This window comes from Conger conger, chromosome 8, assembly GCF_963514075.1.
Source record: "Conger conger chromosome 8, fConCon1.1, whole genome shotgun sequence".
Lineage (NCBI taxonomy): Eukaryota > Metazoa > Chordata > Actinopteri > Anguilliformes > Congridae > Conger > Conger conger.
The window spans coordinates 63,386,190-63,458,278 of NC_083767.1; the positions used below are offsets into that span (position 1 = coordinate 63,386,190).

Genomic DNA, 72,089 nt, shown 5'->3' on the forward strand with positions numbered 1-72,089 from the left:
CAGAGTTGGTGAGAGCCTACGGTGATATAAGAACCATTTATCTATCTATGATTTCTCTATGGAAATAGGGCAGGTCAAAGTCATGAAGTCACACTCATTAGTTTAGCCAAATCAGCATTACAAGTCTCATTATATATCTGTGATAAGTGGGATAAGCTGACTTGGAATTATCCATCAGCAGAATTGGTCAACTCCAATGAGTCATACTAAAATGGCCATGATTTATTCACAAGATAATTAAAGTATCCTGACAAATATCGTATTTTAGTCCAATGAGTGATGCATAAATCACTTTTCTACCTCATTGATTTAGATTTAATCTTCAGAAAAATACAAAGTCCATCCCCTGCCCCTAACACCTTGACATTTAGTACAAGATGCTTTGGTTCTTAGTGTTGCAACTGTGATGTTTTGTACTTTGTGCTGTAATTGTGTGTTGTTTTAATAGTTTGTGTAGTAACTGTGTGATGTTTGGTAGTGTGTGCTGTAACTGTGATGTTTGGTAGTGTGTGCTATAACTGTGTGATGTTTGGTAGTTGGTGCTGTAACTGTGTGGTGTTTGGTAGTTTGTGCTGTAACTGTGTGGTGTTTGGTAGTTGGTGCTGTAACTGTAACTGTGTGGTGTTTGGTAGTTTGTGCTGTAACTGTGTGGTGTTTGCTAGTTTGTGCTGAAACTGTGTGATGTTTGCTAGTGTGTGCTGTAACTGTAACTGTGTGGTGTTTGGTAGTTTGTGCTGTAACTGTGTGATATTTGGTTGTTTGCACTGTAACTGTGTGATGTTTGGTAGTTTGTGCTGTAACTGTGATGTTTGGTAGTGTGTGCTGTAACTGTGTGATGTTTGGTAGTTTGTGCTGTAACTGTGATGTTTGGTAGTGTGTGCTGTAACTGTGTGATGTTTGGTAGTTTGTGCTGTAACTGTAACTGTGTGGTGTTTGGTAGTTTGTGCTGTAACTGTGTGATGTTTGGTAGTGTGTGCTGTAACTGTGTGATGTTTGGTAGTTTGTGCTGTAACTGTGTGATGTTTGGTAGTTTGTGCTGTAACTGTGTGATGTTTGGTAGTGTGTGCTGTTACTGTGTGATGTTTTGGTAGTGTGTGCTGTAACTGTGATGTTTGGTAGTGTGTGCTGTAACTGTGTGATGTTTGGTAGTGTGTACTGTAACTGTGTGATGTTTGGTAGTGTGTGCTGTAACTGTGTGACGCTTTTTGTCAGGATGTGGGACAGAGCAACCCAATGCAGACTCAGGCATAAGGTGAATATGGCAGGTTTATTCAGAACAGGCAGATCAAGAACGTAATCCAAGAATAGGCAAAGTCCAAAAATCAGTAGTCAGTCCAATAGCAGGGCAGCGGTACAAGACAGAGTCCAGTAAACAGCATCCTAATAAAGCCGGCAGAGTTCAGTAGCGGGCAGGCCATCGACACAAGTGTACAAAGCACAAACACATAATCCAAAAGCCAGGCAGAGTTAAAACATCTGGGAATCCAAAAACGGCAGAAAAGAAACAGAATAGAAATGGGTCAGGAAACCAGAGGCTAGAACTGAACAGATACAACTTTACACAAGGAAATAGAACTGACAAATGAACAAACGGACACATTTCCCATTTATTACTTGTATAAATGATATTATCACCTGAAAAATAAATGTTTAATTTCATTTGAACTTCATGCACAGTCCTGTATTTTGCTCACTGCCCCTCAACTGAGCTGCCACTACATTACATTACATTAATGGCATTTGGCAGAGGCTCTTATCCAGAGTGACTTACAGTTGATTAGACTAAGCAGGAGACAATGGCATGGCATTATACAACTGATGTTTAATTTGTTCACACTCCATGGGTATTGTACTTCTGTTACCTAACTTTGGTTGAATTAAACTTTTTTGGCATTGATGGTCTCCCCTTGCTTATTACGGTTGCTTGTTAAGCTTGAGTCCAGCCCCCCTGCTGGCCGCTCTTAATATCACAAGATCTTGGGATTAAACTGGGAACAATTCACAAAATGATTCAGAAGAACCGCAAGTCCACCGGTATCCAAAATAAAAAAAAACTTTTATTTTCAGATTCTTCTTTTCTTCTTTTATTTTTTCATTTAAACATCACATAAGAGCTGTAATATCTAATGTATCTGATATATGTGAAGCCTGTCAAAATGTGTCTGATCTTGCAACAACGAAAATGAAAAGAAAGTTTTAGGATTTTAATACCAATGTTACTTCAGAGAAGAGACACACTGGGTTTCTGACGACAACCTCAAACTGCCTGGGTTCTTCCTCACCGGATCCATCCACAGCAAGAAGCATGGAATGGCAACCTTTGTCCGGGAAGGATTGAGCTGGTCAGCCACCAGTCAATCTCCACCCGGCTGCAACATTGAGTGGCCGGTCACCAAAATCCAAGAAACATCTGTTGTGAATGTATACAAGCCCCCACCAACTGTGCTGACTGTATCATCACTACCATCTGTGACTCCTCCCGCCATCTATGCAGGTGACTTCAATTGCCAACATACAGATTGGGGTTACAACCACACATCACAGGATGGTGAAGCGCTGAGTGAGTGGGCTTCTAACGCTGAGGCATTGCTGCTCTTCGACCCAAAGGAGCCCCCAAGCTTCTTTTCTGCACGCTGGAACTCTCACACCAACCCAGGCCTTTGCCGTATGCCGCAGTAACGACCTGAAACCGGAGAGACGTGTCTTGGACAGGTTCCCTCGTTCACACCACCGGCCATCCATCATCAAAGTACCATCACTGGTACAGCCGGTATCTGGCAAACCGGTCAGGAGATGGAACTTCAGGAAGGCGAACTGGCGGCAGTTTATGGCGGAAACGGAAAGAAGAACTGCTGGTCTCCTGGACCCAGAAGCAGCTGATGTGGATGCTGCATACGCCGCCTACTGTGAAGTCCTCCTCAGGGCAGCAAAGCACAACATCCCACGTGGCTACAATAAGAACTACATCCCGGGCTGGGATGAGGAGTGCAGCTGCCTGCTGCGCCAACACCAGCAGGCAAGCTCCAGGGAAGAAATGGACGCAACAGCAACAACCCGATTGCAGAAGCTGGACGACACCCGAAGGGCCAGGTGGACTGAAGTAGTGGAAGCTATCGACTTCACCCACTCTAGCCGGAAGGCGTGGCAGACCATCAACCTGCTCTCAGGGAGAAAAACAACCCCCCGCAGGTGTCCAGTGACAGCAGATGCCATTGCTTCCCAGCTCCTGAAAAATGGTCGCTTCCCTGATGCTGACAGAAACGTCACACGATTGACCTCGTGTGAGGTATCGTCTCTCTCCAAGGCAGCCAGCGTCGATGCTAACCTCTCAGGAGACTTCACAGTAGCCGAACTAAGTGCAGCAATCAACAAACTGAAGCCGGGCAAGTCATCAGGTCGAGACAATATCCACCCAGAGTTTGTCATACACCAAAGTGAAAGAACATCTTACTGGCTATGCTCGTTCTTCTCATCATGCTTCCGGAGGTCCAAGCTCCCAAAGACCTGGCGCCGTGCTTCCGTCATAGCCTTGCCAAAGCCGAACAAACCCGCCGAAGACCCGAAGTCCTACAGGCCCATCTCTCTGCTCTGTGTCCCATATAAGATCCTGGAGAGGCTGATTCACAGCCGCATCGAGCCAGTGGTGGACCCACAACTCCCACCGGAACAAGCCGGCTTCCGCCGAGGCAGGTCAACAGTGGATCAGGTAACGCTACTCACTCAGGACATCGAGGACAGCTTTCAGGATAACGAAAAAGCTGGAGTAGTATTCCTGGACCTGACAGCCGCCTATGACACCGTGTGGCACCGTGGACTACATCTGAAACTGTTGAGGACAATCCCGGACCGGCACATGGTGAGGTTCATTATGGAGATGCTATCGAACCGTAGCTTCATCCTACAGACCAGCGATGGCCAGACCAGCAGGCTCAGAAAGTTGAAGAACGGTGTCCCGCAAGGCTCCGTCCTCTCACCAATGTTGTTCAACATAGACATTCACGACCTGCCAGATACAACATCTACCAAGTATGGCTATGCGGACGACTTGGCCATCATGCTTCGCCGCCCAACATGGAAGGCGATGGAAGATGGCCTCAACCGAGACATGGGCATCCTGGCAGACTACCTCCAGAAGTGGCACCTTCAGCTCAGCATGGGCGAGACAGTGTCTGCAGCTTACCACCTTAACAATCGGGAAGCAAGAAGGGAACTGGACGTGCATGTTGGCAACAACCGCCTGGAGTTCCAGCAAGCCCCCAAGTACCTCGGCGTATGCTTGGACCGGACACTGTCCTACAAGCAACACCTGGATGAAGTGAAGGCCAAGACAACAGCAAGGGTCTCGCTCATCCGCCGCCTGGCGGGTTCGACTTGGGGAGCTTCCCCCCAGACCCTACGCATATCCACGCAAGCCCTGGTATTACCCGTAGCAGAATACTGTGCCCCAGCCTGGAGCAGAAGTCCACATGTGAACAAGGTAGATACAGTCATCAACAGCGTATAGTTACTGGTTGTCTGAAACCCACCCCTGTGTCCTACCTGCCAGTCCTAGCTGGAATCGCCCCAGCCAGTCTCCGACGGGATGCGGCTACCCTCGCCCTGGCAAGAAAAGCCCAGAAGCACGACTGGCACATCCTACACAAAGCCACAACAACACCGGCACCACCATGCAGGCTTAAGCCATCCCTACAACAAGGCAGCACAGGAGATGCTACAGTCTATCCCTGAGGACTTGTCCAGAGACGCCTGGCTGGCAGCATCCTGGAAACAGACGTGGGAGACGGCTGGGCCCTCCCGCATGCAACGATACATCCGGGACCCAGGAGGCGGTGTAAAAGGAGAAGACATGCCACGCCATCTATGGACCTCACTGAACCGTCTGCGCTCTGGCGTCGGACGCTTCAAGTCATCTCTGAAGAAGTGGGGCCTATCGGACAGTGCGGCATGTGAGTGCGGCGAGCCTGAACAGACTGCCGAGCACATAATCACCGGCTGCCCCCTATACAGCCCACCCTCAGAAGCTGGCCTTTTCGACTTAGGACCGGAGACGAGGGCGTGGCTGCATGACACTGAGTTGGCCATCTGACGATATACGAAAGAAGAGAAGAGAAAGGAGTTCAGCACAATCCACAATCACCTGACCTCAACCCCAGTGAATATTTATGGGGGCACTTCAAGACTGACAAAAGCCAAGCATTCAGTAACAACACAAGGTGCTCTTTGGAACATTGTCAGGCTGGAATAACATGGATCCTGTGGAGTCTGTGCCAGCTCCAGAGCACATTGCCATTAAAGCAAAAGGGGGGCATACCAAATACTAAGAAATTCTGAAATTCATGTACATTTTTCAAAGATTTAACTTTTCACTCCAATTGTTATGCTGGTAATATAAGTTGTAAGGAAAATGTTCAGACTTTTAGACCCCACTGCATGTGATAAATCTGGAGCTCACTATGTGTACCCTGTGGGAATGTGTCATGGGTGTACATCTCAATCAATAAAACTGAATTTCATTTAATGTCTGCTCGTCATCGATGGCTGAAACTTTCTGGTGGAGTTCCTGCAGGCTAAGGATGGCAGCTTTGACTTGTGGATCACTGAGGAGCTCATATCTTCTATCTCCCTGCATTTGAAGCATGAGTTCAATGATCTCTCCCAGTATGTTCACCACAGGGGGCAGGCAGATGACTTGCGGCGTGTAGGTTGTAGCCACGCTCGCTCTTGCAGCCAGCGTGCTTAACATGTTGGCGCCGCTCCAGAATATCTCCTGCATTGGGTTGATGTTGGTGCGCTGAGTGTGGGTTGTAGCCACGCTCACTCTTGCAGCCAGAGTGTTTAACATGTTGGCGCCGCTCCAGAGTATCTCCTGCATTGGGTTGATGTTGGTGCGCTGAGTGAGGGTCGTAGCGACGCTCGCTCTACCAGCCAGGGTGCTTAACATGTAGAGGGCGTTCCTGAGTTTCTCCTGCGCTCGGGCGATGTTGGTGCGCTGTGTATAAACCTGCGCTAGGCTCTGCTTAATCTGCTCTATGGTCCTGCTGCACTGTGCAATCTCATCCTTCTTTTTTGTACATTGCCTTTTTTTTTGTTCCAACTTATAATAATAATTATTAACTTCTCTTTCAGAGTTTTCCACTTCTTCCTCTGCTGTACGTATTGCTGATTTGGCATTGTCCAACTCTACCTGAGAGACCAGAGCAATGATGGCACCTGCAAAGACAAGGTTGTTTTTAACCACCAGAGGTGTACAGGGTTTTACAATTCTACCCAGGCAGTTCCATTCCGATTATCCTCTTTGTTACATACCATCAATATAAAAAACCTAGGACTAATGCTGCATTCACACATGAATCATGGTAGATGGTAGATCATTATATTGGTTGGGAGCACAACAGTAAAATGTTCTTAGGACGGTTGTTCTCCGTAGGTTGCTATGGCAGACGGCACTTGCCACTGCTTTTGCCCCGCAGAGCGGATTTCTTGTTTTTTGACTACGCTCACTGGACATTCCCTGAATAAAGCCCTGATGGGACTTTATTACATCTCTGTCTGAGTCATGCATTTTGGGTGCAACCCCCAAGCACCCGTCTCAATTGGAATAGATGGGGCACAATTGGCTACCAAATTGTGAGAAAAGGAAATTCTACAGCAACTGAAACTGGCAGTTTATTTGTCGACAGTAACTCACCAGCGATGGGTGATGCTACACCAGTGATGTGGAAGAAGGCTAGTCCTATTCCAACATTACGCATAACTTTACTTTCTTCCCTTGTCCTTTCAAGCATTTGCAACTTAACTGAAATTGTGTTAGTTTGGGCATAAATGGACACTCTAAAATTGAGTATTAGACATGTGCCACCATCCTCAACATTGGATAGGTTGATGATAGACTTTCATGACAGAAATTGTAGGTGTAGGTATAAGATCTCAGTGGCAGAGGGGCTCTGCAAGCAAGGGACAAGTCATTTTCATGACCGCTCATTGTTCTACTGGGCTTGATAACATTCATGTGTGTGAGAAAAATTCATTGTTAATTGTTTTTGGAGTTGAAAATTAATTCAATAACATAAAAAAGAAACATTCTGATTACATTCAGACTGGTTAATAGGTGATTAAATGCATTTACTTTCCTTATGTATTGGGGCTTTTTGGGGAAAGTTACCCTTTATAAGAGAAAGTCATTTATAAATGACAATCACCTAAAAGGAAGGTCAAAGGTTAAATTGGAAAAAAATTATTGTAGAATTGATGTTAAGGTCAAATAGAACAAAACAAAAAACAACACAAATAGATTTTTTGAAGTGCTATTTCATAATGTGTACCATCCATAAAGGGTTAAAAAAGAATTTTAGTATAAAATGTATTATTTTTCTTATTCATGTCTGGTTTTCTGTTTACATTAATTCGTCTTTGCACTCGTCTTCCCCTGAATGTTTACTAGCCCAGTCACTCCCCTGTGATGTCTGAGTCTGAATGTTTACGAGCCCAAGTCACTCCCCTGTGATGTCTGAGTCTGAATGTTTACGAGCCCAAGTCACTCCCCTGTGATGTCTGAGTCTGAATGTTTACTAGCCCCAGTCACTCCCCTGTGATGTCTGTGTCTGAATGTTTACTAGCCCAGTCACTCCCCTGACTGCGTGCTTCACTATTTGGGTGTTTACGGTAGTTCTGGGGTTCAACCTTCCTTCCAATCTTGCATTCCTTACTTCCGGCTTCTTTCGCTAGTTAATGTTGTAAAGCACTATTCTTACTAACAACTACTAATTTAGATATTGTACAGTACTAATACACTTACTGTCTGTCTAACTAACAAACTATTGGTCACTTAATTTCGGTAGTTTAGATTTAATCACGTAACTAACTGACTAACATTATCTCCTAGTTTTCCACTCTGTTCCATAACTCCATCTTTCTATGCTATCACTGATTACTTGCTTAGTTTCAGCAAAGTATTCGCACCTGTCTCTCCGTATCTCTACATCTCCCGATTCTGTGCAATTGTCTACTCCCTAGTCCAGAGCCATTTGTATGATATGTGTGTCTTTGTGAATCCAGTCCGCGTTTTCGTTTCCCCATCGTTATTGTAATATTACCCTTTCATGCGTCTCACCTGATGTTTATTTGTTAGACCACCGAGTGACTGTCTGTATTTATACCTGTCCTTTTCAGTTGCATGGTGCTCGTTCATTGTTTCCTGAGTCCCGAGCCCTTTATCCCTTAACCCCAGTTCTAGCCCCCTTGTTCTAGCCCCCTTGTTCTAGCCCCCTTGTTCCCAAAACCTTTGCCGTTGTGGCATTCTGTCTGTTGATTTTTGCTTCTGGATTCCTGTGTATGACCCTTGCCTGCTTCCCCAGGCTCTTCTCTTGTTTTGTGGACTCTGTACCTCTGCCCTGCTTCTGGACTGCCTACCTGGTTTTGAACTCTTGCCTGTTTGGACTACACTCTGTCTGCCCCTTATCCACCTGCTCATTAAACCACCCCCGAGTCAGCTTCTGGTTCCTCTGCCGCCCCCTGCCGTGACAAATCGCTGTAATACTGCCCTGAAGATGGCTCCCAGCAAAATGTATGCATGTTATTCAAGTGTGTTATCAGAAATACATTCCATTTTATAATAAATACTTCCACCGTTCTGTAGTTGTCATGGTGGGAGGTAATACCCCTTGTCACCGCCTGAGGGGTGAGGATCATTGCTTCCACCTGATCCTCGTTAACTTCAGGGTAATTACCTCCCGGGAAGAGTATTTAAGCTCAGTACCAACTACACTTTGGTGCTTGTGTGTCAACTGTTCACTCTTGAGCCAAGCCAGTAAAAGCACATGGTAGACTCGGTTAGTAGTGAGTCGGGTATTGTGCTGGTGTGTGTATTTGACAACATTACAGGTAAGGAAGGCGTGCAGTATTTCTGTATTGTACACTGGCGCCTTACCAAACAAAAAAAGGTTTTGTGTTTTTTTCCCCCGGTATTTGTATTTTGGTTTGCTTTTCTTCCCGAGCTGCGTCTCAAGGTTTTTATTTTATTGTGCCTAGCATTTTACGCTAGGTTGTATTTTCTTTTCGGGTTCCTCAGTTCCCTACCTTTGCTGAGGTCTGACAAAACACCAACTTTGGTTTTGAGTTTTGCCCTGTTTTGTAAGGGTTGCTTTATTTTCGCTCAGCCGCTGTTTCGGCTTTAATTCTGTTACTCTTTAGATTCGCCTCCGGGTTGGTTTTCGTTGCTCCCTCTGTTCTGGGAGAAGGGATTTGTTGAAAACCTCTGTTTCGTTTAGGATTTAGTGGCGAACACGCTTGCGTGCTCGCTTATAAGGGTTTTCCCTTAAGTCGCTACTGGCTCTCCGTCACCCCAACCTCACAGAACACACAAGCCATCTTGGAGCGACCAGCGACTAGTTTTGGAATGGAGGGGGGAGATTCCTCACTAGAAGCGGTGGTAGCTGCGCAGCAGGCTACGCTAAGTAGGCAGGAGCAGGCGCTGCAGGCTCAGCAGGCTGCCACCTTGGAGCAGCAGACCCTAGTGTTTCAGCGTCAGGATGATGTTAGGTGGGCAGCAGGACGTGCCAAGTTTTCGCCAACTAGCGAGTGAATTTCATTTAGCGCAGGTGCGCGAGGCATCCCCAGACAATCCGTCACCACCCACTCCTCCCCAACTTGCGGCTCCCCCTTACTCGCTTACTATGCCTATGGTCTGGGAGCCCAAGCTACAGTTACCGTTGCTGTACGGGGGAGAGGCGGGCGAGTGTAGGGGGTTCCTCTCGCAGTGTCTGATTTTCTTTAAAGCACAGCCTTCCCGGTTCTCTACTGAGGACGCCCGGGTAGCATTTATTCTCTCTTTACTGACCGGTACCGCCCTGGCCTGGGCAGAACCACTGATCCGTGGCCAGTCACCCATAATGAGTGCCTCTCAGTCCCTCATCCAAGAAATTACCAGAGTATTCGACCATAACATCACTGGCAAAGAGGCCGCTGCCCGCCTAAAGCGAATGAGGCAGGGGACTCAGAGTGTAGCCAAATTCTCTGTGGCATTTCAGGCTCTGGCCGGGGAGACGGGGTGGGCGGATGACCCTCTGATGAGACTGTTTATGGGGGCATTATCAGACCCTGTTAGGGATGCCCTCGCTACCCTGGAATCCCCGGAGACTTTCGGGGCGCTGATTTCCACCGCCATTCGAATTGATAACCGGATGTGGGAACGAGACGGGCAGAAATAATTGGCCTAGCCCGCCGCCCCTAGGTAGGACTATACGGGCTGAGGGGAACCAGGAGACACACAAAGGGGAGGAACCGATGCAACTAGGGGTTACCACTCTGGCATGTTCACGAAAGCGACCCGGGAGAGAAGGGCTATGTTTTCTTTGCCATCGACCAGGGCACTTTTGCAGAAACTGTCCTGATCTAAAAGTAAAAGAGCAGTCCCACTAGTGGAGGGAAAGTCACGAGTGGGACCGCTCGAGGGTATTAGCTTTCGCACCATCATACCAGTTGAGTTCACTTGGAAAGGGGTCACTGTGGGGGCAGAAGCCTTTATAGACTCCGGGGCGGTGGATAATTTTATTGATCGCCAGTGGGCGAAAGGGAAGGGGCTGCCGTTTCGCTCTATGCCGCAGCCTCAGTCGATTATAGCACTAGATGGGCGTCCATTGGGGACCGGAGTGGTCCTCCTGCGGACAGAGCGGGTGATTATGCGTATCCCGCTTCGGGGGCACTGGGAGCGCATATACTTTTATGTGGTGGAATCCCCAGCGTATCCAATAGTTTTAGGACACGTCTGGCTCGTTAAACATCAGCCTCACATAAACTGGGGTAGCCGCAATAACCCGGTGTCTCAGTGGGGTCCGCAGTGCGCCGCTCACACGGACCGTGGGAATGCTTCCCCGACCCCTCCCACTGAGACTGACATAGGTTCCGAACTGGACGAGGAGGAGTCTAGGGAGCTCCTAGGCTCTGAGGTTAGGATACCGGAGGAGGAGGAGCCGGAAGGGAGCCTGGTGTGGGACCCAGTCTGCGACTGGAGCCTCCCTATAGATGAGGGAGAATATAGTGACGCTACAGACAGGGAAACCGAGAGCCTAGAACAAACCCCTATGAGTGGGAGTGAGGACCGGATGGTGGGGGCTATTGCATTCCCGCTGCCATCAAATGTCCCGCGGGTGTATCGTGATTTAGCTGAGGGTTTTAGTAAACAACGGGCAACCACGTTACCCTCCCACCGTTCGTACGACTGTGCCATAGATTTGCATCCAGGTACAGTTCCGCCCCGGGGTGCACTCTATTCATTGTCAGTGCCGGAGAGCCGGACTATGAAAGAATACATTCAGGAAGCCCTAGCCCTCGGGTTCATCCGACCGTCCTCATCACCGGCTGGGGCGGGGTTCTTTTTTGTTAAAAAAAAGGACGGGAGCCTGAGGCCCTGTATCGATTACAGAGGACTGAACGCCATCACCGTAAAGAATAGGTACCCCCTGCCATTGATGAACTCGGCATTCGAGCGCCTGCAAACAGCCTCAGTATTCATGAAATTGGACCTCCGTAATGCGTACAACCTGGTACGCATACGGGAAGGCGATGAATGGAAAACAGCCTTCAACACACACTCTGGTCATTATGAATATCGGGTTATGCCATTTGGCCTCACCAACGCCCCCGCAGTGTTTCAGGCGCTCGTCAATGATGTGCTTCGAGACATGCTGGAGAGATTCGTCTTCGTCTATCTAGACGATATTCTCCGCCACCCTCTCAGAGCACATTCAACATGTAAAAACGGTACTGGCACGCTTATTAGAAGCTCGCCTTTTTGTGAAGGCAGAGAAGTGCATGTTTCACGCGAGTTCGGTGTCGTTCCTCGGTTTCATCGTTTCCGCCCGCAAAACCGAGATGGACCTGTGAAACAGGTGCAGAGATTCCTAGGGTTCGGCAATTTTTATCGGCGGTTCATCCGGAACTTTATCACGGTAGTCGCGCCCTGTTACGTTCCACGTATGTATGTCTGTCTGTTTCCCCCCCCCTTAAACTCTACAGATGAAGCCATCAACCATTTCCATTCGCTGTCCCTGCTGTCCATCATCATTGCCCTGGTCCCGCCTCCACCAATCACATCCCTCTGCTTATATAAACTGTGTTGGCTGCCCTATAGGGGGCGATGCTTGACTTGCCCATTCATTGCCTTCATAACCCTGTTGTGTGCATGCGTGTTCCTCCGTTCTCCTACTCCTGTGAATGTGGTTGTCCGTGTGTAGGCCCTGGGGCAGGTAAGACAGAGGCCTCTATACACTGTTGCTGCACGTAGGGTGAACCATTGTTTAGACACCTTAGGAAAGGGGTGATTGCCACCTATGTACTTTTGATTATAGAGTAGAGATATTATTTTGTTACAGTTAGTATGTATTTTGTTTTTAGCTCTCTTTGGTTTTGTTCATTTAATTGATTTGGCAACACCCAGGTCCCTTGGCCTCGTACCCGATGTGTCTTTGTCTTGTTTGAAAACTGTAAATAGCACCGCCACTGTACATTTTTGTAAATACAACTATTGCACCTCAAACCTGGTTTGTTCGATCATTTTCACTCCTCAAATACATCCTCCCGGTCATTTTTATTTAATTATAATTTTGTTGCGTACTCCCTCCTACGCCCATCACTGCGCTCACTAAAAAGAATGCCCCGGCGCATTTCGTCTGGACCCCTCGGGCGGAGGCAGCGTTCGTGGAGTTAAAGAAGAGGTTCTGTTCGGAACCCATTCTGATAACCCCAAACCCGTCCCTTACGTTTATTGTGGAGGTTGATGTCTCTGAGTGGGGGGTGGGGGCAATTCTTTCACAACGGTCTCCCCAAGATCAAAAAGTGCACCCCTGCGCGTTCTTCTCTCGGTCACTGTCTCAGGCTGAGAGAAACTACGACTTGGGGGATCGAGAGCTGCTAGCAGTCAAATTGGCCTTGGAGGAGTGGCGGCACTGGCTTGAAGGTGCAGAACATCCGTTCACAGTGTGGACGGACCATAAGAACCTGGAGTACATCCAGACTGCTAAAACGCGCAACTCTCGTCAGGCCCGCTGGGCACTATTTTTCGCGCGTTTTTCTTTCACGGTAACGTACCGCCCCGGCTCTAAGAACATTAAGCCAGACGCTCTCTCACTGGTTGGCGACAAAACCGACCGGGAACACAATCCGGAACCTATCCTTTCTGGGGTTAGGATCATGGCACCAGTTATTTGGGGGGTTGAGTCAGCCGTGCGTAGAGCATTACGTCGAGACCCGGATCAAGGGGGGGGTCCGCCGCACTGCCTTTTTGTGCCCGCGGGGGTCCGGTCCCAAGTGCTGCAATGGGGACATGCCTCACGGTTAGCGGAGAGGGATGTCCGCGAATTTGTGGTCGCATGCCCAGTTTGCGCACGCAGCAAGGGCTCCCACAGTCCTACTGCGGGGCAGCTACATCCGTTACCGGTTCCGAGGCGGCCCTGGAGTCACATCGCGCTGGATTTTATCACTCACGGGGTTCCCACCATCCGAGGGGAGAATGGTCATTTTAGTGGTGGTGGACCGGTTTTCCAAGGCGGCCCACTTCGTGGCACTGCCAAAATTACCTTCGGCAGTGGAGACCGCACGGTTGGTGGTCGACCACGTGTTCCAGTTGCACGGGTTACCTCAGGATGTGGTATCGGATCGGGGTCCCCAGTTCGCATCCCGGTTCTGGCGGGCGTTCTGTTCCCTGCTGGGTGCTTCGGCTAGCCTGTCCTCTGGTTTTCACCCTGAGATCAACGGGCAGACAGAACGCACCAACCAGACCCTAGAAAATACGCTACGGTGCCTGGCGGTTGACAACCCCACTTTGGGGAGTCGTCAGCCTACGTGGGCAGAATACGCCCACAATTCGCTACAGAACGCGTCCACAGGGCTCTCGCCGTTTGAGGCGCAATTCGGGTACCCGCTGCCACTGTTCCCGGACTTGGAGAGAGGGAACGAGGTGCCCTCGGCGGAGGCCTTTGTTCGGCGGTGCCGGGCCACATGGAGCAAGGTGAGGGCTGCAACCAGAAAAGGTGGGCCAACAGACGCCGCCAGCCGGCGCCCTGCTACAGGGAGTGTAAGCTCGCACCGCGTTTCGTAGGGCCGTTCAAGATCATTAAGAAAATCAATCCCGTTACGGTGCGCCTGCAACTGCCCCGGTCTATGAGAATCCATCCCACATTTCACGTGTCTCGCCTTAAACCGGTGTCGACGAGTGTGTTGGCTCCTGCGGGGGTCCCGCCACCACCTCCATGCCTAATTGACGGGGAGGCGGTCTACAGCGTGCGACGCATCCTGGCGGAGCGTCGCGTGGGTAGGGGCAAACAGTATCTCATAGACTGGGAGGGGTTTGGCCCTGAGGAAGGATGTTGAGTCCCCTCGAGGGACATTCTGGACCCTGAGCTTATCCATGAGTTTCACAGGCGAGGGGCAGAAGGAGCGTCTTGGGCCGCTCCTTAGCAGAGGGGTCCTGTCATGGTGGGAGGTAATACCCCTTGTCACCGCCTGAGGGCTGAGGATCATTGCTTCCACCTGATCCTCGTTAACTCCAGGGTAATTACCTCCCGGGAAGAGTATTTAAGCTAGGTACCAACTACACTTCGGTGCTTGTGTGTCAACTGTTCGCTCTTGAGCCAAGCCGGTAAAAGCACATGGTAGACTCGGTTAGTAGTGAGTCAGGTATTGTGCTGGTGTGTGTATTTGACAACATGCAGTATTTCTGTATTGTACACTGGCGCCTTCCCAAACAAAAAAAGGTTTTGTGTTTTTTTTTTTATTTCAGACTCGTGTGAGTCGGGGGTAGAGGGACGTTGTCCCCGGTATTTGTATTTTGGTTTGCTTTTCTTCCCGAGCTACTTCTCGAGGTTTTTATTTTATTGTGCCTAGCATTTTACGCTAGGTTGTATTTTCTTTTCGGGTTCCTCAGTTCCCTACCTTTGCTGAGGTCTGGCAAAACACCAAGTTTGGTTTTGAGTTTCGCCCTGTTTTGTAAGGGTTGCTTTATTTTCGCTCAGCCGCTGTTTCGGCTTTAATTCTGTTACTCTTTAGATTCGCCTTCGGGTTGGTTTTCGTTGCTCCCTCTGTTCCGGGAGAAGGGATTTGTTTAAAACCTCTGTTTCGTTTAGGATTTAGTGGCGAACACGCTTGCGTGCTCGCTTATAAGGGTTTTCCCTTTAGTCGCTACTGGCTCTCCGTCACCCCAACCTCACAGTAGTAGTGTCTGAAATTTCGAAACAGAAATCTCTCTGAACCTCATGCAACAATGGTGCACATGCTTAACGAGATAGAAATTGGTCGTGTTTGTGGTGTTAACCCCCAAATGCTCCTGACGAGCTGGTCGGGGCCTTGCATGGCAGCCAATCGCCGTCAGTGTGTTAGTGTGTGTATGAATGGGTGAATGGAGAAGCATCACTTGTACTGGGGTTTGGATAAAGGCGCTATATAAATGCCTGCCATTTACCATTTAAAGAGGGAAATTCTGGAGCCGCGGTGGTGCAACAGACTAAGATGCCAAAGTTTGGCCGGCTCACTGCTCCAGAGGGAGCGTCTCGGCAGGGTTAGCGGATGGCTGTGCACAACAGCACCCCGGCCGCCTCGGAGTCACGAGCACGTGACGAGACGAGACGGCTTGAAGAGACCCGTGTTCTTCTCGGATCGCCATAGGGACGGGGTGTGGCCGGTGTATCCCCCAGCTAACACTCATTGGATCAGATAGGGCAACCAAATTTGTAGAAAAGGGGAAAATCTTAAATAAATGTATTTAAAAAAAGGGAAATTCCACAGTAACTGAAACTGGCATTGTAAAAATGCACATCATTTTCCGACAGTATCTCACCAGGGATGGTTCCGATGATGGGGATGAACATTATTCCGATTGCAACATCCCGCACGGCCTCAGTCACCCTCTGCTTTCTTTCAAGGTCTTCAAGAATTCCCCGAGCAGAATCTCGGGCTCTCCGAGCATCATCTAGAGACTTTCTGAACGTCTCCATGCAGTCAGCTATGCATTGGCTTTCTGTTTCCAAGTTTTCCAGTTCTTTCACTTTATTTATCTGCTCACGGTCCAGTTCTCCTTTCCTGGCGGTCAGACTCTCTGTGAGTGCATCCACCTGCGACAGCTGACTGGACGCAGCAGATTCAGCCCATTCTAGGCTCCATTTGGCCTGAACAATAGCGTGCTGCAGCGCTAGTGTCTTTGACTCATCATAGGCCAGCAGAATGGTTGCAACGGTTTTGAAATGCTCAATTCCATTTTTGAGCTGTGGGATAACAGCCCTGATGAAATTCTGCTCTTGCTGTTGTGCATCCTGCATTGTCTCTGTGGATGAAAAGCATATTCAAATGAGAGATTACAGCACCTTTTATGAATGCAGTGAGCTCCTTTTTTTTTTCCTGTGCTGCACAATAATAGATTTGTAATCAGACAATTATATTCGCGTAAAGCCGTGTATATGAATTATTACTGAGCACACATGCTCCTTTGCAGGCTAACGTGCATGGCTTTGTTTTTTTGTTTTTGTTTTGTTTTTTAAATTACTCTTGAACGATATTGGATGTTAGATTTTCACGCGATTTGTACAGTGTAAAGGGAAAACTGCGCAGTTTCCCGAATAGAAATACTAAGAACACATTATTTCAGTCCAAATGTCGCCTTCTCGATTGCAGGACAGGACAGTACACTAGCTGCATTGACGGTAGGTACTTTAGCAAGCATTAAACTCAAAATGCTGAAATTAAATGGTCTAAAGTGTCGCCGTATTTTACCCAAAAGGACTCAAAACAATGGGACGCGCCTTTGCAATAGACAGACGTTCTTTTATGTCTTCTTATTTCATGAAGCTTCCTTAACGGTCACGCTCGTAACTTTAAAAAATATAGGAACTTAAATTAAATTGATCTGCGTTAGTTACCTCCCAGTTTCATGTGAGCGAAAAACAAGTTCACTTTCAAAAAGCCATTAAATGTACTTGACTGAAAATATTTATTTCTGTGGCAATGTATCCACCACAATAAAGGCAATATTATACCATTTCATTAGTATAATGGCCAAATGAAGTCTGTTCACCACAATATACACCGGAAGGGTAAATGTGAAATAAGTAAGTTAGAAAAACTTACGCAGTGCACTGTAGGTGGCACTTGATCACTACACCTTTGACTGAAGATATTACTGTTTAATAATGAGAAAGAGCTCACCTGGGTCCGTAATATCGAAGTGTGGGATAATTTGTTCGTTCGTCTTCTCCCTGGAAGCGCACCACTGGAGCAGTGGACCTGTGGGTGGCTCTGTATGCTGGGATCTGTACTCGTGGTGTGAGAGGCTGCGGCTGTCTGCAGGGGAATGTATTGTTAGCCCTTGAAATTGTACTTCCCTGTCGGGTCTTTCAGCCCACTTTGGGTGTGCACTTTGAACTTTGCTGTGCATGGCTCCGAATAAGAGCGTCTGCCACATACCAATGATGTGCTGTAGTGTAATGCCCCAGCTTCCAACAGACCATGTGATTTCTCGGAAAAACTTAGCCTTGTTGCTATGTCAGCTGTGGCAGGCACAAGTGCTCCATCTTTCTCTGTGTAAAGTGCAGGATGCATGCAAATATAATTCCATATTTGATCCTTTGTGGGATATATATATATATATATATATATATATATATATATATATATATATATATATATATATATATATATACCCACTCACTGAGCACTTTATTAGGAACACTTGTATCTAATCACCTATTTACACGTAGCAGTGCAATGCATACAATCATGTAGATACCGGTCAGGGGCTTCAGTTAATAATAACATCAACCATCAGAATGGAGGGAAATGTAATCTAAGTGACTTTGACCGTGAAATGATTGTTGGTGCCAGACATGGTGGCTTGATAAGAGCGTCTGCCAAATGGCAATAAAAATGTAAAAATTAAAATTAAAAATTTTGATCATAACCATCAACCAACCAACATATTATGTAAGACTTTCCGAGAAATCACGTGATCTATAGAACACCCGTTGCGCCCCCTCCCCTTCTCATGCAGACAGCCCCTCCCACCAGGAGTACAGACCCCAGTATAAAGCCACCCGCTCAAGGTCCACTGATATGCTTCCAGGGTGAAGACTTACGAAGAAATAGTCTTCGCTGCTACATTTTGGACACAGGTGAGCTCTTTCTCAATATCAAAGGCTAAACAGTCCCACCAGGATCTCGCAGAGTGTTTTTTGGGGAATTATTATATATTCAAGTGAGTAGACATCAACTACGCTACGGGAGCCGAGTCTTATGCTAGCCTAATTAACAAGTCTAGTGTTTGCGCGAGATGAGAAACACCCCCACCATTAGCTCAAGTGCGAATGTGTCTGATCCACTATTCAGCTGCAATCTGAATGACAGGGGATATGAAAATGGGCGGCGTGTTTTAGGACAAGAAACAGCCTCTATTCTCATAGAGGAAACTTCATCATCTAGTATCTTCTTATGAGCAAACAATTACACAACCCCAATCTCCAATATTGTAAGAAATATATTGATACATTTTTATTTGTTATTTTAAAGTTTATATTGGAAGGCCAACATTGCAGTCTGTGATGTCAGTGAGTTTATTATGAACCATAACGCGAAATATGCTCGCTCATGTAGCCTACATTATTTTCATATTTTCAAGGTTCACCGAATGCAGAGATCTGTGTTCTACATCCATATGTGACTATTCAATAAATTAGGAAATAGACCAGACCAGCGAATGCGGGTACTTTGACGTACACGCCCCTTCTCGGGGGCAATTATAACACAGCGGGTATAGGGTATTTTACAACAATATCCATTATATTTTTGAATTATATTTCTGACAAGCTGAAAGGCTTTTGAGTATTTCCATTCTAAGTAGACGATGAGTAGTTTTTGATCGATTGACAGCTAGCTATCTCCGTGTGTTGTATAGCCTATAATTTGTATAGATAGATATATCGACAGATTGCCTCAGCACCAGTGTCAACTAACGTTAGCCGGCTAGCTAGCTCAGTGTCTTGTAGCCTATATAATGGCTGGTGTCAAACAAAGCTCTTGTTCTCAAAAACTACTGATCGTAAAAATGTCAACTTAGAACGGAAATGCTCAAAAGACTTTCAGCTTGTCGAAAATATAATTTACAATATATCTTTTATTGTTGTCAATAGATATAGGTAATTTCGGGGAAATACCCTATTCCCGCTGTGTTATACTTGCCCCCAAGAAGGGCGTGTACGTAGAAGTACCCGGATTCACTGGTCTGGTCTATTTCTTTCCATTCGCCTGCGTGGTGTAAAAATGCCCTTAAAGCACAAAAGTGGGTCACAAAAAGGATAAAAAGACCGAGAGGAAAAGGTAGCAACGCTACCTGGATGGATTTAAAAATAAATAATCGTCGCAATCATTGCACCTGGCGACGGCAAAACTTTGCAGATAAGATAGCAAGGTAGATATAGCCGACTGTACTCTTTCAGGTGAAATAGTTATTTTGTGCAAAGCTATCTTCTGCTGAAAGTAAGGCAACCACAAAACTGAACACGATAGATCAAGCCCAGTTGAAAGCAGGCCAATCATGTGATAGATTTTCACAAGTTCCCAAGACAGTAAACCCACAGCCAAAACGAACATTATCATTGTTTTCTGGTTACCAGATTATCCACTGCAACAGGGAAAATGAAAAAAATGTGTTTGTTTGTTCGTTTGTTTTTCCAGTGTAACATAAATTAAGTTACAATGGAAATGATACTGGGACCTATCATAAAGTAAAATCTGTTCTGCATGTAAATGGATGGCAAAACATGTAAGCAATGTTGTTGGCTAGCTGGTTAGGGTAAATTATCTCCAAAAGATATCTTCGCTGCACATAAGTTATTTGGGAATGTAAAAAATACCAAAAGAAAATGTGAAAGCATTTGGAAATACATCTGACCACACTTTTGCCGATTAGCTACTGATTTGGCTAGAACTATATTCTTAGATGTGAGCACAGAGCTAACCTGCTGCACATGAACCTGGAATGCTTGGAGGTCGGAAGTTCTTTTAACTAAAAAATTCCGACCTACAATTGTGAAAGAGGCGTAGGTCTCTTGTGTAATTTATTTTCTTTTTTCTTTACGATTTGGCAAATCTGTGTGTAAAACACATGCTTAACACCCTAGTCACATTGTAGGTTAGCTACCATGCTACCATGTGTAAATTCATAATAATTTAACCGAAAACAAGATATTAAAAATATTTCACGAAAAAGGGTAGAAATTGTTGGCCTAGGCCAGGGGTCCTCACTCCTGGTCCTGGAGAGCCGCAGGGTGTGCTGGGGTCCTCACTCCTGGTCCTGGAGAGCTGCAGGGTGTGCTGGCTTTCGTTGTTACTTGGCATTAATTGATCAATGAAAGCCGTTGATTACACAGTTAACTCACTTCACCTGGTTTTTTGGGTCTGAATCGGTTGCTTATTTTAAGGTGGAGACGAAAGCCAGCACACCCTGCGGCTCTCCAGGACCAGGGTTGTCGACCCCTGGCCTAGGCAAATTAAGTCCATGACGATGGCAAGGGTGGGCTCACAACAGCTGTGCAGTAGAGTGCTCACATTTGCCACCTGGTGATTTGCCATCGTCTCTGGTGATTACAGTGGGAACTATAGGCTCAATTTAATGACAAGACAAACATCTAGTCTAACTCTAGTGTAATAACAGACTCAGTTGCTACTTTACTAGATACAGCTATAAAGTTGTATAGTTGGCCATGCACCCAGCAACCCCATTTCATAAATTACATTTTTTTCACAAACAAGCTTTATACATACACCCTCTGGTTAAGTCACAATGTGGTGGCCACACATACACAAGCATTGTATTAACAGGTTGGTAACAAACTGTTTTATGTTTCTCTAGGAAGGAAAAAACCATGGCAAGCTCAATTGTTAAAGTGACAAAAGGTCTCACTAAAGCAGCAGACTGCCGAGAGGACACCAAACTCCTGATGCAGCCGTATGCCAACTGGGAGGAGTACCTGACACCAGCACCAATGTCCATAGCCATTTTGGGAGAGCTGGTCTTCATCTCCTCAAATACAGATTTTTCTATTCGTAAAGGGGGCCCAGAAGGTGGTTTCAAATATGCCAAATACCCTGACTCATTCCGTGCTTGCCTCATGCAAGTGTGCAATTCTGGGTGGCGTGCATTCAATGAGGCACACAAGAATATGGACCAGATTCGTCTCTACACCAGCAGTGTACCAAACTACATTCAGACGGCAGTGAAGATACTTCTCCAGGATGATGACGACCTTGTGCAGGCCATGCTCCCAGACCAGCTGGATAACATTAAGAACATAGCTGATGACTGCCTGCAACTGGCTGAGTCAACAGAGGAAAGGTTCACTGACGTCATTGAACTCATCCATGAGCTCCTTGAAAGTTGCACCAGTGCAAAACAGGTGTATGGGGCTGAATTGGAGGAAGTCAGAAAGAAGATTGACGAATCAAAACTAAGGCAAGCAGCTTCAGAGGAGGCCAACAAACGTGCCGACCTGGCCTTCAAGAACATGAGCAAGCAGCTGGAGGAGGCACAGGAGAGCTTCAAAACATCAATGGCCTCAATTCCCAGTGGCTGGGAAATGATTGGAATGAATTTTGTAGAAGCAATGGCTGACAGTGTCACATCAGTTTTTTCCGGGATTGCATCCATAATTACTGCGCCAGTGGTAGTTCCTAAAAAGATATATAATGCTTTTGGGAAGACAAAATCATCGCGACTACCGCAAACAGAAAATGATCAAATCTCAGAAAACAATATTTATTCCAAATCAAATTATATCATGTCCTTAGTGGGCAGGCTCGATGGTTGTTTTGATGAAGGCGAAATCAATTGGTCTGAAATAGTTGATGACAAAACTAAGGTACCAAATACCAATTGGGTAAAGGACCAATTTCTGGAAATCAAAAAATCTATAAAAGAGGAAAGGCAATGCGACGCAAAAAAAAAGGCTTTGGCATTGTGCACCTCGGCCATCACTATCTGCGATAAACTGGAAAAACAAGCACCTAAAGCAGAGCGCAATGATGCCAAAACAGCAGAGATTATAGGACTGATGAAAACTCTGAGGAAACATGCAATGGTTTTTGATACCAAGAGCAAATCTGCGACTAATTCCTCAGCATTCCCTGTAACACTACCACAAATATCTCAAACTCGAGAAAATAGTTCAGGCTCCAAGTCTGCAGGCCAGATGGCCTCAGATAATGCCCGCTTTCGAATAGAGCAGAGCAGAGCCCAGCTTGACAAAGTGAGGGACGTATATGAGAAGTGTGCTGACAACATGGAGAAAAACAGGAAAGAGATGACTGAAATTCTTGTCACCATGAGAAACTGTGAAGTCAAAGAGATAGACTTCACCACAACAATAAGAATTCTGTCTGAGGGTCTTCGAGCGATGGGAAAGGTGAAGGAGCAGTGGCAGAAGCTGGTGCGCTTCTTCCAGATGGTTTCCAACCTCATGAAAACCAGCCTGACCAAGTCCCTGGAAGATTTCGCTAAAACAGGTGAGAAGGCATCCAACACAACATTGAAATACTCTTCAAAAATGTTTTTGAAAGACATGATCTACAACCAAGCTTTCTATGCGTCCAACATTGCCAGCCTGGTTAATATGATCGCAGGGACATACACTGAGGTGTCTGACAAGTATCTGATGGATCCAGTGAGCAGATTGAGCAAACTCATGTGTTTGGAGGTCGGAAACACAGAGTTCGACAGTGAACGATTACAATTTGCAGATTCCTGTGAGGTAGCTGAAAAAGGAATAAGAAATCTTGTGATGAAAAATAAAGATAACTTTGAAAGGAAGACCATGCAAAGGCTGGAGAAAATCGAGAGTGGGCTGATGGCTGTGCTACCTCCAGAATCAGAAGAGAAGAAAAGGGAAATTCAGGAGGCAGTTGAAATCGCATCCAAGGAAGATGAGGAAGAAGATCAATACGCTTGAAGGTGCCATGGCAACCTGAACAACCTGAAGAGCAGCGAGCAAATAATATATCCACATGTCTTGACTCCTGATTTGGACATAGTCCTAATTCAACAGACAAATTACAGTTCTTAAATACAAATTGTATATGATGTTTAAATCATGTCAACTTTTTGGCATGTCTCAGTTAGTTTGTGGTGTGCCAAATAAGAATAGAACAGTTTAAGGCATCACCTTAATGATTAAGTTTATTATTAGGAAAATTCTGCTCCATGGATCAGATACTTTTCATTTTAGTAATTCATTACTTTTAGTAATTCTGGCTTCTGCTGTAGTTTGTGAATGTTTATGCCCTATTCTTCTCCCTCACAGACAACTCATAATGGTTAAGCACATATAAAGCCCCAGCCAAGTTCAGTGGAATAGAATAAGTGTGGGTTTACTCAATACAATTCTGCACATAAACTACATTCACCTTTTTTGAAATAGGTTTCAAAATTAGCCTCTCTGCACTTTGTACAACTGATGTGTTTCAAAAGACATGTATTTCAAAAATGTATTAATTGTATAAATGGCACTATCACATCAATAATAAATGCTTAATTTGATTTGAACTTAATGGACAGTCCTTTATTTTTGGTTCACTGCCTTGAACTGAGTTTCCCAAAGACAGTATCTTCATCCCACCACTAGATGGCAAAGAATTAAATTGCCATCATATACTTTATTGGCTTGACCTTATGTCCCAGTTAGCTAAAAGTTTTAGTTAAAAATTACGCATGTGTCCAATTTCATTACCTGCACTGGAAAGGTTTTTCATACTTTTGTTAATGAAAGGGGTTTAAAACTGAAAGCTTGAATCTTCTAGTAAAGCAGGATTTACATCAGGACTCAGCGGACTGGAGTCTGTGCCCATGGTGGAGTCAGAGGCAGTGTGCCAGTCCAGGACTCAACACACACTGGGGCAGGAGCATCATGAGTCAGTCATATTTGCTCAAAACAAATATTTCCTCAAAGCAGAAACGTACCCACAATGCAACACATGAAGAACTTCAGAGACTGATTCATCTGAACATGGTAAATCGATGATGACCATGTTCACTGGAAGTATGTTCACACAAAGCCTCATATGTATATGGTCTCACACAGTGTGCAACTGGAGTCAGGTTTTCCCACAAGTGGATTCTGAAGATTCATTTGGATTCCTCATGTCTGAAAAATGATCTGGATGAACTCTAATAATCCTAAATCCAGATTTATGTTAATTTATGTATCTTCACATGCCAGAAATGTGGGTGTCATCTTTGATTCTGACCTCTGATATAATATATAATATATGCACATAAACTATGTTGTCAAATGGAGCTTCTTGCAGCTCAGAACAATCAGAAAAATTCAATAGTTTCTCTCATTTCATGAAACAAGATCCATGCTTTGGATTAATGTATTTAAACGTTCCATGACACTCTTCTCAAAGAGTAGGGGGTTCCCCGGTGTCCTGGCTAAATTCCCAACCCTGGCTCTCTCAACCTGCCACCTGATCATCCCCTGATTCAATTGGCAAAAAAAATAAAAAATGTTCTCTCCCTCCACCTCCACTGGTGTGTGGTGAGTGTCCTGGTGCAAAATGGCCGCTCAGGTGCGTATACTGTGTATTGTTCCAACCAATTGCCTTGTTTTTAATTGGCTGACAGCTCGATAAATGACTGAACGTGGGTACACATTTGCACCTTGTCCAGCACCATCAAGAGTCCAACTAACCTTGCATACATATTTGCGAAGTTAGTGTTTGACATTTTCCAAAAGACATTGAAACCAAATAAGTCTTCACGACGCCTGTCATGTCATCGATGTAGGCATTCATTTGTTAATGTGGCCGTTCACACTTGCTCAATATGAAAACATACATTAAGTTTGTCTATACAGTATGAGTTAACTAACTTTAGACTGCTGGCTGTCAAAATGGGCTCACTACGCGGTGACAGATGGCAGAATGTAAGCGATGAAATGGCGATTACAAGTCCCAATGTGTCACATCAAGATAAACCCACCAGTGATCAAAATAATTCACCAAAGATTCGATCAGTGAGTCATATCGTGAGTGTCTGTTACAATGTCTGCTCGAATCGGAATGCGTAATGTCTAAGATGTATTTGAAAACCTGCGAATATCACAAATAAAGAAGTTTTCATCACTAGCGCAGCTACCGTGGTTACATGGTGAGGAATGAAGGTGGCTGGGTATAGTATCCACTGATGTGGGGGCAGTCTGGCAGTTTCCCCACTAATGGGTAAGATGTTACAACTGTTAGACTTTACGATAAAATCACATGATCCATTGGACGCCGGTTGCGCCCCCTCGCTTTCTCGTGCAGACGGCTACCCCCACAAGTACAGACCCCAGCATATAAAGCCACCCGCTCACAACCGGTGTCTCTCGAGGCGTGTATCCAGTCTGAAGACTTATTACGAAGACGTAGCCTGCGCTGAAGTTGTTCATGTTTCGCTATGTTCTGCGACGTTTGTTGTGCCGTTAGCCCGCTGGCTATTTTATCATCGATGGTGACATATTCGGCAGCTAGCGGTTTTTATATGCAAATTATATGGAATTTTAGAAATCATGCTCTTGCAGATCGTGACTCAAGCTTGTCCGGTATGTCTACTGCTTCGATTCGCACATTAAGCGTTGGGAGATGTAGCCTATTCTGAAAATGTAGTTCAGGTACGGGGACTTCCGGTTGAGCAATGTAGTGGAAGGACGCGTGGTTTTTTCACCAAAAAATATTCTCGCTCAATAAATAAATAATAAAATAAAAGGGAAAACAAAATAATCACTCCCCGGCCAAGTCAAGATAATGCGTACCTTTGCTACTTTGCTACTAGCTAAAATTATAGCTATATACAGGAGGAATTTAATCCCGAAAAATGAATGGCTTTGGTTGAAGAAAAGGGTGGGGACGAGTAACCACTTCACACTTGGTGCAAGAAACTCCGTGAAGTTGTTTCTGCGCGGTGTGTGACAGATTAAATTCTGATGAGTCTATAAGATTGAACATGGTTAGAATTCTGTCCTAATGAGCTATTATTGTGATGATCTTGGCAAAATTGTGACCGCATCTTGCATAATCACAACAAATTCTATCCCCCTTACAAAACGTATCCCCCTCTGCATCGGCAAGCTAGCGATGCTTTTGTGAATATGTAGTGCTTCATATGTAATATCTCGGTTATTTATATATATTGAACCACGATATATGCTACATCTAGCTAGATAGATAGACATATCCTAGCTAGCTAGGAATAAAAAAACAGCTATGGCTTATCTTCCTAGTTAGCGAGCGATCTATCCGCCTGACTGTCCGCTAGCTAGATATTTTTTATTTTGCTAGCTAGGAAGCTAACTTAAATATATCTACCTATGTCGTGCTTATCTACTTCTCTACATATATTTATTGCCGAATGGTTTGCTGTCCGTTTCACTAACTAGCTAGCGGTACTGATATTAGTCCACCGAGAGACGAGCACTATCTATCTCTATCGCTATCTTAAACTGTAGGGAAATGTATGTTTCGCTAACTTACATACAGCGGACTGAATAAATGCTTATTGACAGAGTAATGACTAAGCGTATGCACGCTGTCGACTTGACGCTAACTCATGACGTTGATTTACGCATGAGGGGAACGTAACCGGAAACGTGACCCTGGAGGGGATAAGTTTTGTAAGGGGGATAGAAGAGGTCTAGGATTCGAATCCCGGTCGGGAATCCCGAGAGTTTGCATGTTCTCCCCGTGTTCGCGTGGGTTTCCTCCCACAGTCCAAGGACCTGCAGGTTAGGCTGATTGGAGAGTCTAAATTGCCTGTGGGTATGAGTGTTTGAGTGAATGGTGTGTGTACTGTCCAGGATGTATTCTTGCCTTTCGCCTATGCTGGGATAGGCTCCAGCCCCCCTGCGACCCTGGTCAGGATAAGCGGGTTAAGATAATGGATGGATGGATCTAACATATTCAGTATTTCCCGCAGTGGTTTATGGCGGACCACCTTCAGAAAAAATGGCCCCACTTTAACCATCGTTGGATTAAAAAATGAAAAATAAAAATACGAAATAAGAAATCCGACATCCAACAGCAGCATTTGGCGCTTTAAAATTACATTGCGCAGTTTGTCAGTGAATCATTATCAAATTGTAACTCCATACAATACCATCCATCCATTATCTGAACCTGCTTATCCTGAACAGGGTCACAGGGGGGCTGGAGCCTATCCCAACATACATTGGGCAAAAGGCAGGAATACACCCTGGACAGGTCACCAGTCCATCGCAGGGCACACACACCATTCACTCACACACTCATACCTACAGGCAATTTAGACTCTCCAATCAGCCTAACCTGCATGTCTTTGGACTGTGGGAGGAAACCGGAGTACCCAGAGGAAACCCACACAGACATGGGGAGAACATGCAAACTCCGCACAGAGAGGCCCCGGCCGACGGGGATTCGAACCCAGGACCTCCTTGCTGTGAGGCGGCAGTGCTACCTACTGCACCATCCGTGCCGCCCATACAATACCAGCATAACTAATAATATTTCGCTAACTATTAACCTAATTGTTTTAACCTAATTGTTTTGTCGTCATTTATAAGTAGACTAGCGGCTGTTTAGAGTATTTAAATTAAACTAATTTAAATAGCCTACCTACACCAGCGCACCCCCCATTTCAGATTATTCTGAACAATACATTTAAGGAACATCATTTGTTCGTGCTTTAAACCCTGCAATATTGAAACTACAGCAAAACTGCAATTTCAATCCTACTACAGCCTTAGATTTTAGCTCTGTGACATTTGGTAGCCTACCACATGTAGAAGATGGACCTAGAATGAACATACCGTTACTGCGTGCACAGCTAACAGTCTTCCCCTCGCCCGCTCGGGGTAAAGTGGGCATTACACAAACTCTTCACATGTGGCCTATTCAATTTGCAGAAGTAGAACCTTTCTTTGCTTATAATATTCCTTCTTCTTACTTTTGTTAAATGTAGTCACCTGATTTCTCAATTTACAGTAATTTAATCTATCCTCTAATAAACTAGAGTTTGTTTGTCATTAGTGTATTAGTGGAAATATATACTGCTCTACAGTGTGGAACTGCAGTAATGCAGTGCCTGTGTAAATTAAGCACTGCCACCTAGTGGGGGTTCAATGTATTTCACCAATCATAGCATGACTGCTTCAGTGCAGAAACCTAGGGCCTCATTTATAAAACTCTGCGTCGAATCCACACAAAATGTTGGCGTACGTAGAAAAGAGGAAATGTTCGGAAGCCAAAAAATATTGCGATCTATTGCCAACGCCTGCCAGTGCGCAATTTCCTTTTATAAATCCCCCTAATACTTTGAATTGTCCATACATGCACGAGCCCAACACACCGCCTAGTTCACTCCTAAAATTACCCATACATGGTTAAAGAAACAACCTTAATTAATATTGATAAGCATAGAACTGTCCTTGATGAGCCCAATGTAGACTATGTCTGTGAATGGCATCTCAGAGCGCAAAGCTAAGAGAAACTTAGAAAGATGAATAAGAAAGATACCTTGGAATATGATGTAATTGATTCACAAAAACAAATTTGTCCTCGTTTACATGGTTAACCAAACTGAGTTGTAAACGTTTACAAAAAATTGCTAACTGATAACAGATATTTTTTTCTGAAGCTGAAATGGTTTAAAAGAAATGCACGGTCACCACCATCCGTATTATTGTGGTTTAAGCAATATTGCAATACGCTGTTTAGATTCTAAACTAGAAGTCAATCTGCGGCCATTTCAGGGGGTTAAGAATGGAAACACCGCAGATAGTTGAATTCTAGGATAGTTATCAAATAATTTCTGTGTTTTCTGTAGCTGTTGGTTCACTTACGGCTTATTGTATGGCGTTTCTTCATCCGTGTTTATTTGTTAACACGCAAATTCAAACTACCGGATAACTGAACATAGCTTTCCACTATGCGGTATCTACATAAAAATAAATAAAGCAATACATTATCATTAGGCTATTTATCCATTGAATATTGAAAGTGAAAATATCCTGCTTTCAGCGAAAAATTTACCTTGTTAATCTTACAACCACAATTGTCCCGCGCCATATAAAATGCATTGGCAAAGTTTACCATTACATAAAAATATATCAAATTGTATAGAGACCTGTATTGGCATAGATTATCATAAGACCAGTCACCTATGGTGTAATAGGTGGTAAACTCAGTGTCATACAGCATATTTACAGATTTCATGCCAATCAAGTCTGTCTGGCAGAAGCCATAGGGAAGAGGGATGAAAACATGAAGAATTCTTATTTTAATCGATGCATTAAAATCGACCAGTGGTGTGGTGTCCTTATTGCGATATGAGTGCAATTCAAAAACTGATGATTTATCACATCCCTACCTGGTGTGGTGTCCTTATTGCGATATGAGTGCATTACAAAAACTGATGATTTATCACATCCCTACCTGGTGTGGTGTCCTTATTGCGATATGAGTGCATTACAAAAACTGATGATTTATCACATCCCTACCTGGGGTGGTGTCCTTATTGCGATATGAGTGCATTACAAAAACTGATGATTTATCACATCCCTACCTGGTGTGGTGTCCTTATTGCGATATGAGTGCATTACAAAAACTGATGATTTATCACATCCCTACCTGGTGTGGTGTCCTTATTGCGATATGAGTGCATTACAAAAACTGATGATTTATCACATCCCTACCTGGTGTGGTGTCCTTATTATGATATGAGTGCATTACAAAAACTGATGATTTATCACATCCCTACCTGGTGTGGTGTCCTTATTACGATATGAGTGCATTACAAAAACTGATGATTTATCACATCCCTACCTGGGGTGGTGTCCTTATTGCGATATGAGTGCATTACAAAAACTGATGATTTATCACATCCCTACCTGGTGTGGTGTCCTTATTGCGATATGAGTGCATTACAAAAACTGATGATTTATCACATCCCTACCTGGGGTGGTGTCCTTATTGCGATATGAGTGCATTACAAAAACTGATGATTTATCACATCCCTACCTGGTGTGGTGTCCTTATTGCGATATGAGTGCATTACAAAAACTGATGATTTATCACATCCCTACCTGGTGTGGTGTCCTTATTGCGATATGAGTGCATTACAAAAACTGATGATTTATCACATCCCTACCTGGTGTGGTGTCCTTATTGCGATATGAGTGCATTACAAAAACTGATGATTTATCACATCCCTACCTGGTGTGGTGTCCTTATTGCGATATGAGTGCATTACAAAAACTGATGATTTATCACATCCCTACCTGGTGTGGTGTCCTTATTGCGATATGAGTGCATTACAAAAACTGATGATTTATCACATCCCTACCTGGTGTGGTGTCCTTATTGCGATATGAGTGCATTACAAAAACTGATGATTTATCACATCCCTACCTGGGGTGGTGTCCTTATTGCGATATGAGTGCATTACAAAAACTGATGATTTATCACATCCCTACCTGGTGTGGTGTCCTTATTGCGATATGAGTGCATTACAAAAACTGATGATTTATCACATCCCTACCTGGGGTGGTGTCCTTATTGCGATATGAGTGCATTACAAAAACTGATGATTTATCACATCCCTACCTGGTGTGGTGTCCTTATTGCGATATGAGTGCATTACAAAAACTGATGATTTATCACATCCCTACCTGGTGTGGTGTCCTTATTGCGATATGAGTGCATTACAAAAACTGATGATTTATCACATCCCTACCTGGGGTGGTGTCCTTATTGCGATATGAGTGCATTACAAAAACTGATGATTTATCACATCCCTACCTGGTGTGGTGTCCTTATTGCGCTATGAGTGCATTACAAAAACTGATGATTTATCACATCCCTACCTGGGGTGGTGTCCTTATTGCGATATGAGTGCATTACAAAAACTGATGATTTATCACATCCCTACCTGGTGTGGTGTCCTTATTGCGATATGAGTGCATTACAAAAACTGATGATTTATCACATCCCTACCTGGTGTGGTGTCCTTATTGCGATATGAGTGCATTACAAAAACTGATGATTTATCACATCCCTACCTGGTGTGGTGTCCTTATTGCGATATGAGTGCATTACAAAAACTGATGATTTATCACATCCCTACCTGGTGTGGTGTCCTTATTGCGATATGAGTGCATTACAAAAACTGATGATTTATCACATCCCTACCTGGGGTGGTGTCCTTATTGCGATATGAGTGCATTACAAAAACTGATGATTTATCACATCCCTACCTGGTGTGGTGTCCTTATTGCGATATGAGTGCATTACAAAAACTGATGATTTATCACATCCCTACCTGGTGTGGTGTCCTTATTGCGATATGAGTGCATTACAAAAACTGATGATTTATCACATCCCTACCTGGTGTGGTGTCCTTATTGCGATATGAGTGCATTACAAAAACTGATGATTTATCACATCCCTACCTGGTGTGGTGTCCTTATTGCGATATGAGTGCATTACAAAAACTGATGATTTATCACATCCCTACCTGGTGTGGTGTCCTTATTGCGATATGAGTGCATTACAAAAACTGATGATTTATCACATCCCTACCTGGTGTGGTGTCCTTATTGCGATATGAGTGCATTACAAAAACTGATGATTTATCACATCCCTACCTGGTGTGGTGTCCTTATTGCGATATGAGTGCATTACAAAAACTGATGATTTATCACATCCCTACCTGGTGTGGTGTCCTTATTGCGATATGAGTGCATTACAAAAACTGATGATTTATCACATCCCTACCTGGGGTGGTGTCCTTATTGCGATATGAGTGCATTACAAAAACTGATGATTTATCACATCCCTACCTGGGGTGGTGTCCTTATTGCGATATGAGTGCATTACAAAAACTGATGATTTATCACATCCCTACCTGGTGTGGTGTCCTTATTGCGATATGAGTGCATTACAAAAACTGATGATTTATCACATCCCTACCTGGTGTGGTGTCCTTATTGCGATATGAGTGCATTACAAAAACTGATGATTTATCACATCCCTACCTGGTGTGGTGTCCTTATTGCGATATGAGTGCATTACAAAAACTGATGATTTATCACATCCCTACCTGGTGTGGTGTCCTTATTGCGATATGAGTGCATTACAAAAACTGATGATTTATCACATCCCTACCTGGTGTGGTGTCCTTATTGCGATATGAGTGCATTACAAAAACTGATGATTTATCACATCCCTACCTGGTGTGGTGTCCTTATTGCGATATGAGTGCATTACAAAAACTGATGATTTATCACATCCCTACCTGGTGTGGTGTCCTTATTGCGATATGAGTGCATTACAAAAACTGATGATTTATCACATCCCTACCTGGTGTGGTGTCCTTATTGCGATATGAGTGCATTACAAAAACTGATGATTTATCACATCCCTACCTGGTGTGGTGTCCTTATTGCGATATGAGTGCATTACAAAAACTGATGATTTATCACATCCCTACCTGGTGTGGTGTCCTTATTGCGATATGAGTGCATTACAAAAACTGATGATTTATCACATCCCTACCTGGTGTTTACCGCTGTAAATTACGCTTTGATGTTGGCTTGTTCACCCGCGGTTTATGCACTTGTTTTACCTAAATGTTTTTACTTGTTTTAGCCTAAATTATTTGTATGTATCTATGTTCCTCTGTACCTTGCTGTGTGTAATGCAACATCTGTGTTATTTGTTATATTGTAAGCCTTTTTGGCCAGGACTCCCTTGTAAAAGAGATGTAAATCGCAATGGGACTATTTCCTGAAAATAAAATATATATATTGTCTGTATTTCACTACTTTGCCTGCAAGGTCGCTATTTCCCTCCTCCTCCATAATGTGCATACATATGGGTCAAAGTTTCCATAAATGTGCGCCAATTTCCGTGTCAAGTTTAATATATATATAAATCCCAATTTATGTTTAGAAAGTGGCGTACGAATATTTCAAGCCCTTTTTTTCTGCGTACGCAATGGTTATAAATGAGACCCCTGCAGGGCCGCAGTGTCTGCAGGTTTAACTCCAGTCCTGGAGGGCCGCAGTGCCTGCGGGTTTAACTCCATTCCTGCAGGGGGCGCTGTGTCTGCAGGGCGTAGATAACATTTCAGAAGTGATAGTGACATTTGGCAGGAAGTCTGGACGTCACTACATGCAAACTACTTGCATCCTTTCCAATATGTGGCTTAACTTTTGGCACCTCTAATATGAGTAGCTTTAGTGCTGGAACCCAATTTTCGTGGTATTATTCTAATTATTTATCAATTCTTTTGGGCTGTATTTGTAAAAACGCTTGACAGGTATAAATAACATGGTGTGTTTATACTGTATACTGTAGTAGTCGTATACTGAACTACTTGAACGTGGCGTATCGGATAACGTTACCGTTACATCATACAGGGAATTAATTATTCTGAATCTGATTATGCTAGGTAACGTTAGCTCATTTGGATAACATTGACGTTAGCTAGCTACACTTTAAGACATCTCTCATTATAATTTAACGTAAAACCCATTCGTAAAACTAAAATTACTGTGGCATAACACTGTAGATAAAATACAGGTGAAGATCTCCATGGGGAAATATCGTTGTTCAAACCAATTTTGCTGTGTGCCAGAAGACATGTCATAGCTAGGAGAAAAGCAGTAACAGTGGGTGACATACTAGCACTGGGACTCGAAATGAACAAGGCGCGCATATCCCATGCGTAAAGCTCTTGTTAGGGACGTCACTTTTGCTGTGCGAGCTGTTGCCATGCCAGGCAGCTGCATAATCAGCATGGTCGTAGATCACATCTGAGAGTCATGTTTGGCTCGTGTTGGTGTAGGTTTAGTTGTTTAGTTCGTAAAGCGGTATTGGCAAAATCGCATGTTTAAAAAAGTAGTAGGGACGTGACACTACCTACTATATATGAACCTACGCCCGTGCGTGTGTGAGTGCGATAGGAAGGTAGCCAAGGGCGGGACCGGCGGTGGGATCGCTCCGGGGCCGGGGTGCGGAGAAGCCTGTGCTGTGCTATTGTATTATTGTATTGATGAACCGGGAGACAATATTTACTCATGCTAAAAAAATACCTTTGATTTGCACTGCATATCTCCCCCATGGTTACAAACCAATTACGTGTTTTTCCTATTTTTTAGTTAGGCAGTAGAGCAAATGGCTGACAAGTTAATGTTTTCAGAGGTGAAATAAAAATTTTAAAAAGGTCGCTTCTATTATCTGTAATTGATCTATCGCGTTCAATGACGCGATTACCTCACTGCGCGTCAGCTAGCAAGCACGAGTGATGGATAAAGGAGGAACTGTAAAACGCAGCAAAACTACCAGAGGTAGATCAGTTTTTTAAGTAGCAACTGCCTTCGGCGATGTATGCGCTCCCTTGACTGCCACTTTCACCTGACGACAGCCAAACGCTCGTTTTCGAAACTAAAAACTTATCAAGAACTGCTTAAGGAGCAAAATGGGACAAGAGAGACTAAGTGGGTTATGAACAGCAAGTTGCGCTGGGTGTCCTTTTAAATGAGTGAGCAGCATTTTTGCTTTTTTACCGTGAAGCCATTAGTTAGAAAGAGTAATGTAATATTGTGATGTTTTTTTCCTATCTTCAAGTAACATTACTGCTCTCTGTTAGCAGGACTGGCTAGCGCTTATCCCTGTGCTTTGTCTACTGCAGGGGTGTCCAATCTTATCCAGAAAGGGCCGGTGTGTGTGCAGGTTCTTGTTTTAGCACAGGACGAAGACAGCTGATTCTACTAATCAAGGTCTTGATTAAAGACCACGAATTTGTATAATCAGGTGTGTTACTGCTGGGTTAAAACAAAAACCTGCACCCACGCCGGCCCTTTTAGGATAAGATTGGACACCTCTGGTCTACTGTCAGTGGTTCTGAATGGCTGGTACATGCGTACGGCAAGTGTGCGTGTGGGCAATGTTATTGAAGGCGAGGGGCGGCCCGGAGTATAATTTGCACCAGGACCTGATGGGTCTTAGTGTGCAAACCGCTGTTGTAACATTATTTAACACGAGGTGCTGTGAATAAACCATAATTTACTGATCAGTCTGTTTTCTGCTTTTTTCTTCCAATTTCCCTTCATAAGGCGGGTTAAGTAATTGACACATCACTGAGCATTATACAAACTCTGGACGTCTGTCTCTTTGGAGATACCCTTTCTGTATTTTGTGGTATGAGGTTATTTTGGGTAAGCTCCCATGTTTTCTCCGTAGCCATCTTGTACATAATGTTACCTACAAATCACACTCATCCCAGTGGTAGTTCCCAAGACTAGGTAGTTCTGAACTAGGAATGACGGCTTTCTCCTACTTCTTCCCATGGTCTTCTGGGAACAATATCCGAAACATACTAAAACATGGAATGATTGTCCTACCGAACATTTTAAAAGCCCATATTTAGCAGCAGGTTGCCAGTGAAAAGTGCATTCTTTAAAAAAATCAGTAATCTCTATGATTCACTGTGTTGCTTCTGTGTGTTAGACTATGTGTATATCAGTAATCTCTATGATTCACTGTGCTACTCATGAGTTAGACTATTGTTGGATACAAATCTGCAACACAATAACAGCTCTGCACAAGTGAGAGTTTCAACAGCTTTATACAATATGCATATCGGGTCCAGCGCTTCCAAAGCGGAGAACAATGCCTTGTACTTCATTACAGCTTACAATATATACACATTCTGTTGCTGGGGAGAGATGGTGCAGTCCCTGTCTCCCTCCAGTCAGCAGGCAGCACATGCATCTGTAGGGGAAAATTCACAGAACAAAAGATCTCCCTCCTAAAAGCATGAAAACAATCACAAGTCAAAATCAGACTCCACCTTAGTGAGCAGGCTGGTTCCTCCAAAGCGCTCGATGATGTATGCTAAAAGTGTATCAATATGTATGATATGTACCCTGTATAGTTTCAAACTGATTAACTGCTAAATTGTGCTAGAATTACACAGTGAGCCAGCCAGCTGGGGGGAGGCGTCTCGAACTGTCAAGGACACGGGCAGAGCGAGATATGACTTTACAGCTGATTTCTCCGGGACTCTCGATGTTTTATGCCAGAAGTGTATCTATATGCAAGTGACTTATAATCAATATATCCCATGAACACTGCTTGTTATCAAATCAAATGAACCTAGAACATTAATTATAGCTGAGCTTATGAAAACGCAAGAAACCACAGTGAAAACTGTTGAAATGAGAGCAAAGAATGCAACGTACATTTACTCCCTTAGAAGAGAATAATTAATCAAATATCTAGTCTGTATATTAGAAAAGCATATTAGAAGTGAATATTAATGAAATGTTTAGTATGTCTGTATATTTTCAATGATTACTGCTGCTTAGTTTGTCTTATAAAAGCGAAAGATACAGAGTGACGTGTATGGATGACGTGTGTGTTAGAGGGGGGGCATCCAGAACTTTATGAGGACCCTTTGCCAAGAGCAGGTGCAGGGTGAAGTGAGGAGAGGGGGAGTCCTGAACTTTGTTCGTAGTTGGCAGAACGCCCTGAACTTTGTACAGAGTTGGTAGAGCATAAGGACCGTTGGCGATTTGCCACAATGACATTGTGGGAGGAGCGTTGGGAGGAGTTATGATAAGAACAGTGTGGGTGATTAGCCAGAATGAGGTTTGAGGAGGAGTTGTAGGTGGAGTAACTGTGTATGGTGTAAAAATGACAGTCGGGGTTCAGTTCTGGAGAACTGAACCGGCTTTATGCACCTGTGCTAATAAAGTCTGAATTTCCTGAAGAACTTGCTGCCGTGGCGTCGTCTTTTCCCTCGTGAAGATGTTTTTCGACAAATTGAAGATTTGGACTCTGTCGTTTCCTAGACACGACACACCAAGAGAAACAATTCTAAGCTCTGGGGTCAATCCAGTGTGGCCCCCCTCCTTCGTGGTTAGGTGGGCTCCTGTTTTTCTGCAAGCTCTTATCTTACTGGTATTCATGCCCTATGACACATATTTGCTCACATTGCTACAGTTCAGTGGACATTTCCACTGGTAGACAGCTTCTCTCTGCACATTAGTAGAAGTGGGCACATATTAATGCTTTGCACAAAGTACACAGTTAATGCCATATGAGCTATATTTTGTGAGCCAATTAAAATTTTCCCACACTATGTGTATATCAGTAATCTCTATGATTCACTGTACTGCTTGCGTGTGTTAGACTGCATTTTACATATATAATATGCAAATACATGGTTATTTCTGGTATTTGGCAGATTCTGTTAGACTGGGACAATTGCACACACACACATACACATTCACACATTCCAGAACTCCAACATCATTCCACTGTCAGTATGTAACCTTCTTCCGTTTTTCCTGGAGGTACTTTATGGTTGAAGGTTGGTGGTTCGATCCCCGGTGTAGCCACAATAAGATCCCGTGAGCAAGGCCCTTAACCCTGCATTGCTCCAGGGGAGGACTGTTTCCTGCTTAGTCTAATCAACTGTATGTCACTCTGAATAAGAGCAAATGCCATTAATGTAATTTTTGCACCCCACTGTAATTCCCTGTATGAAGCTAGTTTCTAAGAGTAAAGCACATTTCTGCACTGGTGGAGCACTGTCTCGGGTAATTTCTCCTCTCCCTGTTAAACACCCCACCCCCAGTGATGCTGAGGAGTATGAGAGTATGTGAAAAATATATATGTCCTTTACATGCATTTTAAATAACTTGTAAGCAGAATAACCTTTGTTTTCCTGAGTCAGTCTTTAGGTGAAGGTAGCATGTTTGTTTGTGGGATGAGTATGCATACAAGGATGCAAAGTTAAGTCCACTACAGTTAAGTCCCCCCCCCAAAGCATCTCACTTTGTTTGGTCAATCTACAACCCTGCCTAGCCCCCAATCCTGTGAAATGTACCTCTTTGATCAGTACCTCTCTGTTATATCCTCTAAATCCAGTGGAAATGCATTTCCACAAATAATGTGGGATTTATCAAAGTTTTCGGATGTCAGTTTTTTCGTAGGCGCCGAACAAACTTAACGAGTGGTCTCAGCTGTTCGTATTGTGCGCAGAAATGAAAGAGCACGGTCGTAAAGCCTGTTTTGGTATTTTATTATTCCATTCATGCATATTTAGAGTGGCTAAATTATTTTAATATGCCGATTGGATATTATAATTATTCATATCATATAAAAACGCAAGAGGATTCAACATTAAAATGGGTGATGTTTCATTCCGGTAATCCTGATTAATTAATGCTTAAGTGGAGTTGAATATAAATTCCATGAAACACGTATGGGACATGGCGTAGCCTACTACGCCGCCGAAACTATAACGGCGAGTTCACGTTACATCCGCTAACATCATGGTAGGCTATAGAAGTGGCATGACATGTGGCTGATTTGTTTTTTGCTAATCGGTTAGCACACGTTTAATGTCAGAGGTTGATGTGAACTGTGTTTCCCTGTCAGAAGGAGCTAATTCATTCATTCTAATAAGATGTGAACGTATCGTTAGGCTTCGTTGCTATCATTTATTTTATTAGAAGATTTGAAGCATGGCCACCTAATCACTTGGTTTGAGTCTTGTGTCACCTCCTGGCTCTCTGCAAGGACAGGGGAAACGTAGCGATAGGCTATTGCTATCACCCACCGGTGAGATTCCAGATAACGACGTCTCCTATGATGTGCCAATGCATTCCTCCAGCCCAAAATAATCGCGATGGGTTTAGCAAACTAGCTAGCTCAGTAACATAAATACAGATACATTTCATAGAAATACATTCAAGAAACATTGCTAGCAAAGTACTAATATGTATACATAATTCTATTAAATGGCTGCCTTGTTGACATCACTGTGGGAAGGAACGTGCCAAATGTGAAACCATTTTCTTTTTACATTTACATTTACATTTTTGTCATTTGGCAGACGCTTTTAAACTAAAGCGATTTACAAGTGCATAGGTTCTACCACAAGTCAAAGCATCACATCCATAACTAGGAAAATACACATGGAATTCTGTTCTAAACATATAGTCGTCATCATAATTCCTTCTTTTTTTCTTTTTTTTTTGGGGTAGACAAGGAGGATAGGGATATCAGAAAGGGGGGGGCGGGGGAGATCAGGAGGGAGGACTAAGGTAGAGTTTGAAATGGTGTGTTTTGAGTCTGCGTCGAAATAGGGGGAAGGATTCTGCTGTCCTGACAGTGGTAGGCAAGTCATTCCACCACTGAGGAACCAGAACGGAAAACAGAATGTGCAGCTCGACCGCCAGGTGCACGTAGAGAGGGAACCATAAGGCGACCAGAGCTGGCAGACCGGAGTGGTCTAGCTGGGGAGTAGGGAGTGATCAAGGATTGTATGTAAGGTGGGGCAGTCCCCTTAGCAGCCTGAAATGCCAACACTAGGGCCTTGAATCGGATGTGTGTGGCAATAGGAAGCCAGTGGAGGCCAATGAGAAGCGGGGTGACATGAGCCGACCTGGGCTGACTGGTGATCAGGCGGGCTGCAGCATTCTGGACCAGCTGGAGGGGCTTGATGGCACACGCTGGGAGACCGGCTAGGAGGGAGTTGCAGTAATCCAGGCGGGAAATGACGAGCGCCTGGACTAGGAGCTGGGTAGCTTTCTCCGTCAGGAGATGACGGATACGCCGTATATTATACAGAAAGAACCTGCAGGTTCTGGCAGCGGAGGATACTTGTGGAGCCAGGGTGAGGCAGTTATCAAGAGTCACCCCAAGATTCTGAAGAGATAACAGAACCAAGAGACATGATGTATAGCGAGAAGAGGAGAGGCCCAAGAACTGAGCCCTGCGGGACTCCAGTTTGTAGGGGGTGAGGGTCAGAGACTGAGCCCCTCCAATTCACCTGGTAGGAGTGACCAGAGAGGTAGGAGGAAAAAAGGAAAAAGCGAGTGCAGACCCTGTGACACCTATCCCAGACAGCAATGAAAGCAGAATCTCATGGTTGACTGTATCGAAGGCGGCCGACAGGTCGAGGAAGATGAGGACAGAGGAGAGGGATTTGGCTTTAGCAGAGTGCCTCAGTGACCGCGAGCAGGGCGGTCTCAGTGGAGTGGCCACTCTTGAAGCCAGACTGGTTGGGGTCATGGAGATTGTTCTGGAGAAGTGGACAGTTGGGAGCAGACCGCCCGTTCCAGAGTTTTAGCGAGAAAGGGAAGAAGAGAGACAGGCCGGTAGTAGTTCAGGGCAGAGGGGTCAAGAGTAGGTTTTTTGAGCAGGGGAGTGACTCTGGCCCTCTTCAGGGAAGAGGGCATGGTGCAGGAAGAGAGGGAGGTGTTGATTAGAGAGGAGAGAAAAGGGAGAATGTCATTGGATATAGATTGTAGGAGGGGAGAAGGGATGGGGTCAAGAGGACAGGTGGTCGGGCGGTGGGATGTAAGGAGTTTCAATGTGTCGGAGTCAGAGAGGGGAGAAAAGGAGGCTAGGAGGTAGGAGGGTCAGCGGGGGGAGAGGGTTGGGAGAAGGAATTGCGAATGGCATCGACCTTTTCAAAGAAGGAGACAAAGTCATCAGGTGTGAGTGATGAGGGGGGTGGGGGGGGGGGGGGGGGCCAGAAGAGAGGAGAAGCTTGAAAACAGTTTGCGGGGATTAGAGGCGGCCGTGTTAATTTTCGAGTGAAAGAAGGAAGATTTAGCTAGAGAGACAGAGGAATGGAAAGATGATAAGAGGGCATGGAAGAAAGCTATATCACTGGGAAGACAGGACCTTTTCCATTTTCTCTCCGCTGCCCGCAGTTCGGTTCGGACAGCTCGTAGAGCATCAGAAAGCCAAGGACTGGGGGGGGAGGCCTGAGCTAATTTGGTGGTGAGGGGACACAGAGAGTCAAAGGAAGATGAGAGGGAGGACATGAGAGTTGTAGCAGCATCATCGGGAGACAGTCGAGAGAAAGACTCCGCGGATGGTAGGGAGGAGAGGATTGTAGATGAGAGGGTGGAGGAAGACAGGTGGCGTAGGTTCCGCCGACAGGTGACAGTGGATGGTGGGAGAGATGGATGGGTGTTTGAGGAGAGTGGAAGAGAAAAAGAGATGAAGGAGTGGTCAGATATATGGAGTGGTGTTACAGAGAGGTTGGTTGTTGTGCAGCTCCTTGTGAAGATGAGGTCAAGAAGGTTGCCTGCTTTGTGGGTGGGAGGGGAAAGAGTGAGGGTAAGGTCAAAAGAAGAAAGGAGGGAGAGAAAGGTAGACTGGGTGGACTCTGAGTTGAGGTTGAAGTCACCCAGGAGGATCAGGGGGGTGTCATTGACTGGTGAGGAGCTAATGAGGATGTCCATATCATCCAAGAAGCTCCCCAGAGGACCCAGGGGGCGATAAACAACAATAATAAACAGTTTGCATGGCAAAGTAACAGAAACCACATGAAATTCAAAAGAGGAGAAGGCGAAGGATGAGGAGAAGACACTAGATCTCCATGAGGATGAGATTAGGAGACCTGTGCCACCACCTCTGCCAGAGGTTCTGGGTGTGTGGGAAAAAGAGAAGGCAGAGGAAAGGGCAGCCGGGGTGGCTGTGTTCTCTGGTGAGAGCCACGTTTCAGTTAAAGCAAGAAAGTCAAGGGTGAGGTGGGAGACATAGGCAGATATGAAGTCTGCTTTCTGGACGGCGGACTGGCAGTTCCAGAGGCCACCAGCCACACAGAGATCAATACCAGCGGATCTGGGAGAGAAGATGAGGTTTGAGATATTCTGCCCATGTTGGCAGGAAGCAAACCTCCTACCTGACTGGGACCTGGGGAGAGGAGAGAGGACAGGGATGGGAAGGAAACACATGGAGGGAATTAGGGAGGACAAGAGGAATACTACGCAGTGAAATTAGGGCAGGCAGCGAAAACAAAAACACTCATCAGGCTCTCAGACAGCCTGGATGGACACCCGTAGATAGACACCCTCGACTTTGTACACCTGCAGTGAAAACAATAGCCTAACTCAATAGCCTAGCTCACCTGAGAGAAACAAACACCTCACAAAGTTTCACTGTAATCTAAATAAACACCACTTGTATTAACTAACAAACAAACAAACAAACAAATACACAGCAGAACACTTTAATGACAACTAAACTGAATTAGACACAGCAAACAAAGAAATTATACTTAACTAATCCAGGAGAAAATGCTACCAACCCACTGCAGAACACTAATGCACACTGAAGTGAGTTCAGGTGTGCCAGTAGTTATACCCTAAGCAGGGTGCAAACTATTGGCTCCTCCTACAATAAAAGCTGTGGCCTGCCAGCCAGTAAAAACAATAGCCTAACTCAATAGCCTAGCTCACCTGAGAGAAACAAACACCTAACCCAGTTTTACTGTAATCTAAATAAACACCACTTGTATTAACTAGCAAACAAACAAACAAACAAATACACAGCAGAACACTATAATGACAACTAAACTGAATTAGAAACAGCAAACAAACAAATTATACTTAACTAATCCAGGAGAGAATGCTACCAAACCACTGCAGAACACTAATGCACACAATCAAACTTTGTAACAGATTCAGCCATCTTCCAATATTGATGACTTGCTGATCCGCCTGAAAGGAGAGGCCTCTGTGAAACTGACAGGAGAGGAACAGTACATTTTGGACAACCTCACAGAAAACAGTACATTTTGGACAACCTCACAGAATTCTACAAGAGACCATATAGACATGTGGTCTGTGAAAAACAAGCTTGAGGCAGCGGTGGAGATTAGAAAGGGTTTATTGACGTTAGAGAGAATCAAGACAGTCCACACAGCCACAATGGAGCAGAAGCTTCTGGGCCTGATTGAGAAATGCAGGAAAAGTGCAATAGATCTGTCTGAACAACAGTTGAATAATAAATTTGAGAAGATGTGGAATGAGGCTGTGGCAGAGCTGCAGTTCCCTGGCATGGAACGAGACATTGTGCACGAGATCTACATCCAGCTGTGTGTTAATTTACAGAGAAAAGGCAGCGCAGTCCATGAAATACTGTCAGAAGTGGGAAACTTGCATGAATGCTGAATAGAGTCATTCCAAGTGAAGCCTAGCGATCAGGGAGTGTGGCAGAAGCTTTGGAAGTCAGTCCAATTCTTGATAGGGCAGCCAAAGGAAAAGCCAAAAGAGAAGGTTGATCACATCATCGAGGACAGCAGGCAGTTTGTGGATGAGAAAGTGAGAACAAAGTCTGATTACCATAACACATACATAACAGAGTTGCTTTGCAGGGTAGATGAAAACCTGGATAGGTGCAGTGATCTGGAAACAAGTGCTGAGTTTCAGGCCAAGTTGAAGATCCACATCTGTGGACATGCAGCACGGGAGTTTCTTAAAATGCATCGGGATTTTATCCATGCAAAAGACCCCCGTCGCTGTCTGGAACAGTTCAAGGCACAGTACTGCACTGACTTTAAGGACATGTTCCATAAAAAAGACCAGTGTCAGAAGAAAGCTGAAGAGTTCACCTCTAACTGTCTTGCACCTGCGGTGACGGAATACATCACCAAATCTCTGGGCCCTGACCTTGTGGATGAAATGTTGACAGGGCAGAAAGCCATTGACTTCAGCACTCGAACCTTCTTCCAGTTCTCAATCCTCAAGCAGCTACTTTCAGATGATAACTTTCAGGACTTTGTGAGATACATGAATAATTAGGAGACCGTTGTACAGGACTGGATATTGGAGCAGATGGTTAAGCAGTTCTCAGAGGGAGATGGCCTCAGGAACATTGAGATTAAGCACCTGAAGGCAAAGGTTAAAATAATGAAGGAAGCCATGAAGAAAGCAGAGATAAATATCAGTAAACGAGTGGAAAGAAAGGGGAAGGAGGCCCAGCACATTCAGCAGTTCATTCAGGATATCTGTTGTTACCTACAGGAGCTTGTCATCCCTAAAGACCCCCTCAGAGCAGTCCTGGCCTTAAACTCTGCCAAACCAGAAGACTTTTCCCAGTGTCTGATGGTGCTTGTGGATGAAACGGAGCAGACCTTTACCGTAGAGTTTCAGGAAGGTGGGGATGTGAGGGCCAGGCTGACCTCACTGCCCTTTCAGCCACAGAAGGTGCTGTTTAACAGGGTGTTTGGCTGTGGGAGGCAGTGTCCCTTCTGCAAGGCCCCCTGTGAAGCTGGTGGCAAGAGCCACACAGAGCACTTTGCCTCCATTCACCGTCCTCAGGCATCGGGGGATACAGATATGAAGAAATTAATGTGTGACATCTGCTCCACCAGTGTTGCCAGTGAGACAGAATTCAGGTCGCCTGAAACAGAGTGGAAACTTCATCCATACAAGGAGTATCAGAGGATTTTCCTTGACTGGCGCATCCAGCCTGACACCAGCATCCAGGCCTCAGACTACTGGAAGTACATCTTCACCAGGTTTAACAAGCAGTTTGCCCAGGAATATGAAGCTGAGCCTGCTGACATCCCCCCACAATGGAGAGACATTACCCAGGACCAAGCCATGGAAAACCTGGAGGAGTCATTCAAGATGAAAACAGGAGATTAAAATAAATGGATCATACATGCCCTGTTTTAGTAGTGCTGATGATGATCTTCCGGATGGAATTGTTTTTCATGACAGATAATATCAGCCAGTTATTATACTTACAAATCATATGCATGTTTTGAAGTGCCTTTATCTCTATCATGACCGATAACTATTTATCTATACAAACTCTGAATTAGCATGGCTGAGCTTTGTACAGTATTCCATTGCTATGGTGCATAATCAGGGATGTCAAATCAATCTTTCCCGTCAGTATCAACAGTCCTTTATTTTGTTCACTGCCTTGAACTGAGCCCAAAGACAATGGCAGTGTCTTCATTCCACCACTAGATGGCAGTGAATCCTGTTAACATCATACCAGTCACTGCTGGCCTCACCTTCTGTCCCAGTTTGCTATAAATGCACAATTGACACATGAGCCAAATGTAATTACACTGGGAAAGTTATTCATACTTATCAATTAAAGGGGCATAACACTGAAAGCTTGAATCTTTTAGTCTAACACTCACCTAGGATTTACATCAGGACTCAGTGGACTGGAGTCTGTGCACATGGTGGAGTCAGAGACAGTGTGCCAGTCCAGGACTCACTGGGGCAGGAGAGTGATGAGTCAGCCATTTAAAAAATGTTATCAAAGCAGAAACTTACCCAGGATGCATCACACATCTCCTCCAACAGAGGGGGAAATCAAATGCTGTTCCAAAACACTCAGCAGGTTCCACAGTCCTCACACATTTCAGACCCACACACACCTGTATCATAACTCACATTGTACACCCAGCAGCGTGGTTCCAAACACACACAGAGCTACTGACGGGAGCAGGGAAACCAGCCTGTCCCTTGGGAAAAAAATCATTCAGTCATACAGGGTGGTGAAACTACAAAACCAAGAGAGGCCATCCCTGCCCAGGTGGGGCTTATGGGCCCAAATAATGAACAGAGATGTTAACAGGATTCACTGCCATCTAGTGGTGGAATTAAGACATTGTCATTGTCTTTGGGCTCAGTTCAAGGCAGTGAACAAAATAAAGGACTGTTCATTCCTGGTTCAAATCAAATTAAACATTTATTATTAATGTAAACATGTCTGGTGAAATACATCAGCTTTACTAAGTGCAGACATGCAAAACAAAATTTGAATTCAGCTTTCTAAATGGATAAATAGTCATCATGCTTGTATTTTGTAAAGAGTATTCTCTTTCATACAGCTCATATGGTGAAGTTCTCAGCATAAAACAAACTGTTAAAATGTCAATTTACCTTCCCAGATTATGCACCACAGCAATGGAATAATGTACAAAACTCAGCCATGCTAATTCATAACTGGCTGATTGTATCTGTCATAGAACCAGAACCAGAGAAGACTCGCTGAAGGCTGCAGAAATGCAGGAGTGTCCATGTCAGTGAGGATTTAATTAAACGCTCACATTTTAAAATGAGTGTTTTATTTGTAGTGCAGGAAACCGGCAGTTATTTCATGCCGATGGCCAGGAGCTCTGTATGAGCTTAAGCATTATGAGTTGCACCTGTGAGGAGACTATACCTGTGAGTACTTAAGCATTATGAGTTGCACCTGTGAGGAGACTATACCTGTGAGTACTTAAGCATAATGAGTTACACCTGTGAGGAGACTATACCTGTGAGTACTTAAGCATTATGAGTTGCACCTGTGAGGAGACTATACCTGTGAGTACTTAAGCATTATGAGTTGCACCTGTGAGGAGACTATACCTGTGAGTACTTAAGCATTATGAGTTACACCTGTGAGGAGACTATACCTGTGAGTACTTAAGCATTATGAGTTACACCTGTGAGGAGACTATACCTGTGAGTACTTAAGCATTATGAGTTACACCTGTGAGGAGACTATACCTGTGAGTACTTAAGCATTATGAGTTACACCTGTGAGGAGACTATACCTGTGAGTACTTAAGCATTATGAGTTACACCTGTGAGGAGACTATTTAATATTAATTCCACTCATCATAATCAGCCCGACTGAAACAGGCTGTATGATCTATTTTGTATTTTGTCTTTTTTGTATGTATGATTTATTTTAATCTCCTGTTTTCATCTGGAAGGTTTCCTCCAGGCTTGGTCCTGGGTAATGTCTCTCCATTGGGGGGGATGTCAGCAGGCTCAGCTTCATATTTCTGTGCAAACTGCTTGTTAAACCTGGTGAAGATGTACTTCCAGTAGTCTGAGGCCTGGATGCTGGTGTCAGACTGGATGCGCCAGTCAGGGTAAATGCTCTGATACTCCTTGTATGGATGAAGTTTCCACTCTGTTTCAGGCGACCTGAAGTTTTTCTCACTGGCAACATCGGTGGAGCAGATGTCACACACTAATTTACAGGAGCCAATTTGTCTGTATCCCCTGATCCCCTGAGGACGGTGAATGGAGGCAAAGTGCTCTGTGTGGCTCTTGCCACCAGCTTCACAGGGGGCCCTGCAGAAGGGACACTGCTTCCCACAGCCAAACACCCTGTTAAACAGCTCCTTCTGTGGCTGAAAGGGCAGTGAGGTCAGCCTGGCCCTCACATCCCCACCTTTCTGAAACTCTGCGGTAAAGGCCTGCTCCATTTCATCCACAAGCACCTCCAGACACCGGGAAAAGTCTTCTGGCTTGGCAGTGTTTAAGGCCAGGACTGATCTGAGGGGGTCTGCAGGGATGACAAGCTCCTTCTGTAGGTAAGTACAGATATCCTGAACTGCTGAATGTGCTGGGCCTCTTCCCCCTTTCTTACCACTTGTTTACTGGTTATCTCTGCTTTCTTTATGGCTTCCTTTATTTTTTTTAACCTTTGCCTTCAGGTGCCTGATCTCAATGTTCCTGAGGCCATCTCCCTCTGAGAACTGCTTAAACATCCGCTCCAATATCCAGTCCTTTACAAAGGTCTCGTAATTATTTATGTATCTCACAAAGTCCTTAGAGTTATCTTCTGAAAGCAGCTGCTTGTGGATTGAGAACCGGAAAAAGGTTTGAGTGCTGAAGTCAATGGCTTTCTGTCCTGTCAACACTTCATCCACAAGGTCAGGGCCCAGAGACTCGGTGATGTATTTCTTCACCGCAGGTGCAAAGCAGTAGAGGGTAAACTCTGTTGCTTTCTTCTGACACTGGTCTTTTTTATGGAACATATCCTTAAAGTCAGTGCAGTACTGTGCCTTGAACTGTTCCAGACAGCGACGGGGGTCTTTTGCATGGATAAAATCCCGATGCATTTTAAGAAACTCCCGTGCTGCATGTCCACAGATGTGGATCTTCAACTTGGCCTGAAACTCAGCACTTGTTTCCAGATCACTGCACCTTTTCAGGTTTTCATCTACCCTGCAAAGCAACTCTGTTTTGTATGTGTTATGGTAATCAGATTTTGTTTTAATTTTCTCATTCAGAAACTGCTTGCTGTTCTTGATGATGTGATCAACCTCTTTTGTCTTTTCCTTCGGAGGCCATATCCAGCTGAAGTTCAAAAACTTCAAAAGCTTCTGCCACAATGGCGTATCTTTATGCTTCACTTCGAATGCCTCTCTTCCACATTCATGCAAGTTTTTCACTTCTGACAGTATTTCACGTCCTGCACCGCCTTTTCTCTCTAAGTTAACCCACAGCTGGTTGTAGATATCTTGAACAATCTCTTGTTCTTCCATGCCAGGGAACTGCCACAGTCTCATTCCACATCTTCTCAAATTCATCCTCCAGCAGTTGATCTGACTGCTCTTTTGCACTTTTCCTGCATTTCTCAATCAGGTCCAGCACCTTCTGCTCAATTGTGGCTGTGTGTTTTTTCTTGATTCTCTCTAACTTCAATAAACCCTTTCTAATCTCCACCGCTGCCTCAAGCTTGTTTTTCACAGAGCTCTCTGTCTCCATCCTGATGGTTTTTCCGGTGCTGATGATGAAGTCTCTCACTACTTCTCTACCAATTGAACATGTCTATCTGGTCTCTTGTAGAATTCAGTGAGGTTGTCCAAAATGTGCTGTTCCTCTCCTGCCAGTTTCACAGAGGCCTCACTTTTCAGGCGGATCAGCAAGTCGTCAATATTGGAGAATGGCTGAGTCTGCGCTGCTTCTGTTACAAAGTTTGATATTTTTGTCTCAGCGCCCATTAACCAGGAGTACATGTTCTTACTGAAGGCCCACTCCCACTTGTTAAACTTGGTACAAAGCTGAGCATAAGCTTCAGCCACAAGGCTGTTGCGGAAGCTGAAGATGAAGTTCTCATACTTCACTGCTTTCCATAAGCTCCTGGTCCATTCAAGGAACTCTATGATTGTGTGTGCTGAGCTCTTTCCAGGTTTTTGTTCCAGAAACTTCTCGATCACACTCCTCTTGAAACGATTCACGCACTCACTGTAGCCAGCATTGACAGGTGCCATGGGAGGGTTGCCGTCCTTTTATGGGGAGTTTGCTCGGCATCTTCCTGTCTAACTCTGAAATGACCTTTCCACAGACTTCTGACACTATTCCTTGTACTTTGCCTGGAGCAGTGGAAGGGTTTTGCGTGAGAGGTTGTCCAGGTTGATCCTCATCCACTTGAGGAAATACTTGCGCTCCTCTGGAGAACCGGACTATAAGATTATATTGAAATTGAAATAATCTAAGATCACAAGAAAAACTGTTATCTCTTCAAACTAAATGTAAATGTTTTAAATAACAAGTCAAAATACATTTTCATCACTTACTTGTGTGTACACATATTGAGCTGGTCTTGCTGCAGCTGCCATTTGAAAGAACTGCAGTGATGTTGAAAATATATTCCACCCCAGGTCTCAGATCAGAAAGGACAGCTGTGGTGGTGTTGGGGGCACATTTCTGTAATCTGGGCTCTTCTCCCTCACAGCTGTACTTGATGTGGATCTCATATGAAACTCCCTCCATGCTGACCAGTCGTTCCCAGCACAGGCTTACTGAGCTGCTCTTCACATCAGTGGCTTCCACCCTCCCAGGGGCACAGGGCTCTATTGGGGAGAACAGAGACGGAGGTTTCAATCTGAGTCATTTCTCTTAGTCTGCAAACATTCTGATTCCAGTATTTTGTTGTTTTATACTCATTGTATAATCACAGGAATTGAAACTTATATAAACACACACAATTCTCCAAGTTCTCAAGTCCCTAGTGGAATTCAAGGCCCTCCCTATCTATTCCTCTTGATCAGTCTTCCAATGCCAACAAGGAGTCGAAATATAGCCTGTAAGTATGGGTGGCGGTTTGTGTGTGTGTGTTTGTCTTTCTCATCCTCTTTCCCTCTTTCTCTCCCTCTGTCAAAAATACAGGCCTGTGGTCTTTGACAGACTTTCATCCCAGGCTTGAGGAAATACAGCTTATCTTATCACTAGAGTGTCTGAGAAGACACTTCATCTTGAATCCTGAAAAACATCAGGCTCTGGCAGGCCAAATAATGGTTTCTGATTCATTACGTTTCTGTGATGTTGACGGCTAGGGCTCACTGTGTGCTCATCCAGTATGCATGCTATTTGATCAGGCATAACCAATAATTTACCCTGATATATTTTGCTTCTATGCTTACGTATTAGCCATGTGCTTGGTCATTAGAGTGAGTGTGGTCATTAGAGTGGGAGTGGTCAGCAGAGTGGGTGTGGTCAGCAGAGTGGGTGTGGTCATTAGAGTGGGTGTGGTCAGCAGAGTGGGTGTGGTCAGCAGAGTGGGTGTGGTCAGCAGAGTGTGTGTGGCTCGCACTGACTGGGTGCTCAGGCCCTTTCTGTCGGTCAGAGTCTAACACAGTGGGACAAAACAGAACAGAAACAGAACAGAACAGCAGCCATCGCAATGTAGGCAGATTCTGACAGTTAGAGAGTATTACAGGGATTTCCACAGCCATATACAGTCCCCTTCCAAAGTGTTGGAACAGCAAAGCCAATTCCTTTGCTATTGAAATACAGTGAATACATTTGGGGTTCAGATAAAAAGATTTCAGCTTTTATTTCCTGGTATTTACACCTAGACGTGTTACACTACACTACTACTTAATTTTTTTCCCTTAAAGGGGTTTTCCCTTAAATGTCCTCTTCAGGAGGTGAAATGCATGCTCAATTGGTTAAGGTCTGGTAATATATCTGGCCAGGATAAAACCTTCCACTTTTTCTCCCTAAGGAAGTCTTTTGTTGTGTTGGCAGTGTGTTTTGGGTCATTGTCTTGCTGCATGTGTAGGAAAAATTCACAGAACAAGATGTTCTATCTCCATTTTATGACAAATCAATCACAAGTCAAAATCAGATTAAACCGTCAAACTGTCAGAGTTGAGCAAGCTGGTTCCTCCAAAACTCTTAAAGCTTCATGCCAAAAGTATACCAATATGTAAGCTGCCTATTACTCATGTAATCAATATGTAATCCAATGAACCTATATCATTAATTACGGATGAGCTTATGGAAACGCAAGAAACCCCAGTGTCAACTGTAGAAGAAAAAGCAAAAGAATGCGTCAGGCTGAAAAACCACACTTACTCACTTAGAAGAGAACATTTATCAAATATTAAAGTATGATCAAGTATGCCTGTATATTTTCAAACTGATAAACTATTAATTTGTACTAGAAGTACCCAGTGAATCATATGTAACCTGAATTGAATACAATAATGTGTATGCTTAAAAGGAAAAATGGAAAATATAGAATAGCACCATGTTTTACATAAATTCATCTTTTATGATTCCTCTCTGTTAAGAAAGCAGTTTGCGGGGCAGATCTTCTTGCTTTGTAAGCTGTCTTTGCCAAAATAGTTTTGCGGGGCAGGTCGTCTTGAACGGCTTACAGGGCAGGGCGTCTTGCATTTGTGCGGGGAAAAAGGCACAAATAAGATATCACAGGTGAGCATTGTCTGATGAAACAGATCCAGTAAAAAACAACAATAGCTATACGTGAGTTTAACTTTCGTATTTATTTGCAAAGAAATGACAGAAAGTCAGAAAGCTTACCAGACATAGTAAGACTCTTATACACACTTTTCCTGAAGGGGTCTTTACCAAAACAAAAAGACATGAAGCTGGCCACGAACATTTATCGGTATTTTGTCTTCTGAATACCGCTTGTTGACCTTGCTGTAAGACTGGAATGTGCTAGCTGAGAAGCAGAGACATTAAGGTCAAAGGCTGTCTGTCTGCTGGAGAGAGACAGAGAAAGACTCCTAGTAAGCACTTAATTCAGAAAATGGTCTAATAGTAATAAGGATTATCACTAAAATGTTATTTGTAATCATGTGATTGTCTTTATGTGAACACACATTGTCAATTAAGAATCAATTAAGAAAATTACCCTTACACATTGAAGACTGTCATTTTCAAGGATAGTTTATGGAACAACATGTCAAAAGATTTCTAAGAACAGCTCACAAAGCAAAACAATATCGCGTGGGCCTTTGCACTGAGGCGCCACTGAGACCAGCTGGCTGTGAAACCAACAATCGAGGTTCAGTTCTGCAGAATTGATCCGGCTTTGTGCACTTGCGCTAATAAAGTCTGATTTTCCTGAAGAGCTTGCTGCCGTGGTGTCTTTTCCCTCGTGAAGTTGTTTTTCAACAAATTTGTTCCCTAGACACGACACATGATGTAGTTCCTCCCAATTAGTTTGGATGCATTTCTCTGCAAGTTGGCAGACATAATGTTTTTGTAGACTTCTAAATTCATCCTGCTGCTGCCATCAAGAGTTAGAGCATCAATAAAGATGAGTGAGCCTCCAAAATAAAAGGAAGACACTTTGCATATTGCGAGAAATTTAGCACTACAGCAAAATAAACCTAAATTAGAAGTTGACTGTCATTTTCTTTTAAGTAACAGGCTATGTAGCTGAACTTCAATTAATTGCCTGTGCTTTGATTAATTTAGCAAGCTGGGATAATGGTAGCTAGCCAAGTAATGAGCTGTAAATTGATCTACGGGGCATCGTTGCAAACTGGCTTGCTATGCTTACCTTGCTTAAGGTGTCCAGGCAGAGCGCAGATTGTAGCCACTGTCACTGCAGAACCACACTACCAAACATCACACAGTTACAGCACACACTACCAAACATCACAGTTACAGCACACACTACCAAACATCACACAGTTACAGCACACACTACCAAACATCACACAGTTACAGCACACACTACCAAACATCACACAGTTACAGCACAAACTACCAAACATCACAGTTACAGCACAAACTACCAAACATCACAGTTACAGCACACACTACCAAACATCACAGTTACAGCACACACTACCAAACATCGCACAGTTACAGCACACACTACCAAACATCGCACAGTTACAGCACAAACTACCAAACATCACAGTTACAGCACACACTACCAAACATCAGAGTAACAGCACACACTACCAAACATCACACAGTTACAGCACACACTACCAAACATCACAGTTACAGCACACACTACCAAACATCACACAGTTACAGCACACACTACCAAACATCACACAGTTACAGCACACACTACCAAACATCACAGTTACAGTACAAACTACAAATTCTACAGGCCCTGGAGCATACACGTCATCGTGAACACCAGTACGGACCAAAATATTTAAATAACAAAACAGTGCACACACAACCACCCTCCCAATACACTTACAATACTTCCATTTTCATTTAAAAATTAAACTTTTGAAAGCAATTCACTTATGATTATCTGCATATATAAGTACGCACATCATATCATGAAATATTAAGTGTTTATAGGCAAGTGTAGGCTAGCTATAGCATTTAAAGCATTTTTAATAATGAAAAACTGGTTTAAGCAGGTGGGTGGCTGATCGGTGTATTTTATTTCCGTAGTGTAAGCAGTGAATTGTCAGAGCTGTGGAAGACTGAAGCCTGGCAAAATAGCCTAGCTGTTGTAAACTCTCTCAAGTAGCCTGTCACGCACTATGCAACAGGTAAAAAGAAAATGGTTTCACATTTGGCACATTCCTTCCCACAGTGATGTCAGCAAGGCAGCCGTTTAATAGAATTTTGTATACATATTAGTACTTCGGTAGCCATTTTTCTTTAATGTATTTTTATGAAATGTATCTGTATTTATGTTACTGAGCTAGCTAGTTTGCTAAACCTATCGCGATTATTTTGGGCTGGAGGAACGCATTGGCACATCATAGGAGATGTTATCTGGAATCTCACCGGTGGGTGACAACAATAGCCTATCGCTACATTTCCCCTGTCCTTGTGTAGGTTCATTTGATTTGATAACAAACAGCGTACATGTGATATATTGATTATAAGTCACTTGCATATAGATACACTTCTGGCATAATTCATCGAGAGTCCCGGAGAAACCAGCTGTACAGGCATATCTTACTCTGCCCACTGTCCTTGACTACACAGTTCGAGATGGCGGAATCAGAGGCACACACATCCACAATCGGATGGTCAACTACCTCGGGAGAGGGAAAAACTTTTCCGCCAGCCAAATCATTTCCGAGGAGAAGATCAATACCGGCTATCGGTAACTGAGGCCGCACAGCAACTTGGAATTTCCCTTACACGAATCGAGATGACAACTGAACAAAATGCAAAGGCGCACGCACAACGCTTATTTAACTCCCCACGCCAAAACATCTGAGCCACAGTAGGACTGGGCTGAAAAAGGAAGGACGCCGTCACGAATTAGTGATTGTTTTGCGCCTGTATCCCGCAGGATAGTGATAGGGACTGGCTTTTCCTCACCCGCCAGAGAAACAAAGCCTTGCGAAACAAATGGTCAGAAAACCTCATCAATTTCGTCTTTTACCGGTTCTGTCAAATTCACTCTCTCCGTGGAGTGCGGTTTGGTTTGAATGAAACCGATTGGAGACGAAGTTGACATTTTTGAACTGCTCTTTTCTTTTAAGAACTGGACAAGCAGCGGTGGGTGGCCCTGCTCATGGCGGTAAAAACACTCACGCGTTCCCGCGGCGGCGGCAGCAGTGGGGTTACGGTGAAAACCTTTGGGGGATTTTACTTTCCGGTCAGCAAAAACTGGGTCACGACGAACTGGGGGAGAAAAAAACAGTCTTGTGCGTTAACGTGAACTCATCTGCCAGGACAGCAGCGTCAGTAAGGGATGTGACTTTTTGTTCATTTAGATAAATTTCTATTTTTTCAGGAAGCTGATTCTTAAATTCTTCCATCAAAAAGGAGCTCACGCAGATCGTCTGCATTGTTCACCTTACTGGCCTTGCACCACTTGTCAAAAAGCGCACATTTCTCCCTCACAAACTCTACATTGGTCTGGTTGACAGTTTTTTTACAATTTCTAAATTTTTGCCTGTATGCTTCGGGCACTGGCTCGTAAGCACGGAGGACAGTGGCTTTCACGATATCATAATTTAAACTGTCTTCAATTGTCAGAGAGGTACACACCTCCTGAGCTTTTCCCACCAATTTACACTGCAGTAGCAGAGGCCACACACTCTTTGGCCAATGTAGAGTAGCAGCTATACGTTCAAATGCATTGAAATATGAATCTACCTCAGACTCTCTGAACGGTGGGACTAGCGCAATGTGCCTACTCACATCAAAGCCGTCATGGGGTGTATGAACGGTGGCCTGAGAGGTTACAGGACTGGCAGCTGTAGCGGCTCCGTGCTCTAACTCCAGAGCCTTTACCTTTAACAACATGGCTTCCACCTCCAACTCCTGTTCTCACCTCCACCTCCCTGATACGCAGAGTTAATGGCAGTTCCTCTGTTGTCATGGCAGGTTTACTCGGAGGACTTTCTTGGAGTGGGGCAGGAATACCTGTTGGCTCACCAGCCTCATCTCCCCCTGTGGGAGCAGGCTTAAACAAACCCCTTTCACATAGCTTTGCAATCAGAAGCTCTTTTAACTTCTGCTTCTTAATTGGTGTGGGCACTTGCACATCATAGAAATGAGCAACCAAGGTTAAATCCTTTTTCCTACATTTCTGCAGTTGGATCAATGGAAAACTCCAGTAATTGAAATGACATGTTGCCACCACCACAAAAAGACAAAACTGACAACCAGGCATGTAGAGAAAATGACAAAACTCACTTGACACAATGACAATGGGAAAAAACTACGAACGGACGAGCCCCCAATTTATGTTATGTCCCAGGCCTAGGGTAACCTGGGCATAGCATGTGGTGTGGCCCCAACTCTACTGTTCCCAGGTAAGACCATTAAACCGATTTATAATTAAACAAGCAGCCATTTATCTTCAGTTTTCCCAGTTGAGCAACCCCAACACAACAAACAAAAATGTACTTAGAACCTTAGCCCTAAAACTTCCCTATAAACATAAAATGAAAGTCAAACAAAAAACAGGCCTCTGACCTAACTCCTAACACCAAAACAGAAGAAAACTGTAAACAAAGGAAAAAGGGTTCTCAACTCACATTGGGCTGCAACTGCCAACATTACAACCTTGCATACTGAGTTGACAAAGGTCAGCTGCGAAACCACTTTTTACAGAAACACACAGGTCTTGTGTGGGAACAGAGGTAAGGGCAGGAAGTGGCTGTCAGCTGCTACTTAAATAGGTGGAAGCAGTCTCCTGGACCAATCAGCAGCCAGCAGTCTCTTCAGGTACTCCAATCACAGGAATCCAGCTGCCGCTCCTCTCCACCTGTTAACTCTCTCTCTCTCACACACCCAACAGGCTATAGGAGGAGAGATCACCGTACAAAATTAACACATTATTTACAGTCGTAACAGTACATATCATACTTTAATATGGATATATTGATACACTTTTAGCACACATCGTCGAGAGTTTTGGAGGAACCAGCCTGCTCACTAAGGTGGAGTCTTAGTGATTTTGATAGAGGTGATTTTGACTTGTGATTGTTTTACTATGCTTTTAGGAGGGAGATCTTTTGTTCTGCGAATTTTCCCCTACAGTCCCTGGTCTGGGGTTTCAGTGCTCGTCACTAGCACTTGTTTTGGTTGGGTTGTTCACCCCGTTTTTAAAGGGTCACTTTTATTTTCTTATAGCCGTTTTGGGCTTACCGTCTGATTTGGTCAGAGTTTGTCTCTGGGTTATTTTCTGTTCCCCTTCCTGTTCCGGGAGAAGTCTCCCTCTGTATTGTTTTCTCCCTGTTCCCTTATCTCCCGGGATTTTGTGGCGACCACGTTAGCGTGACCGCTAAAAAGGTACCATCCTTAGTCGCGCCTGGTTCTCCGCCAGTCCCTTCCGTTATAAGCGGGGCCATTTTGTCTTAAGGCAGTCCGCTACAATGGTCACCAGTCCATCGCAGGGTACACACACCATTCACTCAAACACTCATACCCACAGGCAATTTAGACTCTCCAATCAGCCTAACCTGCATGTCCTTGGACTGTGGGAGGAAACCCACGCGAACACGGGGAGAACATGCAAACTCCACAGAGAGGCCCCGACCGACCGGGATTCGAACCCAGGACCTCTTCTATCCCCCTTACAAAACTTATCCCCTCCGGGGGATTAGGATAATAGGACATTAGGATAATAGCTCATTAGGACATTAAGAGTTCTAACCATGTTCAAGTTTATAGACTCATCAGAATTTAATCTGTCACACACCGTGCAGAAACAACTTCACAGAGTTTCTTGCACCAAGTGTGAAGTGGTTACCCGTCCCCACCCTCCTGTATATAGCTATAATTTTTGGGGGAAAGTAGCAAAGGTATGTAGTATCTTGACTTGGCCGGGGAGTGGTTGTGTTTTTTTGTTATGTTATTTATTTATTTATTTAGCGAGAATATTATTTGGTGGACCACGCGTCCTTCCACTACATTGCTCAACCGGAAGTCCCCGTACCTGAACTACATTTTCAGAATAGGTTACATCTCCCAACTCTTAATGTGCGAATCGAAGCAGCAGACATACCGGACAAGCTTGAGTCACGATCTGCAAGAGCATGATTTCTAAAATTACGTATAATTTGCATATAAAAACCGCTAGCTGCCGAATATGTCACCATCGATGATAAAATAGCTAGCGGGCTAATGGCACAACTAACAACGCAGAACATAGCAATACATTAACAGCGCAGGCTACGTCTTCGTAATAAGTCTTCAGACTGGATACTGGATCTTGTTTCATGAAAGGAGAGAAACTATTGAATTTTTGTGATTTTTCTGAGCTGCAAGAAGCTCCATTTGACAACATAGTTTATGTGCATGTATTATATATTATATCAGAGGTCAGAATCAAAGATGACACCCACATTTCTGGCATGTGAAGATACATAAATTAACATAAATCTGGATTTAGGATTATTAGAGTTCATCCAGATCATTTTTCAGACATGAGGAATCCAAATGAATCTTCAGAATCCACTTGTGGGAAAACCTGACTCCAGTTGCACACTGTGTGAGACCATATATATATGAGGCTTTGTGTGAACATACTTCCAGTGAACATGGTCGTCTTCGTTTTACCATGTTCAGATGAATCAGTCTCTGAAGTTCTTCATGTGTTGCATTATGGGTACATTTCTGCTTTGAGGAAATATTTGTTTTGAGCAAATATGACTGACTCATGACGCTCCTGCCCCAGTGAGTGTTGAGTCCTGGACTGGCACACTGCCTCTGACTCCACCATGGGCACTGACTCCAGTCCGCTGAGTCCTGATGTAAATCCTGCTTTACTAGAAGATTCAAGCTTTCAGTTTTAAACCCCTTTCATTAACAAAAGTATGAAAAACCTTTCCGGTGCAGGTAATGAAATTGGATGCATGCATAATTTTTAGCTAAAACTTTTAGCTAACTGGGACATAAGGTCAAGCCAATAAAGTATATGATGCAATTTAATTCTTTGCCATCTAGTGGTGGGATGAATATACTGTCTTTGGGAAACTCAGTTCAAGGCAGTGAACAAAAAATAAAGGACTGTCCATTAAGTTCAAATCAAATTAAGCATTTATTATTGATGTGATAGTGCCATTTATACAATTAATAAATGTTTTTTGAAATACATGTCTTTTGAAACACATCAGTTGCACAAAGTGCAGAGAGGCTAAACTAATTTTGAAACCTATTTCAAAAAAGGTGAATGTAGTTTATGTGCAGAATTGTATTGAGTAAACCCACACTTATTCTATTCCACTGAACTTGGCTGGGGCTTTATATGTGCTTAACCATTATGAGTTGTCTGTGAGGGAGAAGAATAGGGCATAAACATTCACAAACTACAGCAGAAGCCAGAATTACTAAAAGTAATAAATTACTAAAATGAAAAGTATCTGATCCATGGTGCAGAATTTTCCTAATAATAAACTTAATCATTAAGGTGATGCCTTAAACTGTTCTATTCTTATTTGGCACACCACAAACTAACTGGGACATGGCAAAAAGATGACATGATTTAAACATCATACACAATTTGTATTTAAGAACTGTAATTTGTCTGTTGAATTAGGACTATGTCCAAATCAGGAGTCAAGACATGTGGATATATTATTTGCTCGCTGCTCTTCAAAAATGTTCAGGTTGCCTTGGCACCTTCAAGCGTATTGATCTTCATCCTCATCTTCCTTGGATGCGATTTCAACTGCCTCCTGAATTTCCCTTTTCTTCTCTTCTGATTCTGGAGGTAGCACAGCCATCAGCCCACTCTCGATTTTCTCCAGCCTTTGCATGGTCTTCCTTTCAAAGTCATCTTTATTTTTCATCACAAGATTTCTTATTCCTTTTTCAGCTACCTCACAGGAATCTGCAAATTGTAATCGCTCACTGTCGAATTCTGTGTTTCCGACCTCCAAACACATGAGTTTGCTCAATCTGCTCACTGGATCCATCAGATACTTGTCAGACACCTCAGTATATGTCCCTGCGATCATATTAACCAGGCTGGCGATGTTGGACGCATAGAAGAGTATTTCAATGTTGTGTTGGATGCCTTCTCACCTGTTTTAGCGAAATCTTCCAGGGACTTGGTCAGGCTGGTTTTCATGAGGTTGGAAACCATCTGGAAGAAGCGCACCAGCTTCTGCCACTGCTCCTTCACCTTTCCCATCGCTTGAAGACCCTCAGACAGAATTTTTATGGTTTCGGAGAAGCCTATCTCTTTGACTTTACAGTTTCTCATGGTGACAAGAATTTCAGTCATCTCTTTCCTGTTTTTCTCCATGTTGTCAGCACACTTCTCATATACGTCCCTCACTTTGTCAAGCTGGGCTCTGCTCTGCTCTATTCGAAAGCGGGCATTATCTGAGGCCATCTGGCCTGCAGACTTGGAGCCTGAACTATTTTCTCGAGTTTGAGATATTTGTGGTAGTGTTACAGGGAATGCTGAGGTATTCGTCGCAGATTTGCTCTTGGTATCAAAAACCATCGCATCTTTCCTCAGAGTTTTCATCAGCCCTATAATCTCTGCTGTTTTGGCATCATTGCGCTCTGCTTTAGGTGCTTGTTCTTCCAGTTTACAGCAGATAGTGATGGCCAAGGTGCACAATGCCGAAGCCTTTTTTTTTGCACCGCATTGCCTTTCCTCTTTTATTGATTTTTTGATTTCCAGAAATTGGTCCTTTAACCAATTGGTATTTGGTACCTTAGTTTTGTCATCAACTATTTCAGACCAATAGATTTCGCCTTCATCAAAACAACCATCAAGCCTGCCCACTAAGGACATGATATAATTTGATTTGGAATAAATATTGTTTTCTGAGATTTGATCATTTTCTGTTTGCAGTAGTTGCGAAGATATTGTCTTCCCAATATCATTATATATCTTTTTAGGAACTGCCACTGGCGCAGTAATTATGGATGCAATCCCGGAAAAAACTGATGTGACACTGTCAGCCATTGCTCCTGCAAAATCCATTCCCATAATTGTCCAGCCATCTGGCATTGAGGCCATTGATGTTTTGAAGCTCTCCTGTGCCTCCTCCAGCTGCTTGCTCATGTTCTTGAAGGCCAGGTCGGCACGTTTGTTGGCCTCCTCTGAAGCTGCTTGCCTTAGTTCTGATTCGTCAATCTTCTTTCTGACTTCCTCCAATTCAGCCCCATACACCTGTTTTGCACTGGTGCAACTTTCAAGGAGCTCATGGATGAGTTCAATGACGTCAGTGAACCTTTCCTCTGTTGACTCAGCCAGTTGCAGGCAGTCATCAGCTATGTTCTTAATGTTATCCAGCTGGTCTGGGAGCATGGCCTGCACAAGGTTGTCATCATCCTGGAGAAGTATCTTCACTGCCGTCTTGATGTAGTTTGGTACACTGTTGGTGTAGAGACGAATCTGGTCCATATTCTTGTGTGCCTCATTGAATGCACGCCACCCAGAATTGCACACTTGCATGAGGCAGGCACGGAATGAGTCAGGGTATTTGGCATATTTGAAACCACCGTCTGGGCCCCCTTTACGAACAGAAAAATCTGTCTTGGAGGAGATGAAGATCAGCTCTCCCAAAATGGCTATGGACATTGGTGCTGGTGTCAGGTACTCCTCCCAGTTGGCATACGGCTGCATCAGGAGTTTGGTGTCGTCTCGGCAGTCTGCTGCTTTAGTGAGACCTTTTGTCACTTTAACAATTGAGGTTTCCATAGTTTTTTCCTTCCTAGAGAAACATAAAACAGTTTGTTACCAACCTGTTAATACAATGCTTGTGCATGTGTGGCCACCACATTGTGACTTAACCATTGGTTGTATGTATAAAGCTTGTTTGTGAAAAGAAATTAGTTTATGAAATGGGGTTGCTGGATGCATGGCCAACTATACAACTTTATAGCTGTATCTAGTAAAGTAGCAACTGAGTCTGTTATTACACTAGAGTTAGACTAGATGTTTGTCTTGTCATTAAATTGATCCTATAGTTCCCACTGTAATCACCAGAGACGATGGCAAATCACCAGGTGGCAAATGTGAGCACTCTACTGCACAGCTGTTGTGAGCCCACCCTTGCCATCGTGATGGACTTAATTTGCCTAGGCCTACAATTTCTACCCTTTTCTTGAAATATTTTAACTATCTTGTTTTCAGTTAAATTATTATGAATTTTCACACGGTATCACGGTAGCTAAACTACATTGTGACGAGAGTGTTAACCATGTGTTTTACACACAGATTTTCTCAATCGTAAAAATAAAAATTACACAAGGGGCGCAGCCTTTCACAATTGTAGGTCGGAATCTTTTAGTTAAAAGACCTCTGACCTCAAAGCATTCCAGGTTCACGTGCAGCAGGTTAGCTCTGTGCTCACATCTAAGAATATAGTTCTAGCCAAATCAGTAGCTAATCAGCAAAAGTGTGGTCAGCTGTATTTCCAAATGCTTTCACATTTTCTTTTGGTATTTTTTACATTCCCAAATAACTTATGTGCAGCGAAGATATCTTTCTGAGATAATTTACCCTAACCAGCTAGCCAACAACATTGCTTACCAACATTTTTTTGCCATCCATTTACATGCATAACAGATTTTACTTTATAATAGGTCCCTGTATCATTTATAACTTAATTTATGTTACACTGAAAAACAAAACAAACAAAAAAACATTTTTTTTACATTTCTCCTGTTGCAATGGATAATCTGGTAACCAGAAAACAATGATAATGTTCGTTTTGGCTTTGGGTTTACTGTCTTGGGAAAATCTATCACATGATTGTCCTGCTTTGAACTGGGCTTGACCTATCGTGTTCAGTTTTGTGGTTGCCTTACTTTCAGCAGAAGATAGCTTTGCACAAAATAACTATTTCACCTGAAAGAGTACAGTCGGCTATGTCTACCTTGCTATCTTATCTGCAAAGTTTTGCCGTCGCCAGGTGCAATGATTGCGACGATTATTTATTTTTAAATCCATCCAGGTAGCGTTGCTACCTTTTCCTCCCGGTCTTTTTATCCTTTCTTTTCTGCGACCCACTTTTGTGCTTTAAGGGCATTTTTACACCACGCAGGCGAATGGAAAGAAATAGACCAGACCAGTGAATCCGGGTACTTCTACGTACACGCCGTTCTTGGGGGCAAGTATAACACAGTGGGAATAGGGTATTTCACTTAAATTAGTTATATATTTTGACAACGATGTCCGATATATTGTAAATTATATTTCCGACAAGCTGAAGGTCTTTTGAGCATTTCCGTTCTAAGTTTACCTTTTTACGATCAGTAGTATTTGAGAACAAAAGCTTTATTATATAGGCTACAAGACACGGAGCTAGCTAGCTGGCTAACGTTACTTGACACTGGTGCTGAGGCAATCTGTCGATATATCTATCTATACAAATTATGGGCTATACAACACACGGAGATAGCTAGCTATCAATCGATCAAAAACTACTAATCGTCAACTTAGAATGGAAATACTCAAAAGACTTTCAGCTTGTAAGAAATATAATTTAAAATATAATGGATATTGTTGTCAAAAGATATATTTAATTTAGGTAAAATACCCTATACCCTATACCCGAGAAGGGGTGTGTACGTCGAAGTACCCAGATTCGCCGGTCTGGTCGATTTCTTTTAGTCACATATGAATGTAGAACACAGATCTTTGCATTCGGTGAACCTTAAAAATATTTCGCGTTATGGTTCATATTAATAACCTCACTGACATCACAGACTGCAATGTTGGCCTTCCAATACAAACTTTAAAATAACAAATAAAAATGTATCAATATATTTCTTACAATATTGGAGATTGGGGTTGTGTAATTGTTTGCTCATAAGACGATACGCGATGATGAAGTTTCCTCTATGAGAATAGAGGCTGTTTCGTGTCCTAAAACACGCCGCGCATTTTGATATCCCCTGTCATTCAGTTTGCAGCTGAATAGTGGATCAGACACATTCGCACTTGAGCTAATGGTGGGGGTGTTTCTCATCTCGCGCAAACACTAGACTTGTTAATTAGGCTAGCATAAGACTCGGCTCCCGTAGCGTAGTTGATGTCTACTCACTTGCGAATGATCTAAATCAGAAAAATGAAAAAAATTCTGTGATTGCAAACCAAGATGGTTTCCATGGAAAATGGAAACTTTTATTATTTTTTACAATGCACATGCGTAGCCTGTAGGGCCACATTGTCTCATCGTTAAATGTCGAGGAACAACCTGTCTTCCGCAGAAGTTGATTAGGCTACTTTTCTCGATGATCAGTGGAAACCAGGGAACAACATAACCCTTTTTGTTTTTTGCTGAACTTAAAAATATATACACATATAACAGAAAATATTCTAACGATGCTTGTCTTTGATATGACTATAGACCATCGGTAGGCGACAGTTCTAGGACATTCCTGACAAAAGTAGTGAGAGTGATTAATTCGTACAATTTCAAACCAAACTGTCTGGGAATGCCATGACAGAGAGGAGGCATAGATGTACAACATATTGTAGTCCCGTACTAAAGACAGACTCCGTATAGCCGCAGGTTGTGTAAATCCCAATGGGGAAATTCATTCAGGAAATGTTCTTTCGGCACTGAACTCAGCAGAAGTGATGTCACTCTTCAGCTCTCTTTGTTGGGTTCTTATTCAAAGTCGCTTCCTCCTGAATTTTGACTAGTTTCATAAACATAGGCTACATACGTGATATTCCGTGTAAATATCTCAAAACCTATTTACTGCACTTGGTTGAAGACTTAGATTAAAGAAGAAACTTGTACCATTCAGACACTTGAGACAGACCAAATTGATGTCAGAGCATGTACATACAGCGTACAGAAAAGTTACACTAAAATACAAATAAGTAGTTTAGCAAATAATATCACAAAATATGATAACGGCGTAAATACCAGCGTCTTTTCTTTCCCAAAAACGCCGCCTTTTACGCCCAATAATTCCCCAAAAAACACTGCGAGATCCTGGTGGGACTGTTTAGCCTTTGATATTGAGAAAGAACTCACCTGTGTCCAAAATGTAGAAGCGCAGACTATTTCTTCGTAAGTCTTCACCCTGAAAGCATATCAGTGGAGCAGTGGACCTTGAGGACCTTCAGGTGGATTTATACTGGGGTCTGTACTCGTGGTGGGAGTGGCTGCCTGCATGAGAAGGGGAGGGGGCGCAACGGGTGTCCTGTAGATGAGACGTGATTTCTCGGAACGTCTTGTTGATTTACATGATATGTTGGTTGGTTGATGGTTATGATCATCACGCTCAAAGTGCACACCAAAAGTGGGCTGAAAGACCCTACAGGGAAGTACAATTTCAAGGGCTAACAATACATTCCCCTGCAGACAGCCGCAGCCTCTCACACCCCGAGAACAGATCCCAGCATACAGAGCCACCCACAGGTCCACTGCTCCAGTGGTGCGCTTCCAGGGAGAAGACGAACGAACAAATTATCCCACACTTCGATATTACGGACCTAGGTGAGCTCTCTCATTATTAAACAGTAATATCTTCAGTCAAAGGTGTAGTGATCAAGTGCCACCTACAGTGCACTGCGTAAGTTTTCCTAACTTACTTATTTCACATTTACCCTTCTGGTGTATATTGTGGTGAACAGACTTAATTTGGCCATTATACTAATGAAATGGTATAATGTTGCCTTTATTGTGGTGGATACATTGCCACAGAAGTAAATAATTTCAGACAAGTACATTTAATGGCTTTTTGAAAGAAATCAGTGAACTTGTTTTTCGCTCACATGAAACTGGGAGGTAACTATCGCAGATCAATTGAATTTAAGTTCCTATATTTTTTTAAGTTACGGGAAGTGACCGCTAAGGAAGCTTCATGAAATAAGACGACATAAAAGAACGTCTGTCTATTGAAAAGGCGTTTGAGTAATTTAAAAAAAAGTTTGGGTAAAATACGGCGACACATTAGACCATTTAATTTCAGCATTTTGACCGAGTTTAATGCTTGCTAAACTACCTACCGTCAATGCAGCAAGTGTACTGTCCTGTCCTGCAATCGAGAAGGCGACATTTGGACTGAAATAATGTGTTCTTCGTATTTCTATTCGGGAAACTAAGCAGTTTCCCTTTTACACTCAACAAATCACCTGAAAATCTAACATCCCGCACTCAATATCGTTGTGCACCCAGATAGTTTGTTTCATCCACATACTGAGTTTATTTCAAGGGTAACTTTTGAAAAAAATACAAAGCCATGCACGTTAGCCTGCAAAGGAGCATGTGTGCTCAATAATAATTCATATACACGGCTTTACGCGAATATAATTGTCTGATTACAAATCTATAATTGTGTAGCACAGGAAAAAAATATGGAGCTCACTGCATTTATAAAAGGTGCTGTAATTTCTCATTTGAATGTGCTTTTCATCCACAGAGACAATGCAGGATGCACAACAGCAAGAGCAGAATTTCATCAGGGCTGTTATCCCACAGCTCAAAAATGGAATTGAGCATTTCAAAACCGTTGCAACCATTCTGCTGGCCTATGATGAGTCAAAGACACTAGTGCTGCAGCAAGCTATTGTTCAGGCCAAACAGAGCCTAGAATGGGCAGAATCTGCTGCGTCCAGTCAGCTGTCGCAGGTGGATGCACTCACAGAGAGTCTGACCGCCAGGAAAGGAGAGCTGGACCGTGAGCAGATAAATAAAGTGAAAGAACTGGAAAACTTGGAAACAGAAAGCCAATGCATAGCTGACTGCATGAAGACGTTCAGAAAGTCTCTAGATGATGCTCGGAGAGCCCGGGATTCTGCTCAGGGAATTCTTGAAGACCTTGAAAGAAAGCAGAGGCAGACTGAGGGCGTGCGGGATGTTGGAATCAGAATAATGTCCATCCCCTTCATCGGAATCATCCCTGGTGAGATACTGTAGGAAAATGATGTGCATTTTTACAATGCCAGTTTCAGTTACTGTGGAATTTCCCTTTTTTTAAATACATTTATTTAAGATTTTTCCATTTTTCTACAAATTTGGTTGCCCTATCTGATCCAATGAGTGTTAGCTGGGGGATACACTGCCCACACCCTATGGCGATCCGAGAAGAACACGGGTCTCTTCAAGCCGTCTCGTCTCGTGCTCGTGACCGTGATTCCGAGGCGGCCGGGGTGCTGTTGTGCACAGTGATCCGCTAACCCTGCCGAGACGCTCCCTCTGGAGCAGTGAGCCGGCCAAACTTGGATTTTTGGCATCTTAGTCTGTTGCACCACCGCGGCTCCGGAATTTCCCTCTTCAACACCACAAACTCGACCAATTATATTTCTGTCTCGTTAAGCATGTGCACCATTGTTGTGTGAGGGAGATTTCTGATTAGAAATTTCAGACACTACTACAGAACGGTGGAAGTATTTATTATAAAATGGAATGTATTTCTGATAACACACCTGCATAACATGCATACATTTGGCTGGGAGCCATCTTCAGGGCAGTATTACAGTGATTACTGCCCTGAAGAGGCAGTATTTGTCACGGCAGGGGAGACAGAGGAACCAGAAGCTGACTCAGGGGTGGTTTAATGAGCAGGTGGATAAGGGGCAGACAGAGCATAGTCCAAACAGGCAAGAGTTCAAAACCAGGTAGGCAGTCCAGAAGCAGGGCAGAGGTACAGAGTCCACAAAACAAGAGAAGAGTCTAGGGAAGCAGGCAGGGGTCATACACTCAACAAATCAACAAAACAAGAAGACAGAATGCCACAACGGCAAGAGCTTGGGAACAAGGGGGCTAGAACAGGGGGGGTAGAACAAGGGGGCTAGAAAAAGGGGGCTGGAATAGGGGTAAAGGGATAAAGGGCTCAGGACTCAGAAAACAGGAAACAATGAACTAGCACCATGCAACTGAAAAGGACAGGTATAAATACAGACAGACTAGGGAGTGAGGGTGGTCTAACAAATAAACATCAGGTGAGACACATGAAAGGGTAATATTACAATAACGAGGACTGGATTCACAAAGACACACATATCATACAAACGGCACCGGACTAGGGAGTAGACAATTGCACAGAATCAGGAGATGTAGAGATACGGAGAGACAGGTGCGAATACTTTGCTGAAACTAAGCAAGTAATCAGTGATAGCATAGAAAGACAGAGTTATAGAACAGCGTGGAAAACTAGGAGATAATGTTAGTCAGTTAGTTACATGATTAAATCTAAACTACCCAAATTAAGTGACTATTAGTTTTTTGTTTTTTTTTGCGTTTTTGTTGTGTCACATCCGACTTGGAATGGGGTGGAATATAATGGTAAAAAACTTCAGTGGCAAGTGCCATAGCAACCTACGGAGAACAGCCGTCCTAAGAACATTTTACTGTTGTGCTCCCATCCAATATAATGATCTACCATCTACCATGATTCATGTGTGAATGCAGCATTAGTCCTAGGTTTTTTATATTGATGGTATGTAACAAAGAGGATAATCGGAATGGAACTGCCTGGGTAGAATTGTAAAACCCTGTACACCTCTGGTGGTTAAAAACAACCTTGTCTTTGCAGGTGCCATCATTGCTGTGGTCTCTCAGGTACAGTTGGAGAATGCCAAATCAGCAATACGTACAGCAGAGGAAGAAGTGGAAAACTCTGAAAGAGAAGTTAATAATTATTATTATAAGTTGGAACAAAAAAAAAGCCAATGTACAAAAAAGAAGGATGAGATTGCACAGTGCAGCAGGACCATAGAGCAGATTAAGCAGAGCCTAGCGCAGGTTTATACACAGCGCACCAACATCGCCCGAGCGCAGGAGAAACTCAGGAACGCCCTCTACATGTTAAGCACCCTGGCTGGTAGAGCGAGCGTGGCTAAGACCCTCACTCTGCGCACCAACATCAACCCAATGCAGGAGATACTCTGGAGCGGCGCCAACATGTTAAACACTCTGGCTGCAAGAGTGAGCGTGGCTACAACCCACACTCAGCGCACCAACATCAACCCAATGCAGGAGATATTCTGGAGCGGCGCCAACATGTTAAAGACTCTGGCCAGGAGAGCAAGCGTGGCTACAACCCACACTCAGCGCACCAACATCACCCAAGTGAAGGAGATATTCTGGAGCGGCATCAACATGTTAAACACTCTGGCTGCAAGAGTGAGCGTGGCTACAACCCACACTCAGCGCACCAACATCAACCCAATGCAGGAGATACTCTGGAGCGGCAACAACATGTTAAGCACGCTGGCTGCAAGAGTGAGCGTGGCTACAACCCACACTCAGCGCACCAACATCACCCCAATGCAGGAGATATTCTGGAGCGGCGCCAACATGTTAAGGACCCTGGCTGCAAGAGCGAGCGTGGCTACAACCCTCACTCTGCGCACCAACATCAACCCAATGCAGGAGATACTCTGGAGCGGCATCAACATGTTAAGGACCTGGGCTGGAAGAGCGAGCGTGGCTATAACCCACACTCAGCGCACCAACATCAACCCAATGCAGGAGATACTCTGGAGCGGCATCAACATGTTAAGCACGCTGGCTGCAAGAGCGAGCGTGGCTAAGACCCACACTCAGCGCACCAACATCAACCCAATGCAGGAGATATTCTGGAGCGGCGCCAACATGTTAAGCGCGCTGGCTGCAAGAGCGAGCGTGGCTACAACCCACACTCAGCGCACCAACATCAACCCAATGCAGGAGATACTCTGGAGCGGCATCAACATGTTAAGGACCCGGGCTGGTAGAGCGAGCGTGGCTACAACCTACACGCCGCAAGTCATCTGCCTGCCCCCTGTGGTGAACATACTGGGAGAGATCATTGAACTCATGCTTCAAATGCAGGGAGATAGAAGATATGAGCTCCTCAGTGATCCACAAGTCAAAGCTGCCATCCTTAGCCTGCAGGAACTCCACCAGAAAGCTTCAGCCATCGATGACGAGCAGACATTAAATGAAATTCAGTTTTATTGATTGAGATGTACACCCATGACACATTCCCACAGGGTACACATAGTGAGCTCCAGATTTATCACATGCAGTGGGGTCTAAAAGTCTGAGACCACCAGTGAAAATGCTTCTATTTTTTGCATTATTTTCTAATTTAATACAAACATTTTCTTATATTACCAGCATAACAATTGGAGTGAAAAGTTAAATCTTACATGTACATGAATTTCTGAATTTCTTAGTATTTGGTATGCCCCCCTTTTGCTTTAATGGCAGTGTGCTCTGGAGCTGGCACAGACTCCACAGGATGCATGTTATTCCAGCCTGACAATGTTCCAAAGAGCACCTTGTGTTGTTACTGAAGGCTTGGCTTTTGTCAGTCTTGAAGTGCCCCCATAAATATTCACTGGGGTTGAGGTCAGGTGATTGTGGATTGTGCTGAACTTCTTTGAAGTAACTTTCATTTGTTTAAAAATTTTCAAAATCCTAAAACTTTCTTTTCATTTTCGTTATTGCAAGATCAGACGCATTTCCACAGGCTTCACATACATCAGACACATTCCCAGAGGCTACACAACATGTATAATGGTCAATATTTTATGTTCAAACATATGGGAAAATGATTTACTTTAATGTCAGTACATTTCCACTCATGTTTCAATGTTTTTGATTTAGTGATCACTTATTTTCTGACAACCACAGGTGCCGAAATTGCGTCTTCATTTTATGTGTTTCCCAGGATGTATTACTGCTCTTATGTGATGTTTAAATGTAAAAAAAAAAAAAAAGGAAGAAAAATAAAAGTTTTTCTGTATTTTGGACACCGGTGGGCTTGCACTTCTTCATCATTTTGTGAATTGTTCCCAGTTTTATCCAAAGATCTTGTGATATTAAGAGCGGCCAGCAGGCAAGCAAACAACTGAGTCCATATAGTGGTATGCTACATTTATATAGTGGTATGACTTAAAGTGTCCACCTGCTTCCTACTTGGTGTAAAGTCCTTCCTGAAATAGCCGTTGACATAGCGCATCGATTTGAAAGACGGATAAACTTGTTTGGAGGAGAAATTCAGTGCCGTATAAACTAGGAGCACAATAAGTGACCCCTTACTTAGCTAAGATAGCTATGAGTATGAGTTGTAACAAGCAACTAGTTCCAATGTAACATTTAGTGTGGACTTTATGAGACGGGTGCGTGGGGGGTTGGACCCAAAATGCACGACTCAGACAAAAGGGATGTAATGAAGTCCCCTCAGGGCTTTATTCAGGGAATGTCCAGTGACCGTAATCAAAACACAAGCAAAGTCCATACATGTGAAATCCAGCCAAAACCAAAGTACAGTACCGAGGGAGAAGGCAGTCTTTTAATTGGTACACCATGAAAAAAGTCCAGGAACCAGGAAAGCTGTCAGCGGGGCAGAAGTACAGGCGGACGGTAGGCAGGCTCAGGGTCGATGACGGCGCAAGAGTCAAGACCAAAGTCTGCTCCGCGGGGCAGAAGCACAAAGACAGCAGGCAAAGTCGTGGTACAGGCAGGCAATGGTCAACAAAACAGAAGTCAATAACAATGGCCAATAAACAGGCTTGGCTCTTAACGGGTAGGCAATAGCTTGACAAATCCACTTAACTGTGCACTGACAAACAAGAGACAACAATTTCACAAAGACATGACATGAAACTGAGCTTATATGCAGGTGTAGACAGGTGCAGACAATTAGCTTGAGAGCAGCATGCGAATAGAAATCAGGTGTGGAGGAGATAACGAGATAATTTGTAATCGTTAGTAATAAACCTATCCTGCCCTAGTGTTAGTAAATTAGTAAATGACATGCACAAGAAACGTAAGATAAACATGAACACATGGTTAGAATGTTAGTATTACCCAATCCTGATCTAGCGTTAGTAGATTAGTAAGAAGACAAGGGAAATTGAAACAATTAGGGAAGCGTGAGTGAGTGACAGAAATTGATGTATATATTACAGTAGTATTGTGATTTGAGAAGTCTCCAGAAAAAGCAGATGTATCAGTCTACATTTGTCTTTGGCTCACTACAGGACCCAGTGGTTACCTCACACAGTCACACAGGGGGAAGGGGAAGAATATTTACGCCTCAACAGGAGGATACAATAGTTGGGATGGTCATTGCCAACAAAAGCATCAGGCTAAGAGAAATACGCAACAATATAATCGCAGACAACAACATATTTCCAAACATTGACAGTGTAAGCACTACAACCACATGAAATACATCAGACCAGGATGAAACAGTTGTATACTGTCCCCTTTGTAAGAGACCCCCCAAATACACCCAAAAAAAGTATCTGAGAGGCGAAGGAAACGCGTGTAGTCTGACCAATGCTACTGGAACAGGGTTCATTTTATTTTGTTCTCGTTTATCTGACTCGAAAAGATAAGTTCAACTGCTCCACTGTTCTAACAGTTCAACAAAAGGAACTGCAAATGTCCGCCAATGGTTTGGCTCTATATGATCGCTATCTATTTGTATAGACACGGACGTGCCTGTGGCCTGTATAGCCTACAATGATACACTTGTATGTATGTATCTTGTGACGGCACTGGTGTATAGGCGAGTGACTATGGGGTGCAGGTATCCTAGGTTGTCTGTCTGTTAGGACTCTAAACTGCTAAGTGTGCAGTGGTGTGAGCCAAGAGGATGCAGGTTCAAATCAATACAAGTTACTAAACAATGTGCATTGCAGAAATAGAATGACAATGTGTTACAAGAATTACAAGTTGTAATATGAATGGCTATACGCAAAAAATGCGTACGAGCACTGTCTTTTCATCAGACCTTGCTGACCCTGTGTCAACATGGTCCACACAGTCTGTTTCCTTTTGGGGGTCTGCAGAGAGGCACACTCGTGTAAAATGCCCTACACCTTTGACAGGAGCTCTGAGGGTTCAA

The 72,089-nt window shown here is 43.9% G+C and overlaps 2 protein-coding genes and 1 pseudogene across 2 annotated transcripts; 1 reads left to right on the forward strand and 2 right to left on the reverse strand.

Annotated features, from left to right (window-relative positions):
- Positions 1-1,248: 1,248 nt before the first annotated feature.
- On the reverse strand, positions 1,249-17,314 carry LOC133135415 (uncharacterized). Its single transcript, XM_061252399.1, has 3 exons — positions 17,188-17,314; positions 15,827-16,309; positions 1,249-6,210 (listed from the first exon to the last, which is right to left on the reverse strand). The coding sequence occupies exons 2-3, from the start codon at positions 16,302-16,304 to the stop codon at positions 5,495-5,497; spliced, it is 1,194 nt and encodes a 397-aa protein (XP_061108383.1). The 5' UTR covers positions 16,305-16,309; positions 17,188-17,314; the 3' UTR covers positions 1,249-5,494.
- A 728-nt stretch (positions 17,315-18,042) lies between these two features.
- Positions 18,043-23,569, forward strand: LOC133135523 (uncharacterized). The gene is made up of 2 exons (XM_061252584.1): positions 18,043-18,149; positions 20,885-23,569. Exon 2 carries the CDS (start codon positions 20,898-20,900, stop codon positions 22,974-22,976), a length of 2,079 nt encoding a protein of 692 aa, XP_061108568.1. The 5' UTR covers positions 18,043-18,149; positions 20,885-20,897; the 3' UTR covers positions 22,977-23,569.
- A 35,370-nt stretch (positions 23,570-58,939) lies between these two features.
- Positions 58,940-60,978, reverse strand: LOC133134564 (uncharacterized; annotated as a pseudogene).
- Between the last annotated feature and the right edge of the window lie 11,111 nt (positions 60,979-72,089).

Bases quoted from the DNA above. Each gene is read 5' to 3' on its own strand.
- LOC133135415 (XM_061252399.1), bottom strand. From the start codon at position 16,304: ATGCAGGATGCACAACAGCAAGAGCAGAATTTCATCAGGGCTGTTATC. The intron at 6,211-15,826 runs GTGAGATACTGT...TTGTCTTTGCAG, and splicing joins CATCATCGGAACCATCCCTG to GTGCCATCATTGCTCTGGTC.
- LOC133135523 (XM_061252584.1), top strand. From the start codon at position 20,898: ATGGCAAGCTCAATTGTTAAAGTGACAAAAGGTCTCACTAAAGCAGCA.